At 36.4% G+C, this 72,089-nt stretch overlaps 3 protein-coding genes and 1 long non-coding RNA gene across 5 annotated transcripts in view; 1 reads left to right on the forward strand and 3 right to left on the reverse strand.

Annotated features, from left to right (window-relative positions):
- Window positions 1-15,490: 15,490 nt before the first annotated feature.
- Window positions 15,491-39,050, reverse strand: LOC137488527 (uncharacterized). Its single transcript, XR_011007597.2, has 7 exons — window positions 38,971-39,050; window positions 38,070-38,222; window positions 17,774-17,879; window positions 16,694-16,820; window positions 16,432-16,517; window positions 16,061-16,103; window positions 15,491-15,951 (listed from the first exon to the last, which is right to left on the reverse strand). It is a non-coding gene; the product is annotated as an uncharacterized lncRNA (long non-coding RNA).
- A 3,354-nt stretch (window positions 39,051-42,404) lies between these two features.
- On the reverse strand, window positions 42,405-62,480 carry e2f3 (E2F transcription factor 3). Of its 2 annotated transcripts, none has more exons than NM_001080628.2 (7): window positions 61,961-62,480; window positions 59,564-59,666; window positions 59,199-59,418; window positions 56,811-56,978; window positions 56,568-56,682; window positions 52,361-52,499; window positions 42,405-44,152 (listed from the first exon to the last, which is right to left on the reverse strand). In NM_001080628.2, the coding sequence occupies exons 1-7, from the start codon at window positions 62,216-62,218 to the stop codon at window positions 43,866-43,868; spliced, it is 1,290 nt and encodes a 429-aa protein (NP_001074097.2). In that variant the 5' UTR covers window positions 62,219-62,480; the 3' UTR covers window positions 42,405-43,865. The 2 variants fall into 2 exon arrangements, with proteins under 2 accessions (NP_001074097.2, XP_068071298.1); XM_068215197.2 differs by having other exon boundaries at window positions 56,568-56,678; window positions 56,807-56,978; window positions 61,961-62,439.
- Window positions 62,481-65,314: 2,834 nt separating this feature from the next.
- Window positions 65,315-71,811, reverse strand: srfbp1 (serum response factor binding protein 1). Its single transcript, NM_213048.3, is given in 3 exon segments — window positions 65,315-67,131; window positions 69,634-70,265; window positions 71,722-71,811. Coding segments are annotated over 2 exon segments (2,319 nt in total). The 5' UTR covers window positions 70,246-70,265; window positions 71,722-71,811; the 3' UTR covers window positions 65,315-65,424.
- A 58-nt stretch (window positions 71,812-71,869) lies between these two features.
- The window catches only part of maco1a (macoilin 1a), a 30,965-nt gene continuing 30,745 nt past the window's right edge, over window positions 71,870-72,089 (forward strand). Inside the window, 1 exon segment of the mRNA NM_200319.2 lies at window positions 71,870-72,088. Within this exon segment, the coding sequence (NP_956613.2) occupies window positions 72,009-72,088 (80 nt within the window). The 5' untranslated portion in view covers window positions 71,870-72,008.

Genomic DNA, 72,089 nt, shown 5'->3' on the forward strand with positions numbered 1-72,089 from the left:
CTATACAACATGCACTGTATTAAAATGATACAAGTTATTAAAGAAGCTTCACCTTATGCCACAGAGGGACTATTCACACAAAGGCATGCTAAATTGGAGAAAAAGGAAGACTTTGCTTTTGTGCGTGGCCTTGCAGATGGATAAGGTGCTGATTATGTTTGCAGGGGAAGATGTGATTTTTCCTGCATGCCGATCCTTTCACACTCGCACACTTTCTAAATATTGAATCATATAAAGCTGAAAAGACCACATTATCCAGAGGATTCAAGGCAATTTGCATATTCATTAGAATTAATTAAAATTCATTGCTGCCTCTGTTTTTTCCCCTTCTTTATTTTCAGCACTCGAGAGGAGCAAAAGACAAAGAGGAAACAATCGGAATTAACAATTGGAGGGAGAGAGAGATTTGACATCATCACCAGTAGATGAGTCTCAAACATGAAATGTGTTTCCATTCAAAATCAAGCCCGGATCCTTGTAATGAGTTCTATTCAAAATTAAGCAAACATGGTTGCTTTTTGAAAGCCTGGCCACTTTCTGTGATTTGAGGGAGTTTGCAGACCTTTTCACAAGAAAATTCGCATTTTCAATGCCACCCAAGCCCTGTGGAAGACACACAAAGACCCCCAGTGGCTTTTTGTGTGTGAGCCGTGATGTATGAAGCAGTCAATCAGTTTAGCTGAATGCAAACTAACCGGCGAGAAAAACCTTGATGCATTTACAAGCGATTAAGTATTGAAGACTGCAGGACAGGTAAAACCATGAAGTGATGGCAGCTTTGTGTCACACTGTCTAATACACAACGTCAACAAAATAGTTAAGAGGACATTGATGTAACACCAACAACACTATACTTCCTACATTCTCCGTTTAGGTATGCGAGAAAGGTCACCGTGTGATTTTTGTGATGGGGCTTCATGCTGCTTCTCAGGTTTTGTGAAAGTGTGTCATTTAAATTAAGTGCAAAGTGTTAAAGTGGCAATGCAGCCCAGATTCAAGCTGTCTCCAGTGAACTCTGGCACTTGGAAGACTGCCTGGATACTTCCCTGTGGTATTCTCATGTGGTGTCTTTTTTCACAATAATTGAATACAATAGTTTTCGTATTAAACTTGCTAGGAAACTTAAGGGTACGGTTCACCTAAAGATTTATACACCCACAAGGCACTTTGTAGGTGACTTTCTGTTTGAAACTGAAATTGCTGTTTCAAGATTAATACTTGTGGCTCCTGATATATTGAGGTATGATTATGACTGATTAACTGAAAAAAAAACAGCTAAAAATTACCTCTAGTGTTTTGTTAGGACTTAATCATGCTGAATGCTTCTTTTTTATAATTATTTTGGTAACACTTTATTTTGATGGTCCATTTGAGTTTTAGTAGACTGTCTGCTTAATATCTGTTGATACTGCTCATTTAACACATTGAACTGACTATAAGAAACTTTGCAAGTACATTTCAACTTACACTAACCATAACCTTAACCCTATCCCCAATCTAACAGTATACTTATAATCAAATGAGAAATAGTTGGCATGTAGATGCAATGTAACTTAAATTCAACAAACGGACCATCAAAATAAAGTGTGATCTTTATTTTTTCAGTTTTTTTTTTTTCACCTTTTATTGGGATAGAATAGTGGAGGACAGACATGAAAGCATTGAGAGGAGAGAGAGGGGAAGGATCAGCATAGGACCTAGAGCCAGGAATCGAACTCAAGTCGACGTGAACACACGTTATTGGCGCAGACCATGCTGAACGTCAGACGCATCACTGAGGAATAGTTTGAAGAAAAAAACATAGCCACTGAGTGCCTGTAAACATAAACCTGCAACAATTGGTCCGCCTCCAAGCTTTTCTGATGAAGCAGTTCAATAGATGCAAGACGTCCTTCAAGTTTGTGTTTACATTAAAAAAAACAATAGAAAAGTAGCTTATTAGAATAGAAAAACACATTCTATTGCCCCTTTTACACTTACAGACCTTTCGGGAAAATTACTGGAAATTTTACGGAAAGGTCTGTATATGTGAACAGGCCGCAAATACCGGTAAATTCATTCTGGCAATTTTTTGAAAAGAGAAGTTGTAACATTGCTGGTAATTTGCCGGTTCTGTGTGAACGCAGAAGGAAAATTGCCGGAAAGAGTGTGTTCATGATTAGAACGGGCTGACATGAGACATCTACTCCAGCCTATCAGAACACTCAGAAGCATTTACATCTGCGCTGATTATGAAAATAAAAGCTTTTGAATAATATTCCAGACACATCTAGCAGCTAGCTAATAAGCATACAATGTTTCTATCTTCCATCTAAATGTTATAAATAGTTATCGATAAAATGCTTATGATAAACCGCTGTTTGTTTACCTTCAAGCTCTGCTTTACTTGTGTGACATACGTGCATTCGATGAAGTGTCCGGTGAAGTCCAGCACACAAATTATGTACATCTTGACATGCGAAAGTGCTCCTTCATGTTTTCATCTAAGTTGTTCACAATACTTCCACAGAATTTGTAATGTTGTCAAATGTGTAAACATTTAGTCGCGGTTCACGCCTCTGCCTTTTGATATTTCTGGGGCAAAGCAGCTGCATAAATGCTAAAGTTTTAAATAAAAGTGAAACCATTAACAAAAGCCCGACCCCTCCTATGTTTACTGGTACAAGCGCAGCCATTTAGAGGCCATTAGTTAATTTTGTCAGAATTTACCTGTATTTTGGAATGGATGTGTGAATGGTCTTATCCGGAATAAATTCACAACGTCACAAATTCACTGTGTGAACGCTTTTTTGAATTTACAGGTGAAGCCGTTCCGGCATTTTCCGGAATTGTAACCAGTATCACAGTGTGAAAGGGGCTTATGTGAACACTCCCTTAGTGAATTGAACTATTAATGATGTTTATCTTTGAATTTATTTTTGAATCACTAGAAAGAACAGAGTCATTTGTTCTGAAATCAATTTAAACTAGTTAAGCTGTATGCTTTAATAAGTATTCATAAGATTTGAGTTGTACTAGTCACTAATGGCTTTGTATGTTTCTAAATCTCTAAACATAACCAGCTCATAAGAGTTAAACAATCTACTCTCATGAGCTGGTTATTTTTTAGTGATTTAGAAACATTATCCCACATGTAGATGGCTTTAAAATTGCTGAAAGCATCATTTGTTAGGGAACAGACTACACTTGCCAACCTATACATTATGCGATTTACTAAAAGGAACTGACCCATAAGTGCCTTTGTTCTGCAATCCAACTACACCTGCTATGCCATAAGTGTTCAATTCACTAAAAAATACTGACTCTCACAGGTCATTTGTTCTGTAATTGGACTACTTACCACAACATACTTTTTTTTTATTTCCTAAAATGATTCGACTCATAAGATTCATTTGTTCTGGGATCAGTCTACACTGTTTGTGCTGTATGCTTAACATTCCAAATCTGGGCTTTAAATGCGCAGTTTGTGCAGACATAATGAAATGTGATGTTGTATTAAATGCACCACTAAAACACACTTCTGGCTTTGAACCAATCTGTTTTTTTCGGGCACTAGGGACCAGCTATACCATCTCAGGCTGATGTGAGTTGGTGCTTTCAGTAGGGTATCTCCATGTTAAAGGAGTGAGCAGCTATTATAAATGCATAGGATAATACCATAGAGCCTTGTGACCCGGTCCTAACAGGCATTAGTGTTCCTGAGAGGTTGTTGTGGCTGAGCCGATCTTTAGCCCTTTAAGTGTTGTCTTCTTTTATTCATGCTTCAGATGCTTATTAGCTTTACAGCTTCTGACAAGAACCTCTAGGGAAGAACAAGAGAGAGTCGCAAATGAACCATCCAGAAAGAGGGAAAAAAACAAACAGCATATGTGCATTAGGTGAACCCAGATCTCACAACGGACAGTGATGTTCTGGGTATTACAGTCATGAATACTGCATGGCCTTGCTGTTAATGTGGCGTGCCAGAGACTGTTGTTTTCTCCATTCATTCAAGCTCTCTGTGGTCAGGGGTGAAGCTCGCCGCCTGTCCAACCGGTAACATGAAATAGTGACTCTTGGCTTTAGCAGCACTTGACCTGAGTGACAGTCTCTTGGTGAAACGCTCCAGTTGCCTCCCCTGGAACCTCCAGAACAAAGTCGAGCCGTAGAGTCGTGACATTTGCAGGGGATTGAAGTGGCAAGGGATCTTGGTCACGCAATATAAAACTCTGTGAAAAATCACACTAATTTAGCTTAGAATTACATACACCTTGTTTTACAAATGAACTCCATTAGCAACAATTCAGTGATGAAAAGCCATATCCTATAGGCGATAGCTGTAGGACACCGGAGACTGAAAGAAAATGAGTGTGCATACAAATATAATAAATCCCCTTGCCGCCTACGTTCACGTATAGCCACTATTTTTACATTTACTGAAAACAACATTAAAAGCGCTTGCCATGCCACCATGAAAAGACCCTACTCTGTCAAATATACTGTTTTACTTTTGTTTAATTAAAAATTTGTTAAAGGGGTGGTCCACTATGATATCATATTTTAACTTTAGTTGAGGTGTAATGTAGCTGTGTCAACAAACAACATCTCTGAATGAAGATGCTCAAAGTTAAATGCTAAGAGATTTTACAGAGGAAGCTTAGCAAAGCCTACAGCAGACAAAATTTGGGCACTTCAAAAAATTACATTTATGCAGCGAAGGGGCATGGCCAGAGGCGCTGTAATGGTAAAGCAGAGAAAGCTATTTCCACAGAGTTTTGATTCTGTATTTAGAAAGAACACGACAAAAAGAGAGAAGTGCTTACAGTTTAATTTAAATTATGTTCCAGAGAATTATTAAAAAAAAAAAAAAAAGATAGCGCTAGCATTTGAGAAAAGAGAACTTCCTGAATCTCTCCCAGTTCAGTGCTGGATTCAGCTAAAAACTCCTCCAATCTACGAAGCTGTGGATTGTGAGCCACAATCTGTAAGTGTTTTTATTTGCTAAAATAGATCAACTGCAGGCACAGTTTCTAGTGTGAACAGTTGTAGCGAGGACATAAACAAGGATGTAAACAATGGGAAATGCTGTTTGGCACCACTAACAATTTAGCTACAAATTATTATTTATCAGTCAAACTGCTGTAAACAACTGCAATTTTCAGCAGCCTGTGCAGTGTCTCTCTATGCGCGTCTCTCTATGCGGCTGCTTTCCATGCGTTCTACATCTTAAATAACAAATTCACAAAAGATATGTGAATGTTTCATATTACTTACACATGCTTATTCTGAATATATATGAAAGACACTTGTCAGCTGTGCGTTCTTCATTTCTGTCTGATTGAGGCAGCTAACTCTGCTAACAGCTCTTACTGGACTGTTTGCACAGCGCAAAAGCGCACGCTTGTAGGGGCGTGACGTGAGCCAATATGCCAATCGCAGCACATTATGTTAGCTGACCAATCAGAGCCTCTTGAGAGTGGGCCTTTCAGAGGAACTAGGAAATATGAGTAATTTTCATGCTAGCTGAGTAGCTGCATTCACCTTGTTTTCCGCATACGAGCTGGTGTAGCCATTTGAATCTTTTTTGCTCAAGACTTCCGGTATAATTCACTTCCATTCATTTTTTGACGTTAAAACAGCTCGTTATGCTGCCTGATGTTGAAAACTGATATTTTCTTTCAGAATATTGTTCTACTTTGTCTTTATAGTCATACAAACACTTGTTTGTATAGAGCAAGTAGTTTTCTGTGGGTTATTATTCCTAGTCATTTCCATAGGAAACTGAAGCGCGCTTCTGCATTAAAGAATAAAGTCAATTTAATCAAAATAAGATGCATGAAAAAATAATGTGACTTTCTACAAGTGAAGCATGAGCACACATTGCTTTGAGTCTTATAAACACAACCAAGTCTTAAGAAAGCACTGAGGACCACCCCTTTAATAAAATGTGTAAGAACGGTTGATGGAATAAACAATACATGCAGTAACAATGTTTCATTTATGTGTTTTTCTTTGTTTTGACAATATAAAACATCACTGGTTTGCCACAGCGTTTAATTCAGCAAATAAAAGCCTGTATGAGTAGTAATTTAGTCATTTTATTGCTCAAATCCCTTGATGGATTTATCTGTCAGCTGACTGTAAAGGAAAATATGACAACTCCAAAATAAATGATTCCCAAGCATCATCATAAAGGTATTTCAATGTTACTTGCAAACCACATCTGCTCTGACAGTGAAACTTCCAAACTTAGTTTATTCATTCCTCATTTCATTTTTAATTTAAAGGGATGTTCACAAAAAATGAAAATGATGTCCAAGTGACCAAGTAGGACATGTTTCTGGATCAGCATCTTTGTTGATCCTGGAACAACATTCCAATAAGTCAATCAGAATTAAGCAATACGTTTACCATATATGTTAAGTTTAGGCTTACAGTTAGGTTTATACACTTCTACATGATTGTTATCCAATTATTATTTTCCTCTGATTCATTCATTCATTCATTCATTCATTTTCTTTTCAGCTTGGCCACCTTTTTAATCAGGGGTCGCCACAGCGGAATGAACCGCCGATTTATCCAGCATATGTTTTATGCATCGCATGCCTTTCCAGCCACAACCCAACACTGGGAAACACCCATACACAGTCATACATTACGGCCAATTTATTTTATTCAATTCACCCATACTGCATGTCTTTAGACTATGGGGAAACAAGAGCACCCAGAGGAAACCCACACCAACATGGGGAGAACATGCAAACTCCACACAGAAATCGGGAGTTGACAATTCTAAGGAACAGAGACAATACTCCCCCTCGCTCTTCACTTTCATCCACGATCAACCCACCACCCCGCTCTTCACTTTCATCCGCAATCAACAACCCTTGGCAAAATCATGGCTTGCTAATTTGACTTGTTCTAATCCGTTTGATTTGTTCTGTTCTGTCAAACACAATAGAAGCTATATTGAAGAATGCACATTAACTTCCATAGTACTTGTTTTTTCTAATAAAGATGTTAATGGTTACTTTTTAAAAAACTTAGAATTCACACACACTTTTTTTTTCAGTTCCACCCAAATTTGTATTTTTTATTTTGCTAAAAATATCCTGGCTATTCATTATTCCAATGGGTTATAGAAAGAGTTGACATGATGGTTAACTCATGGACACGTGCAGCAATTGCCTTCTTTTTCTGAGTGCTTGTGTAAGGAAGGTTAACATCTGGCAAATCTGTGGAAAATTCAGTTAGCGGCCCACTAGCTTAATTCTGCCCAGTCCCAGTGCGGGCACATTAAGACATGCCTTGGATTCAGCACTTGTCCAATGTGCCACTCACAGAACAATTTCCAGATATAAGCCACAAAAAATTCAAAATGGAAATTTCCAAAGGAAAAGCTTTAAAAAGAAATACACTGAAGCAGTGAAACACCATGGCACAATTCATTTAGCTCAGCTCCCATTAGCTGAGTCTGACAATGAATCAAGAAGTAGAAAATGAATCATGTGCTTGAAAAAAAAGTGACACTTTCCAAAAGATCTCTGCAAATTCTGTGGTTTTCTCTGGTAAGAGAGCTGTCCTCATATGACATGAAATTAGGAGCTCTTCTTCTTTAATTTTCTCTCCGTCCATCATCCTCATATGTCGCCTCCCTCTTTGCCCTTTCTCTCATCTTGCTGCCTCCACCCAGGGTTTGCTGGAAAGGGCCGAGCCTAATTTGTGTGTTCTCCAGCAGCAAAAAAGCAATTGTGAGAGGTCACTGGGAGAGCAGAGCAATATACTGGACCGGGAACAAGACCAACATGGGTCTTCTTGTGTTATTGTCAAGCCATTCTTTATGTTGCAAAGTTAGTCTAGCTGAAGGCTAACGATAAAGCTCTAACATGACAAGGTTAAAGCAAAAGGCATATTTATTTTTTTCCAAGCTGACAGCGAAAATGTTACTTAACCCAACACAATTACAGTCATTCAGAGCAGTGAACGTAATTTCCTTTTGCTTGCAGGCTTATTATTGCTTGTAACATTAATTCAATTCATGAGGAGCAGGATTTTGGTTCAATGGAATTTTGGTGGTAGAAAGAAACACAGAAACCAGGACTACATCTGAAACTGAAAACAATCTTGAGGAATTGTTTTGAAGAAGCAATTACTTTACAGCCACAAACAAGTATGTTTTCTGCAGTACGGAATCCAGACACTACATTAACCATGCTGTCTTTATATTGTGACCTATAGTATAGTCACTTTGCTGCTATTCATAAACTGTCTGCCATGGCCTTATGAGATTTAACGGTAGGTGTATATGACAATTCAATGCAATCTCATGACAACTCATAACTTCTTAGTTAATTGGATAATTTGTATTCCTTTGTATGATTTTATTTGTGCATTGTAGTATGCAGTGTTGGGGTAATGCATTACAAGTAACGCTAGTTATGTAATAATAGGACTTTTCTAAGTAACAAGTAACACATTACTTTTAAATGATAAGTAATAATATTTGGGTTACTTTTTTTGAAAAATGTAACACAAGATACTTTTTAGTTAAATTAATTAGCTTTAAAAATGAGTTAGTGAATTAAAATAAAGTCACAATGAATCACACAGTCGGTGAGAGAATGTGATCATTATTTTAAACGCATGGAAGAAAAGGAAAAGGGGATTTTGTCAAAGCACGGTGATTATACTTAAGAGAAATAGAACACAAGTAGCAAACATATTGCTTTAAACTTTTTATAACCTGTTCATACGGCAGGTATAGCTCTGCACTGTAAACCCCACTATTGTCTTACTAAAGACATTAAGTCAATATAAGTTGACATTACCTAAAATGGCAACAAAACTCAAACAGGTGTTTGACTTACACATTAAGCAGCAAAAAACTTTTCATTATTATTATTATTTTTTACATTTTTTAATTCCTTTAAATTATTCACTATTTCTCTGTTTAAAATGATTGGTTGCGCTTGACATTCTCCCTTCACAACCGTGCTGATTGGTGGACATATGTTAAATGACACAAGGTGGTCATTTTAGTTGTGATGCTGAGTTTTGCTAAAGCGCAGCAGGACAGAGGCACTACCTGAACCCATCGGACGAAAGAGAAAAGTTTAATTATAAGCATAAAAGTTAAAATGTAAATGCTTGTATACATTTTTCTTAATTGATATACATGCAAGGGCAATGTCACCTTACAGCAAGAAGTTTGCTGGTTCGAGCCCCAGCTGGTTCAGAAGGCATTTCTGTGTTTGCAAGTCCTCCCCATGTTGGTGTGGGTTTCCTCCGGGTACTTTGGTTTCCCCCACAAGTCTAAAGACATGCGCTGTAGGTGAATTGGGTAAGCTAAATTGATCGTAGTGTATGTGTGTATGTCCTGGTCCTCCAGGTTGGGGGTTGAGCGTTAGGCTAACAACCAACCTCATAAAAAGGAGATGTTACGAAACACAAACATGGTGCGGCTAAATATCAACTTACAAGTGGCCCTGGGAGTAAGTAAAGAATATAAAAGCTGAAAAATGTGGACGTTTAGTGTATTAGCCATTTGGTAACACTTTACAATAAGGTTCATTAGTTAATGTATTTACTAACATGAACTAATCATGAACAACACTTGTACAGCATTTATTAATCATAATTGAACATTTACTAATGCATTATTAACATTTAAGTCCAAGCTTGTTAACATTAGTTAATGCACCATGAGTTAACACAAACTTACAATGAACTACTGTATTTTCATTAACTAACGTTAACTAACATGAACAAATACAGTAGTAAATGTATTGTTCATTGTTTGTTCATGTTAGTAAATGCATTACTTAACATTAACTAATGAACCTTATTGTAAAGAGTGACCAGCCATTTTATTTTATCTGTATTTAAACATTTAAATGATATATCCTTAAACATTTAAGCTATTTGTAATTAAACATTTAAGTTTATTTAATGAAGAGACCACATTTGGCCAACTAAATTAATTGAGTTATCGATTAACCATTACTCAAACAAACTGAGGGAGTCACTTTCCTCAATTCATTTGAGTAGTCTTAACTTAATAGGGTTTACAGTGTGGGGTCAGGAAGTTCTCAGATAAAATCATCCTAAAATATATTTTTATGGGATTTTTTTAAAGGTAAATGTTTGTGTAGTCCTGAAAGAGTTTAAGCCTCAGCCAGGGAATTAAAAGTAATGTAAAAGTAATTCATAAGTAATGTTACTTACCATAAAAAGTAACTAAGTAATGCAACAATACATCACTTTCAAAAGTAACATTCCCCAACACTGGTAGTATGATTTGCTCATCTGCCAAAGAGGGGTAGGTTTAGGGGTGGGGTTTGGTGCCCCACCTCCTTTTAAAACTGTTTCATATGATTGAAATTACATGAATTTGTATGAATTTGCCACTTTTTGTTGAAAGCATTGTCATGTCACCCACAACTTAAATGTTGTTTTTAAATGTGCATAAACATTTTTGTAGTTGTTGTTGAATTGCTGGACAAACATACAATGAGAATCAGGTTACATTTTCTTGCTACTGCTTTGAATGGGCTTGGCGTTAAAGATATTATGTTTTTATTGCTTATCAGTTTGTCTTGCTCCTGATTAGGACTCTAAAACACAGCAGATGAGCTAAAACAACTCCAATTGTGTTGCCCACATGCAAAGCTGAAAGACTCACCAAAGATTTTTTTTTAAATCAGGCAATAAGCCATTTCTGGATGAAAAGAAAATATATCAAGAAACGCAAAGAGATGGGAATAAAGTTGAGACAATTACCATGTGATTCTAAGAGACTACAGCACTCCCTCAAGTCACATTATTGGAAAGAGAACTAATTTAATTAAATGATCCTAATTAGATTTCCTTGACTCCCATTTCTACTTTAGCAAAGCTTTATTTCATACCCCCGTTTTTGCCTTTAAGAAACAAAGAAATATCCTTCATTTCCCACAGCGTGGTGACTCAAATGTGAGGACACTTCCAAGACAATTAGCCAATCAGGACGCAAATGTCTTCAGCAAAATGACCCATTTGTCAGTCACAGTCTTCGCGCTCCTCGGCACGCTTGCAGTTATTTTCCACTCGTCCTCGGCCTACTGCGGGGTCACGGTGCGGGTGCCAGTACTGCAGCGGTGGGAAGCGCTCGAGCGCTCAGTTCACAGGCTGCTTCTTGTTATTCCTTGCTGGTGTGACACAGCACATAAAGGTCACTTCAAAGTGTGTGCATGAGCAAGAAAGTATTCTGCTACGGTGTCAGTTGCCACATTTTCCTGCGAGCTCCGTTTGCTACAAAGGGTTTCCATGAACTGCTGACTGTTTACAGTCAATACATCGCACGGAGTTGCCAGCACGATTCCAAGAACTCCTGCACCTGTTTGCTGGAGAGAAGCCGAGATGTTACACCTTATTACACTGGCAGTTTCTGTGATATATTGCTTCTTTCCTGTTAGCTTTTTCCAGCTTCGTCTGGACAGAGCATTCTGGGATTTCACTGAGGCTTTAGCAGGAGTCAGCAGCCTGGTGCTGTTCAGATGGCAGCGGGTTAATGTTCTTTTGCCAAACAGGTCACGCATATGGTTGGCATTACTCTATTTTGACTGGCACAAACAGAGCTCCACAGAGCCCGTTCAGATAATGCACTGCAGTTGGAAGTAGTACTGTTACTTTTATTTATTTAGTAGTAATAAACCGGAAAATCAACAGATCCAAAGACAAAATTAAATGTGGCAACATGGTGGCTTAGTGGTTAGCAATGTTGCTGGTTCGAGTCCCAGTTTGAATGTTATAGATGAATGCTACACCTTATTACGTAGAGTATAAGTGTGTTTGTGAATGAGATGTATCAGTGTATCATTGTTTTCCAGCTCAGTGCTTGGTTGCAGCTGAAAAGGCATCTGCTGTGTAAAACATATGCCAGAGTAGGTGGTAGTTCATTGCGCGGGACTAAGATAAAGGAAAATAAATTTTGGTCAATATTTTAATGGCCCTCTTTAGACATCCTTTTGGCTTACTTTGTAACTATGTCAATTAGCAGTAGTGAAAGGTCATTCTTGAACAATTTGTTCATTTTAAACAATTCTTTTATGTGACTCGAGAACAATGAGTCCTCTCAGAGAGTGATTTGTTCATTCACGCATGCGCACATTTGTGCTGGTGGAGTAGAAGATTAGTTTATTTTGAGTCCTCCACCTGGTTTGAGTCATTCGTTCATCACATCAAAGACAGCAGCCAATCATATGAGGTCAGAACCAGAAAAAGATTTGATCCGTTCATCTCTCGAGTCATTTTGACTCATTTCTTTACATGCTGTCACGTGCTGAGCGAACGATTAAAAAGATGAACTAATCATGGGTGTTTCTGGCTCAGACTATGTGCATTGGTTAAGCTTATATGGAACTGTCAGTGTCAGGTGAACAAACAACTCAACTTTGAAGACATGTCAGATGAGGTGATCAGAGTTAATCATAGACAAAACATCAGGTAAACAATCATTCATTCATTTTCCTTCTGGCTTAGCCCCTTTTATTAATCTGGGGTCACCACAGTGGAATGAACCGCCAACTTATCCAGCATATGTTTTACGCAGAGGATGCCTTTCCAGCTGCAACCCATCTCTGGGAAACATCCATAAACACTCATTCACACTCATACACTATGGACAATTTAGCCTACAAATTCACCTGTACCGCATGTTTTTGGGCTGTGGGGGGAACAAGAACACCCAGAGGAAACACACAAACGCAGGGAGAACATGCAAACTCTCCACACAGAAATGCCAACTGACCCAGCTGAGGCTCGAACCAGCGACCTTCTTGCTGTAAGGTGACAGCACTACCTACTGCACCACTGCGTCGCCCACCAGGTAAACAATGAAGGATTTTTTTTCTCTTAGTATAGTGGAATTCTAGTTACATAAGTTATAGTGTTATAGTTATAGTGGCAGACTTGTTTGTAGTGTGATCAACGTTTGGGCTGGTTTGGAAGCATCTTGTAACATTTTATTGTTATTTTGGCAAATTGACAAAAAAAATTGTTTATTTCAATGAACGAGACTCAAAGTTCTGAGTCAGTAAAATGATCTGAATTTCCCATCATTAATTAGCTGTGGTCTCTCAACTGACACTGAACGGACTCTAAGTAACTTAGCAAATACGTGTCAAACATTTCCGCTGACCAAGCAGTCTATTTTAAAGGGAGTTCACATTTGTAGTCTTTTGGTTCTTTTTTATGTAGAGAGAAAACGCAAACCTGTTTCTTATGTTAGTTTCACACTGAATGCAGAATTCCATGTCACTCTAGTTCTAGTTTTATACTTATTTTTGCTATATATCTAGTTCACTCACCTTCTGTTTTGAATTTGTGCTTGAGTTCAATTATCTTAATTTGCTTAGAAGACAAGACTGAAGCAAATTTTACAAGTTTGCTGTAAACACATTACACATTCTATACCATTTATGCATAATTTGCCTCTATTCGCACATTTACATTGCATTTCTATACAATTTTACTTGCAAATACTTAATTCCATGTTTGATGTGAATCCTGAATTATTTCAGTACAAATTATAATTTTTAAGAAGGAGCCCAAAGCCTTGCTGAGCCTTTATTTGTCACAACACAGTTACATGTAGTGAAACTGGACCCCTTCGACTATACACAAACATCATACGTTTCAGGGGAAGACAGGTTAGTTGAGAGGTAGCATTTAAAGAGTTTGCTCATACATAGCTCCAATTTAAAGATTCTTTTTGCATTTTTATTGCATTCATATTTCAGCTGAACTTTCCAGGCCTGAAGCAAACTAGATTGATTGTAAGCAAGTAAAGTATTGAATTCATACACAAAATCCCACACAAGTACTTTTTAACAGTAATACCTTGACAATTTTGACCGTCTGACCTGGCCTTTTACGTTAATTTACAATAATGATGTTAACATTTAGTTATATCTAGTAGTTTTGGTCTTGAAAAGTCTTGGAATAAAAATCTAAAGTCCCCTTAGTCTGAGACCAAGACCTTAAAAAAGGGTCTTGAGATTTGTCTCAAGTACCACAGTACTAACCCAAAGTCCATCAGTCTGGGAAGGAGCCAAGATCAGTTGGAAGGCCAGTTTTACCCTGAAATACCCATGCCACTTTGCCATGACTGAAATTTGGCATCTATGCTTTGTATTCATGCACATGTATTTGTATACACCAGGCAAACATAAAGCAGTCAGGGTTGCAAAGCATGAAAATGAGTGTTCTAGTAAAACAAATGCCCTGAAATTACTGCAATGACCGAAGTGCACATGGACTGGCACACTGAAACCATGTGGAAAAACCCTTCGTGCCAGCCTTCATACCAACTCACTGAACTCATCTGCCACCACAGGGGAGGAAACCAGGGCCGCTGTTAAAACACTAACTGCATAAACCCAATAACCTCCATCTTGCACATTCTCTGAAAGCTTTCTGATGTCCTTGCAGGGGAATTTGGGGAGGAACTTTTTTCCACCTACCTCTTGGTTTTTCACTCACAAACACACACCCACATGCACACAAACAAATACAAGAGTGTTAACCTCGCAGACCTTTGGTTGATTATCCTGCTGTGACTCAGGAAGGCGTACAATGAATACAGCTTTTTAAAAATCCACTGTCACTGGCATGTTATTTGGGTTGCGCTATTAGTCACCAATGAACACTAACTCAGGTCACACCAGCTGAGGCAAACCAAACAGTTGATGGAAAAATTAGAAGCACATTTTACAAGCATGAGGGGACAAAATGTTAGGACAGAGAAAGTGTTACAGCGACCCCTTTAAATAGCTAAATGAGTACAGTTGTCTGTTGTGTTGAGGTATTTCCTGTATTTTCTGTTAAAACAGTCGGGTCTATGCCTATAATGTCCTTGAGAAATCAAAATTTACATTTTTTTTTCTAGGACACATTGGTATTCTTTAAATGAACAATTAATATGTGCAAGTTAATCCACTGAAAAAAAAAGATTGTTTTGGCCTGACCATTTGCTTCTTCATTTGGAGTGGTGGTTCTCTGTTGATGTCAGTTTGACAAATTCAGACACAATATTCTTAACCATGCCACTTTTATTGTTAGTTTGCAACAAGAGACATATATGTCTGATTCTCTCTTACAATATATCCAACATTATATAGGCTAGAGTACACAGCAAAATATGGGGACCCAAAACAACTCTATGGGTGTTAATTTCAACCCTTTGAAAGTGTCTCATGGGGTCCACTCAAAACAGAGTTAAATCAACACTTTCAAAAGGGTTGGCACATTGACACCGAAGTAAGGGTTAATTTCAACTCTGGGCAGAGTTAAAATATGTAACTATATTTAACACCGCCTGGTGTAATATATTGTTATTTTATTCAACTCTCTTGAGTGTAAATATGGTAAAAAGGTCAAATAGACTGTAAATTACAAAAGAAAATACATTTTATTTGAAAACATTCACCACTTCAACAATTCATTCAGTTTTTAAAATGCAACAATGTCAAATATGCTTTAAATGTTTTATTAGTACAGACAGTATCAACAAAATATGTATGACCAGTGCTCAAAAAGGCTGTTTCAGTCCTTTGGTCCAAACTTGATGTTTCATCAGTGCAATTTGAAAGTTCAATATAGCATCACTCATAGTTTACTTCTGAACGCATAGTTTTCTTCTGAAATTACATTTTAAACAACTTGGCGTGCAAATCTTTCACTTCTGGTGTTTCCTTGGTCCTCCATATCAAACACAGCAGTTTAAATGAAGGTACAAATGCTGTAAACTTGTGTGAAAACAAACTGGAGCTAGGAAATCTCATCAAGCATGTCCTGTGAATGAAGTGCTTCCCAGCCACAGGATGACCTTTTTATCCATGACGATGTAGCAGCTGCTGATCGCTCATCTGGTGGTTCCTGATGCACGGATATAGGGTGATGCTCATCTAAGAACTCTTCAAGACTCCAGCATGACTAAGAAAAATGATAAGAAAAATGTTTGAAAACAAATTGCAATCAAATTCTATGATATATTTAAAAGAACATTTAAAGTAAATAAAACATTCAAGAAATCTAAACTCACCTTTTAAAAATCTTCATGATGATCCACAACTTGACTCTCCCAGCTGGTTGAGGTGACAGGATATGGAAGAGTAGAAAAAACACATACATCACTGTTGGATCTCCAAAAACAATTAGGTTAACCACTATGACTAGAACTGGAAAAACAGGCAGCTGTCTGTCCACAATCCTGAATTTAACACAACACTTGGAGCAAAATTTAGAGGAGCTTAAAATCTTTTATATCATTTAGTGATGCTGACTTCCCCAAAATATTGGCCACAGTGTAAAAAATATTCATAAACTTACAGTTTTCTGTAAGCGTGTGTGTGCATGTGTGTGTGTGTGTGTGTGTGTGTGTGTGTGTGTGTGTGTGTGTGTGTGTTTCTTTACCAGATTCAACTTGTTAGGCCCTTTCAGGTCCAGTATTGACGCCACCTTTCCTGGAGTCCAGCAGATGTTTCAGGTCCAAATATAATCTAAAATATTAGGATAAGCGGAAGAGGAAAAGTGCAAAGCAAAGAGCAAAACATTATTTAAGTAACAGTTTACCCACAATACAAAACTTATCACCTTCATGTCATTTGTTATTCTCTAATGCTCTAATACCCTCTTAGCTTATTGTGAAACAAATACTGAACTTTATCAAACATACCTTCATTATTATCACCACATATGACCAAGAAGGTGTGCTTGGTCATTTCACCAACTCTGGAAATACACCATCCGTCTCTAATCAGCCACCGTCACAGGGTCTTGTGTTATTGTATAGAGAACTGTGGCTGTTAAAAAACAACAAAAAATTAGTATCCACACATATGCATAACCTTCAGATAAAAAAGAGAGATAAACATCACAAAGTATGCCTAACACTTTTTCAGATATCTTTTGATTTAGATGTTGATTATTGATAATAAATCTACAAATCAAACCTGTATCATCATTAGGCTGCTCAAATATGAATCAGTTGATTAATTTTACAGACAGGTGGCTGTTTACAACACACTAAATTGTCTTTAATAAAACGTAAATGTTGTGTACAGTACATGCTAAGTTTAGACAATAGTTTTAAGCACAATATCATGCGGGAGAAAAAGCTTGACTAAGATGTTCCTGACTACAGAAATAGCCTAACTTACTAACGTCAGACATCCCGAGTTGGCAAAAGTCATTTTTGTGGGATACAGAGTTGATTTGCGGGAGGTAGCGGGAGAGATGAGTACCTGAAGAGCAATGAGATGAGTTGCGCGCGACGTACCTAAAGAGAGGTGGGGGTGACTTGCGCGCGACGTACCTGAAGAGCTGGGAGGGATGCGGTGGAGAGGGGTGTGCAAAGTGTTTAATGACCGGGCGGGAGACGTGCGATTTCCAGGAGATTATCATTCATTTGCGGGCATCTACTTGGGCATGTGGGAATCTCTGTGCATTTGCGGGATAACGTTAACGTTAGTCCCGCAACTTCCGGGAGACTTCTGTAACGTCAAATGTCTGATAAAGTGCAAACGCGGTCATTTAAAGACATTAATGTTAACATTCCGACTTTAATGGTTGTCAACACTTAATATAATTACGTTATCACACGAGTCTATGGACTAACGGTATATGGACGGCCACGAATCAACCAGTTTAAAAGGGCCGCGGTGTTTAAAATAACCAAATTAACGTACACGAATAACAAACAATCATATGTTTTAGTCAGGAAGCCTTTTACAAGTAAGCATGTTCATTTACTCACCAGATATGTTTTAGAAACTCTCCAGAGCTCATGGAAACCGTCCTGTGTTGCCATTAGCATCCAGGCAGAGTAGGCTAGGCGCTCCGGGGATTCCCTCGCTAGTTTGCTTCGAATTAAAGGAGAAGTGTCGATTTTATTTTACAGATGGGTAACAACGCACAAAATGGCATTAAGCGTGACAGAAATGTGTTGAACATGTACATTTGATGTTTTTATGCACTATGTATGCGTGAGCATATATAAAAACATTCTTGAACAACACTTTACTCTGAAATGCTTCAACACCGAGAATTTAACTCTGAAGAATTTGCTGTGTAGTTATACTGAGACTGTTAAACATTTATTTTCATGCACAACTCTATTTTCTCTGTGTGAAAAAGCATATCAAATGCTCTAAACCCCAAAAAAATCAAAGTATGGTCTGCATTTATTGAGAAAATTTCTTATATAATAACCAGATAAACTAAAGTGTACTGAAAGATAATATTATAGTAGAGGTGTATAACGGTCACTTCTCAACCCAAAGTTTTTCTTTCTTTTCCTGTCTATTGTTATTTATTTAATTTCTTATGTATTTTCCTTTATTGCAAACTCTGGCTTGTTGCTAGCAATGTATGCTGGCTTTGTTTTATAATAAATAAACAATCACAAAAAAAAAAGCCTATCAAATGCTTGTCGAAATCCAACTCTAAAATGCGGTATGATTATCGATGGTTCTATGCAACAAACTGAACATTATTTACAACTTTATTACCTGCTATTCAAAGCCTATCCAGGTTCTGTCCATTAAAATAGACATAATTCGTGAGCGTGCGCTTGTGTCCTCTTCGTAGTAAACAGTTTGTCAGCACACATGTGATTTCGTGGTCATTACATTAAGACTGAAATTACATTTTTGGGTAAATCATACCTCATAGATACAATATGCTGACTCTTTCAACACCATTTGGAGGTGTCCATGTTGCTGAGCAATGTATATAAAGCATACCTGCCAACATTTTTCCCGGTAATCTCCCGTATTTTAGATGAATCTCCCGCAATCCCCTCGTTCTTTTATTTCTCCCAGAAAACTCCTGTAATTTCAATATTGTGTCTTTGGTACAGTATCTGCAGGTGCATAATATAGTTACTAACACCACAGTACAGTTTCTTTCTTATCCTGGTTCTCAACCAGGTTTTCTGCAGATATCATGATGCTAAATTTAAGACTTTTTAAGACCCTTTTAAGACTGTTAAGTATTAAATTTAAGACCTATATCACAATATTAAAAACACGTGAGAGAAAATGCAAGATCACAAAATTTGTGGTTAAATAAATTTATTTAAATTGAGCAAGTACTCAAGACAGGTTTGATGCATCATTGAACTACAGGAAAAAAAAACATCTTAAGGCTGATTTATACTTTCGCTGGCGCTGCATCGCTCACCTCCACTGACTGTGCACACACCTCACGAAATGGACTAGGCTTTTATACTTGACACGTTCACCGTTGGGATATTCTTTAAAACAACAGGGGCGGTCAAAAGAAACTCACGGTAAAGTCAGACGGATAAACAGTGAAGTAGGAAGTTTCCATAACTACAACATAACATTAATATCGTTCAATATTTTGACACTTATTTTTTTATTTATTTTTTTTCATAATTTATTATGATGATTCTAAAGTTTTATAATCATTCAAGATGTTTCTTTAATCAAACTTTGATGCATTTGCTTTCGTTCATATTTCGGACAGTTTATTAAAGTTAAATACCAATGACAAGAGAAAATGGGTTGCTCTTCAATTATATTTTTTAGCAGGGTAAAATTAAAAGCAAAAGCAAAAAAAAAAAAAAATTACAAAAAATACTGACTTTTTTTTTCTTTTTTTTTTTTGGCCCACTTAACAATTCAAACATTACTGTCTGGCTAGTTTCTGTCCTCTACTTATAAGCTAAAAAGGCAATATTGGTTCAACAATCCTGACCATTATCACCAATAAAGCCTAGAATTTGGGCATCAATATATTGTAAACTGATGGGTTTAATGATCCTTTTCCAGTTATCAAAAAAAAATATTTGTCACTTAATTTTAGTTTGTAGCTTTAACATTGTTTTAACTTCAAAATTGTAATATTTACATCAGTGTAAAATCTATAAATGGTGGAAAAACATATTCTGTAATATTAAAACCACATGGGTCTCCACTTTTGGCATGCATTTTTTTTTTTTTTTTCGTTTTAACAAACATCCTTTAGCTTTTTGCGAAATTGTATAAACATTCCTCCTTTCCCACTACTGTTGCAATTTCTAGCCAAGAATTATTGGTCATCTGGTTATCTCTATGATGATCACGCATGGACAAATCATTAAGATGTCTGTACAGGCGTACCTGTTTCAGAAAAAAATCTCTTCAAAGTGATTCATATTCAACTCAAATCAATGCAAACTGTTCACCCAAAATCTGTTCACTTCGTCAACTGAAATCATATCCAAAAGCGAACCTCCGCAAACACAGCGTAACATTCACCGAGTGCACTAAGGCTCAATAACAGAAAGCTGATTGGCTATTGCATATTGGTCTCATTTGTAGTTGTAATAACGGAAATTACATTAGGACTAGTGAAATAAAGGACTACAACAGCACGAAAACCAAGCAACAACAACAACAAAAATAATTTAAATGAGCATTAGATGTTTAGTATTACATGGACATGGGGAAAATAAGACCTGTGCAAAAATATTCAAGACCTAGAACAGAGAATTTAAGACTTTTTAAGGCCTAAAATTTCTATTTTTAATTTTTAGACTTTTTAAGACCCTGCGGACCCAGGGATCTCGCTCCCGAATACCCCCTCCCCTGCGTGGTTTCATTCTTAATCTATTTGGTTTTGGTTGGTGCTGTGATGAAACACGGACATTGCATGTGTGAGTGCACGGTGAGTTTTTATTTATCGTGTACTCATGTCTTGCGATCTCTTTGTGTTAGTGTTGTTAAAGCACGTGACCTGGTGTTTACATTTTGGCCACGTGCTTTAGTGTCATGTTTATGTAAACACACGGTTAATGAGTTCTCTCATTGGTTGCGTGTTCTAATCTCATTTTATGTGATTACATAGCTTGTGTTGTTTATTTTTTTTCATGTGCTCACCCGTCTATTGTCTAGTCCCACCATCATTGTTATCCCATTATTACTTTATTATGTTCACTTGTTTGTTTGGTAATTATTTCTGGTTATATTCTCCCCATGTCTGCTGTCCTGTGCAGGTTCGTCATCGTTAATCATCTTGCCTTGTCATGTTCAGCCTTGTCCAGCCCTGCTCCCCTTTGCCAGCCCAGTCAAGTTTGTTGTTTTGCCCCTCGGGGTAGTTTGTTTGGCAGTTTATTTTATTTTATTAATAATAAAAACCCATCATTTAGTTCTGAACTTAAGTCCTCGTCCTTTCCCCACACCACTGACCGTGAAGTGACCACAGTGAGCTTAACTTTGCAAGGGTTTCTATGAAATCATCATGGCATGTGATTTTTTTTGTTGTTTTTGTTTGTTTGTTTGGACAAACATCTGTTTATTACAGAATATTGACAAGTATTTGCAACAATCTAAAATAAAATTGATAAAATTGTATTTTATACTACAGTAGGTCTCTTCTGTAAACCATTGTGAAAATGGAAGATGAACATATATGTTTTTGCTAATAAAACCCCAATAAAAATGTATTCTAAAATTCATTTATTGCTTTAATAAAACCAACCCTGCTATTGTATACACCTTTCAAACAACAGCAGATTCCTCTGTGTTGATGTCTGAAAGATATACTTTGAAGGGAAAAAATGTTGTGTAACACCACCCACCACAGTAAAGCATCCTGACATTCAAGCTTGACTGAACACAAGCCACACTCTGCAAGGGGCCACCGTCGTGTTTCACAACAAATATGCTGGCCTCAAACTTATATAAGACTCCACGCCAACTGCAGACACTTACTTAACATTTAGAGCGCTGCGAGAGAGACAAATGGATGCATACAGTAAAAAAGTCAGCAGGAAACGCATGCATAGGTCAGCTGCCATATCTGGAATCGTCTAGTTTGAGCAAGCTTTCTGCATGCATGCGTTGACAGGCCATGGTATTGGTTAAAAAGTGTTAACACACAATCTTCCCTGTGGATTTCAAGGTTCAACGAGTGCTCTAGATATCTGTATGCATTCTGACTTCCATCGCCGAAAGCTTCTTGTCCTATGTAGAAATATAGACATGCACCATGATAGCCTGGAGTGCTGATACAAAAAGCATCATTGCATGGAAGCGAATGTATAAACCTCACAGGCAGTGGATATGCCCTGCTGAGATCGTTCGCCGGCGCAGCATGCAGATCAAAGACTAACAGTGCATTAGAGAAACTGTACAAGAGCCCTATAGGGTGAAATGTGCATTCTGGGATTGACACCGACTGCACACCTTCCACTCTTCTTGGCTTTCGCACTTCTTTAACCTGCAGGCTGCTGAACGCTGGCGGACTGGAGCACTGCCAAGGCCTTGGCTGAATTTCCTCAGAGACTCTGTGTATTATCCGTGAACGATGCTCATCGTGAAGTATGACTCCCACTTTCTCCCATCGGTTTGAACTTGGGGGGTGAGGAGGGGGTCGGGGGAGAATTATTTTTACCTGCCAATGATTCATGCACTGCTCGGTGAAACAGTATGTTTCCTGTTTACTTATTAATTATTTGACAGTTGTCTGAGTTCAGCCAGAAAGAACTACAGGGGGAAAAAGGATATTACTTATATCAGTAAGCAGAATCATAGGGCCCAGCACTACATACAGTTCTTGGCATATATGAGTACAACCCCCACAACTCTCTCATTTAAATTCATATTTTCTATAGGAAGTTTTACAGTATTATATTTGTGAATATATACTAGTGCTTTCAATCGATTAAAAAAAATTAACTAATTAATCACACTTTTTTTTTTTAAATTAATCGCAATTAATCACATTTAAAAGACTGAAACTTGTAATTTGGGCTATTTAAATGTTCAATTATTGTAAATGCAAGACAAAAAACTATTTAAATTCAAAATATAATTGTTTATTAGAATTTTTGTTTAACTTGAAACACAGAATTCTTCATGTAAACAACATACCCACAATAAACCATCAAGATCCTGGCTTGACAGCCATATTTATTACAGAAATAAAAAAACAGGCATGTTAATGCCATTTGAATTTCAAAACAATCAATACTGTCAAACAATCAATAAAGAAAACATTGATTTCCAAGTTGGATTCTAAGTGGACTGCAAAAAATGCTAAAATACAGGCACTGCAAACATGGAAAATGTAAAATTATAATAATAATAATAATAATAATGTATTGAATACAAACAATTGTACTCATTGTAAAGTTTGTATTGCTGTGAGTTGAGAACATTAATTATAAAGTAGAAACAATTTTGCTTAGTCATCCTTTACATTCAGTCAGTTGCTAAGACAGTCCAGTCTGTTGACATTATCGGGGGACAATGTCGACCTTTTCTTTTGAATGATGTGAGCTGAGAGTGCAACGCAATCTCATAACAATTTGTAACTTTTTGATTTAGTGGCTATGGACAACGACGTTTAGGCAGATTTAGGGGGCGGGCGCGGGCACACACACAGACACAGAGACAAACAAAAACACACACACACACACACAAAACGTGCACAGGACAGGGCAGCCGCAGCGACTCCCTTCAGATTCAACACGCATGATCGCCTTCATCAAATTTGCTTCAACTAAGCGCTCTAAAGTGACGTTGTATTTCACAAGGATTCTGACACAACAACACAAAGCATACACTTTGCAAAAGTTGTGTTTAAGGGGGAAACACGTCAAACTTACAGAAACATTGCAGGGCGCATGCTGAAAGGCAGAGGAATGCGCTGTCTTTAAAAGCTCGCAACTTCATCAGGCACTTTCTGAGTACATTTACATGGACACCAATAATCCGCTTTTAATATGATGAAGATAATACTCTTATAAAGAGTCTACCATGTAAACAGCAATTTTTGATTACCTTAAAGGACCACCGAGTCACAAAATGCGGAGGTTTTTCTTTCCATTCGACATGCGGTATCAAATTCCATTAAAACTGAATTCGACAGTTAAAAATGAAACATACAAAATTGCATGAGACTCTGGAGGAAACGCTGGATAGCCTGGTAATGCGACATTAATTGTTTTATACTAAAACATGCCTTAAAAAAAAAAACTGCAACTGTGTTAATTTCATTATTTTTTTATGCGTTAAATATTTCAAATTAATCACATGCGTTAACGCACTAATTGTGACAGAACTAGCATATACATTTGTTTAGTCAGTACTGAAGACAAATTGGGAGCTAATCTAATAAAATAACTTACAATAATAGTTCAAAAGTAGCAAAAATCAAGAGAAACAGGAAATGTATACAATTTTGTTAAAATTGTGTAGTTTTTTAGCATTATTATCTTTCCATTGATGTTCTGCTACTAAAATTTTATTTTAATTAATGTATCCGTTTAATGAAGCTGTTTTTGTTCAACATATATATATATTACCCATATTCACTGGGTAATATAATATTAATTTTCAAAATAGGGTGTACTCGTACAGTTGAAACCAGAAGTTTACATACACTTTAAAAATAGTTATGTGCCTTTTTATACAAAGTCAGATGTTAATGTGACTAAACTTTCTCTCTTTTAGGTGAGTTAGGATTATCATTTTTTATCATGGGATGATCAAATGTTTGTCATGTGTTTCTGTTATGCTTAATAGCTGAATAATAGACTTGAAAGTCAAGTCAAGTCAAGTCAAGTCATCAGAAAAAGCTCAGATGATGGTGTCAAGGTTTTGGAAGTTTCTGATTTGGAAGTGGATCTAATTGGATTTGCATTGTAAACATTAACTACAAGTTAAAAAGGCATTCATTTTTATTTCATATATTAAGGTTTTAGTTTTGATACTTCCAAAATCATTCCACATAAATCTGCAGATTTTCACCAAAATTATGCGCAGAAAAAATATCCGCAGATTCCGTCTGGCCCTACTATTAAGTTTGCACAAGTGTTAATGTAATCTGTACAAACACTAAACTTTGATTTGGTTGACACTGGGTGTGTTCTGTTAATTCTCCTAATTACTAAAACTAAATAAATAAAAACTGAAATAAATAAATAAACCACAAAATTTTAACTAAACTAAAACAAAACCATTAATGAAAAGACAACATTTTTAAGAATAAAAACTAAACTGGCATCTACAGCAAATCCCCCCAAAAAATATTAAATTAAAAACTAATTTAAAAAACAAAACTAGAATAACCTTGGTGGAATTATGCAAAAGCTTCTCAGAGATAAAGCCTCAGATAAAGTTTGGCAGTAAATAAAGTATATAATACGACAGTGCTCAAAACAAACGCAGCTCCAAGCAAGTCTTGACCGCATTGCATTTATGTATCACTTTAGCAATAGATTTTAGGAATTTCAAAGGTCCTGACAGATAAATAACTGCCTTAGAAAGGCAGGAAATAGGATGAACTATTTTGATGTTTTTCCTCACAAAATTATGTTTCATTATCTACTAAAAGTACATCTTCTCATTTTGACACTCTTACTCCCAAGACACATAAAATAAGTGTTTATACACTTTAAAAATGCAGGGTTAGTGGTTTGATCAAATCTCTAACCCCAAGTATGAATCATCTAAACAGCGATGCTTGCCTTAGCAATTACCGCTAATCATAATGACTAGCACTGGAAGCATACAACATTCAAATGTTGCTCCATGACACCAAACACAAGGCGGTTTGATGTTGTGCGAGTCAAGGATTGATATTGATTTTTGGTCACACAAATCTTCAAGGATGTTCCATCTCGTAAACATTTTGCCATTTCGAAACAGAGGCCACAATCGCAACACGCGGAGCAAATGGGCTGGAAAAACAGCTATATTTTGAGCAGACCGATAAAGACAACAAAGAATGTGCTCTGTAAAGCTCATGCTGCTGCTGTCACACTGAAGTTACGATGCTCTCAAAGGTGCTGTTCCAAATGCTGTTATTGTGAGGCGCCACTTCTCATCACCAAAAGCCCCTCAGGTATGACCCACACATCTCCTTCATTCCAGATCCCCCTTGTGGATTTGACACGTTCCGCTTCCACAAGCTTCCACCCTAAAGGAAAGAAACCGTCTCTCTGGAACGACGCAAAAGAGATTCTCATTCCGGACCATGGCACTCAGAAGCCAATCTGAGCATTTATTAGAGGCGTCAGAGCAATCAGAGGACTCGCGATTGTGGCGAACGAATGAATAACTGATTTCCAGAGGTTGGGGTTAAAAGGCTCAGGAGGCCCCTGTTGTGGGCGCCAGGGCCCTTGCTGAGAGATGCTATTGGCATATGGATTGGGAGGTGAATTTCACACTCCACTAGGAGCAGTGTCATTATGATTCTGCTCGCTCGCCCTCTCTCGCTCTCCTTCCTTCTCTGTTTCTCTCTCTCTCTCTCCAAAGCTTTTGGAGCTCCAGCCGAGCAGAAAAGCCTCAACCCAAAAGCTTAATTACAAATCTACCCTGAGGAGGAAAGGAAAATATACTCTGTCGCCCTCAAACACACACACACACACACACACACACACACACACACACACACTAACAGTCTTGTGCTCATTCAACTTGGTGGCGTGTGTTTGTGGTTTCTAAAGCAATCCTCAGCAAAAAAGGGAAAGTGTTTATGAAGAGTGAGACCAAAAAAATAAGACGTTAGTGAACATTTATTTATCATATGAAAAAATATTTCTGGTATATCGTCACCTTGGAATTATAAGGTTCTACGTGCGTTCTAAATGATTTTGAGATGTTGAGCTTCAAAGTTTTTGCATTCCACTTAACAAACAATATGTGTGTAACAGTTCTTTTTCATACATCAACATGACAGAGACCCTAAATGTACTGTAAATTATCAAAATTCTTATAATTTGCAAATTGGGGTAAAAAAAAAAAAAAAAACTGGCAAATGCAGATTAGACTGGCAAATGCAGAAGTAATTTTCCGCTTAGAATTATAAGGTTCTATCTGGCAGATAATTAATTGAAGCCTTAATTTTCAAAAAATACATTGAGTCTGCTTATCAATTAAAAAAAAAAATTACAATTGGTGTTGTAACAATATGTTGATGTTTGAGTAAGTTACATTTTTGCTTTCCATAACATTTTTTAAAATGTTTTAGGGTGAATATATTTTCTTGTTCAAATTAAGCATACAAGGCTGTGCTAAATATTGTCCAGTGCAGGTTTTAATTTTAATGTAATTAATATGGTCATATTTATTGAATTATATGCTTTATATGAACCCTGCAGGCACAGGACGTCAACATGTCATGGGGACATTGGATTTTGTTTGGATTTAAAAATTGGGTTGATGTCAGAACCCAAAATCAGGCCGACATCAATGTCCAATGTCCAACATAAAACCAAAATCAACCAAATATCAATGTCTAATTCTGTTATATCTTGACGTTGTGTGGACGTTACCACTATGACATCTATCAGAGGTTGGATTTTCACTTTTCAACAGTACCTAAAATCAACCAAATATCAATGCAATTTGACGTCTTTATAGGACATCAAAATAAAGTTGTCCCTAAATGCTGATTAGACATTGAATTTTGGTCACCTGAAATAAATATCTACATCTAACCTAATATTATCGTCTTATGATTTTGTATGCCTGCTGGGAATTGTTGAGATATTTAATTATATGCCCCATGAATTAAATTATTTATTAGGAATTATTTATCAGAAATTAAAGTATTTGCCCTTTCAAGGCTTAATATCAAATTTAAAGATGTTAAAAGAAAACAAACAATGAGCAAATTTGTTTAGTAAACACTGAAAAATGTTTCACTGGTTATATACACACACAAATAAAACTTCCACATTTAATATATTACTTTTTTTAATAACTGTTTCTTTTTTAACAATGTAAAATTTAACATTTCATCTCAATGACAAAAAAAATGCTTTTAAATCATCGCATTCACAAACATTTTTTTTCAGTTTCAGGTTTCTGCTCAATTGTGTGTGGTGCCGCATTATTAAGTCGACTCTGATTTTGTGTTTCTTTCTGGTCTTACCCAAGTGTGCCGCAAGCCTACGTTTGAGTGAAGGTTTCGGCCGTTAGATCGCCCCCTGGGGGCTGGCTGCAGTACAAGTCATAAAGCCCGCCTCCTCCGTGTTAATGAAGGAGACTTGAGCCCAAATAAAAAAAAATATTACACTTGCAATAAAATGTCCCGAAAGATAGTTCTGGTCGATTAAGGCACTGGTTATTGTGCTGAAATAGGTGCAGATCTTCATTTTTGTAAACAGTTTGTTTTTAGCAGTAATTTAATGCTGGGCGTGTCATCGTGATTGACAGCTGTGATTGACAGTTTCTCAAAGCGCGGCGTCTGAGCTTCGGCAGGAGACTGAAGTAGACTGAAATGTTATTATTCGATTTCTGTGTTATTTTACCATGACAATATGAGTTCAGCAGTAAACTATAGTTTCTGACATACATGATCCTGGTGGAACACTGTTTATTCGCTAAGTTCAGGGCTTTTTTCGGGCTTTATTAGTTTGCTGATACACGCCTAGCCACCCAGATAGCAAAACACAGTTCCGGCTAGATTCTCGCCTGCCGGAGACTTATCTCTTAGAGCTCAGACTGACTAATGTTACCTCTGCTGGACCTACTCCGGATGCCTGGACTCACTGCCCGATTCCAGTCCGAGTCAATCGAGCCAGATGCGGCGGCCGAGCGAGCAGGCGCTGCCGCATGCGAGACGGAATCAGCCCGCGACGCCGCGAGTAAGTTATGCGCTGCGGCCTGGAGCTGGCGCGATTGAATATATAAAACCCTCATATTTGTTAACGTTATTACATCCATTTGTGTTGATATGACAGCAAATGCATGATGAGAAGTTCGGGGGGCGTAGTTGATTTTACATAAAGCGTTTGATTGGAAGCTCGACTCTGCTTATTTTCGCGGCTCCTCCTCTGGCTCCATCAGACAATCCTTCTGCGCATGTCTGGCTCCAATTTCAGCAGTCTTTTGCGACAGTTTGTGCCCGTCAAGCAGGCGTTTTGCCCTCAAGGCGTTCAATGGGAAAAAGGGCTGTCGCGTCGTCCATATTTTTTACAGTCATTGGTCTTACCCTCTGTCGACCGGTGAAAAAACAAAGAAAAATGATCCTGATTGGTCCTTATGTGTTCATTCAAAATGCTGATTGGCTCACAGAAAGAACCTTATAGAGCCAAGCTTGGCTTTGTAGATAAAACCTATTTTGTTTTTTTTAATAAAAAGTCTTAAAATGTAAACAACTTGTACAAAAACATCACATAATGTAAATAAGTTGTCATTTAATAAGAATATGTGAATAACTCAATTAAAAAAAATGTTAAATTAATTTTAAGGTGAAAATACGAGAAAAATCCATTGGGAAATTATTGGTTTTACTGCATTTGTGATTTGGAATTATGCATTTGAGTAAAACCTAATTGCTGCTTAACTTTTTATGCCATTTCTTTCAAATTTAAAAAAAAAAAGTCATGTACAACATTATTAGCATAAAACACTAACAAACCTTTACTTAAACCTAAAACCTATGAATCCAGACAAACTAAAAATGCTTGAGAGGTCTTCTAATTTTACTTTATATCTATATATGTATCATATTTGTGTCAAATAGTCATTACAATAAAGCATCTCTAGAAAAAATAGCCACCACAACAAAAGATTCAAAATGCTCTCATTAAAAGACTTTAAACAAGTTCATTCCCTTTTGCCCAGCCCTGTGTTCTTTCTTTAGACAGTAACAGCGCAGCTAGACCTTAACATTAACCTGTGGCAAAACCAGACCACTTAATGTGGCAAAAACTATGAACCTCCCCCGCTAAGGTAATGAACGCATCTGCTTCTTTTCTGAGTGAGATTGATCGCGCTGATGAAGGCAACACTCATCATAGCCTGGACTAATTTTTCATCCTTACGAAAAGTATGACAGAACATCTACACATGCAAAGCGCAAGTTGATTGGGAACAGCTTGCACATCCCCATCCTGACAGCATGCAAATGTATTCTCTGGGTCATAATGATACTATCCTTAATGAAATTAATTGCAATCAGAGGCTGCTTTCTCCCTTCACAAGGACGTAGGCAATTAAGGTCACCTAGCAGAGCAACCTCGGTTAAGCAGCTCTCATGCAAATGAGATGCAATCTGAAAACTAGTTAATTTGGCCTCTTGACATTACCAACAGGCATTTTGGAGGGGTGGGGGGGGGATTAAAAACATGCAAATGCAATGCAAATGACCACATGATGAACAATTTCTGAAGTCTACTACTACCTACTACAGTCTTTGCATAGTACATTGGTCCAACTTCATTGGTTGGTGCAACTGTAGCATTACGTAGACAACAATTGCTCAGTCACATTATACAAGGTCTTACTTCATACATCAAGGCCTTACTAGGTATATTTAAAACTTCAAGGCAGGTGTGTTGAGGCAAGTTGGACCCCAGACCTAAATGTTCATGGAATAGATTCAACAAGGTTTTGGAAATGTTGCTCCGAGATTTTGTCCATGACAGATTGATATGACAGCATCACATTGTTGCTGCAGATTTATCAGCTTAACATCCATGATGCAAATCAGATTAATTGAAATGACATAATTTTTTGAGTTTGATTTACCAGTTTGAAAAGTTTACCAAAGTGACGTTGGTTTTGGAACTCTGACTTTAGAATTCTTCTCATTTCACAGGGGTCAGACAGGAGAACAACAAAGAGTCGAAGAGCAGAGGTGGTACAGATGTATCAGCACCTCTTCAATTACTTGGAAGAGAGATTTAAAAGACTCTGAGGGGTTCACACACACCGAACGAGAAGCCCCCCTTGTCATACCACAACATTCAGCAACTTTCCATGGCAAATAGAAAACAAAGATGTGATGTAGAGAAGGCTACTTGCAGATGTACACTTTTGTATTTAGGGGTACATGTGAGCATGTGACACTTTTACAACCCATCCTACTGTAGCACGGGGGTGTTGGAGTGTCTGTAAATACTATACTGTCACTCAGCCTTTTCCTACTTCTTTTACCCCTCAAATGAAGAACAACTTAATTTAAAGCATACCAGAGACTTAAAGGGGCCCAAACTGTGCCAAGTATATGTCCTCCACAGCTTTGCACCAACAACAGCAACCTGAACGTTTGATGCAAGGATGATCCATATTGTCATTTGGTTTATGCAAAACTCCTGACCATTTAAATGTCACAGTAGAAATCAAGACTCGTCAGCAAGGCAATCCTTTCTCCAGGCTTTTATTGTCCAACTTGTAGCCTTAGTTTGCTGTGCTTTGTTGATAAGAGTGTAACCATTGTGCTCTTCTTCTGCTACAGTTGCTCACCTACTTCAAGGTTAGGAATGTTGTGTGTTCAGATATGCTCTTCTCCAGACCTTAAGTCCAAGAGGTTATTTCACTAACAGTTGTCCATCTCTCAGCCGAATCCTGTTTACATGTCTTCTCTGGCCTCTGGTATCATCAATGGATTTTTTTGACCACAAAACTGCTGCTGGATATTTTCTTTTTTAACCTTTCTTTGTAAACCCTGGAGCATAAAGAGAGAGTCCACAGAGCACAGAGAGAAATGGTATAGAAGGCTTCTGTGCAGGCTTATATATTCTTGTTCCCTAGCTTTAAACCAAAATTCCTGAGAAATATCTAAGATCTCATAAGATGTTGTGAAGTATAGTTTACTCACAATATTACTGGTATGATTATGTAAGGTTAGAACCTTAAGACAGAGTTAAAGAGTTCACACTTCACTAATGATTGATACTGATGGCAAGTTTGGCATACTGTCCCAAGAGAGAACCCTGGATTTGAGCTCAGGTCTCCTGCCTGGTCATTTAGCATAGAAGGGGGTCTGAGATCAGGTAGGTCTTGAGAGCTCCTATTGGTATAGTAAGGAAAAGAGACATGGGGGATTCTTCAAAAACAAAGATAAGGGAGGTTAAAAAATTAGCTATTTATATAGGCTTGAATTCATCTGATTGGTTTATTTATGACAGTTGATGTGGGGTAATCCTCTTTAAATTAGTTTGTTAAACTTCACTGAGTTTTTTTGGGATATTATACTATAAAAATATTCATAATAATATATACAATTATAGGGAATATTATATGAATAAAGCATTTATAGTGACCTCATATTACAAAATAACATATGTTTTAATTTAATGCTTACTTAGTTGTCCCAGTTGATCTATCTTTCCTCCCCACTCAATTTAAACGTCTGTTTTGTGCACATTTACATGCCTAAATGCATCGAGTTGTTGATTTGATTGGCTGATAAGATAATTACATTCATGGTCAGTTGAACAGGAGTCCCTAATAAAGCAGTGAGGGTATGTTACATTAATTTTGCTTTAACACTATAAAATGGATTGAGTTAGTCACTTGTGTGTACTTAATTGCAATGTGCTGTTTCTGTAACAAACTGGCCACTCACCAGGACAGTGCTGCATATCTGTGGCATGCCAATTTAAACTGGCGGTCACTCGCTGCTGCTTATGCAGGGGGCACAAATTACCTCATCCCCGACGGCCAAGGTCAGTGAATGAAAGAGACAGGCCAACGTGCCAAACTTCAGGGATTCTACCTCACTAAATCCTTTCATTAAGCCTATGTTGCTACAACATGGACGCTACAATAGGAATATACTAATAACTGCTTTCATATCTCACCTTTAGTTCAAAACAAAGCAGGAATCCTCATCAAATAAACTCCCACAGACTCAATAATGCAATTCATTTAGAACTATAGACAATCATACTTCAGAATCAAACATAATGTAATTTCTCTTGCAAGAAGGAGTGTGACAATAAAAGCATGGAGTACAAAATTATCATTCCAATGTGTGTTAATGTGTTTATTTTAATTTTTAATATAAGAAAAAATAGATTTAACAATTGTTCTGTTGGTTGACTGGTTGGTTGCCATACAATGAAAATGCAGCCACAATGAAAATCTAATTACATTGCATTATCACTGCATTTTGGGGCCAAAAGATAGAGGTGATCTTATCCAATTATTTGGCTTTTTAACACCTATTTTATTTGTCTTTCAATCATCTATAAGCTAAAATCGAGATCTATTTCCATTCAATTAACAACTAATGCACAGAATAAAGTTGCTTTTTTATAATATTCTTATTGTAAAAGCTTTATTTTTTGAGTAATTCATTACATCTCAATACAAAGAAAGCATCTGTACCTTCACATTGCATCTAGTTGTGAATTTAAATGTAATACTGAAATGTAAGCAACAATTACCTTCTGGTTGAATGATGGTTTTGTCACGCATCATAATATATACTGTAAAGACTTGCTAATAAATGTATGTATAAAAACTGTGACTACCCAAACAATAAATTGACTCCTCAAGAATTCCTTCTGTTATTCCCATCTGGAAACGAAACCATCTGGATCAATCATACACATTCTTCCTGACACCAGACAACTCTGTCTGATTAATTATCCATCACTGAACTGCCTGCATTGTGACTGTATAGTTCTTATATAGACACTGAACACATATATAATTAAGCAATCTTATGTAAGCTCAGTAGGCAAACAGAGAATATAACAAAAATGTGTGATTATTAATTGTATTTAATGTGACCTAAATTGTGTACTTATTATTTGTTTAGTATTTATTTAATTCTATACTTAAATGTATATTGTTATTTGTTTAAATTAATTCAAGCAAATTCAAATAATATTTATTCATTTTCTTGTCGGCTTAGTCCCTTTATTAATCCTGGATCGCCACAGTGGAATGAACAGACAACTAATCCAGCAAGTTTTTACGCAGCAGATGCCCTTCCAGCCCCAACCCATCTCTGGGAAACAAATAACATTCAGTTCAATTAAATTAAATGCAAGAGCAATTATGATATCTATCCAGTACATGTCATGTCATGCATGTTTAAGCATAATTTGATATGCTTGTGTGTGTCTTGATCAACAATGTAAAAAAGTAATTCCAGCTTAAAAATGTATTCACCCTTCATTCCTTTAACTAATGTTTATTTTGCTGGTGCACATTTTTATTAGGCGAACAATTAATCTGCTGAAAAAAGATGTATATTTTGGTAATCGTCAATAAATTATCATCTGATGTTTTGCTTCTGCACATGCAGTTCTTCCAGGTCAGTTTGATGGTTACAGCCACAATATTCTTTACCATGCCTTTCTTACTATTAGTTTGCTGTGAAAGAATAGTGCACAAAGAGAAAGTCCCGCCCCTACTTAATATTCCGTTTCTGCTGGAAGTATATCATAATCAACATATTGAAATTAAAGTCTCAGCAAGTTCCAGTTCACATAGACTTTAAATCAGGGGTGTCAAACGTACAGCCCACAAACGGGTTTAATCAGATGATTCTGTAAAGTATAAAAATTTTATTTTTCAATAAAAGAAACAGCTGTTCCAATTGTGTCCACCCGATGGCACAATAGCAATTGCCAACTGTTAATTTCTTCTGATCCAAAAGCCTGAACCAGCGTTAGTTTGAAAGCCTTCTCAGAAAGAAAGACCACATCTATGCCCTGCCACACCACACTGAGGTGTTCTCAAAAGAAAACGTAACTATTTTTATGTTTCGTCAGTTGTCATACAAAAAGGGACGATATAAAAAAAATGTGTGGCATCCAACAACCACACACCAAATCCCAACTGTCATTGGTGGATGGGCAAATCATACTAAATTGTTCGAATGAGATCTTTTGAATTCATATGAATTAGTCACCAAAACATTGTGAATTGCTGTAATATTGTGTTGTCCTCAGGCTCCAGCTTTATGTTTTGTGTTGATCGTATTAAAACAAAGAAAACAATCTGAAGCTGTTGTTTTTAAGTTATATATACCATGATTTTACCGGTCCGGCCCACTCAGGAATAGATTTTCCACCATGTGGCCCCTAAGCTAAAATGAGATGACATCTCTGCTTTAAATCATAATGAGGGAGTGATGAATGCTTGATAATATGTAATGTGTTCATTTTGAGCAGCGTTCACAAATAAAACAAAAAGCAAAACTATTGCTAAAACCTCTGGCTTTTCTGATGACAATTTTTTTGGGGGGTGGAAACAGTATATCATATAAGGAATCAATAGTTTGTTTTTTGACTTTACATATTAGTTTATTAATGGTCACACTTTATTTTAATAGTCTGTTTGTTGAATTTAAGTTACATTGCATCTACATGCCAACTAATTCCCATTAGATTTTAGGTAGACTTTTAAGTTGGGGTTAGGGTTAGAATTAGTGCAAGTTGACATGTACTTGTAAAGTCTCTTACAGTCAGTTAAATGTCTGTTGAAGGAGCAGTATCAACAGAAAATAAGCAGGCAGTCTACCAATACTCAAATGGACTATCAAAATAAAGTGTTACGTTATTATTATATATTTTCATTGGCATATGAAATATTTAAAATAAATTTGTGAGAAGTCAAGTTTGCAACAGGTTGTATATAGTGTATAAATTTCATTCATTTCTATGGTCTACAAATTGATGGACTGCCAAACAGAAAGTCAGTGGACGTCTGTGCTGAATGATTGTGAAAGGCACTCATGGTTCTAGTTAAGTTTTGTCCAATGGTAGAGCCGTGAACCCTTCAATCTACCAAATTTCGACCCATGTCTGTTTGAGTCATCTTGCACCTCTGTCACATTTGCTGTTTGTGCATGGGTTACGTTTCTTTTTGATGTCCGAACAGGAAAAAGGTAAAGAAAACGAATAAAGGAATCATATGCTTAATTTGTTTGGTCCTCCACAATTTTGTCAAATCTGTGACACTGAACATTAGATCATTTTCACATTTTTGGGTTTCTCAGCAGTGGAAGTCATCATAGTTGGGTAAACTTAGAGAGCGGTAAATAAGAGATAATAAAAATACATCCTTGTGATATACAATTTTCTTAAATAAAAAAAAGAAAAACTCCATGACAGTGTTATCATGACTTTCAGAAAAAGGAAAAAAAATACTGTGAGACTGATAAAAAGCCAGAAGAGAACAATCTTAAAGTTACTGTCCCGCCCAAAGATGCAGATTTAAAACAGATTACTGTCAGATTGTCATCCTTTTATGACAAGACAGTTAAACAGTAAAAAACACAAGACTTTGGCTGCCATTGTTTCTTCATACACTTTTTTTTGGAAGTCAGTCACTAGTACTGTGCTTCAATCAATGCACATCACGTATGCTATTAAAAGTGACAACAAGTGATGATTAGTCTGCTAGCAATGTCTTGTTTAACATGTTTCTTGTCGACAAAATATTTTTTCCATATTCTGAAATATCAGAATTGTAAACAAACATATTGTGTATATTTAGCTAATAAATATATCATTCATTCATTTTCCTTTAGCTTAGTCCCTTTATTTATTAAAGGTCGCCACAGTGGAATGAACCACCAACCTATCCAGCATATAATTAACACAGCGGATGCCCTTCCAGCTGCAACCCAGTACTAAGAAACATCCATACACACTCATTCACAAACATACACCAATTTAGTTAATTCAATTCACCTATAGCGGATGTCTTTGGACTGTGAGGGAAACCGGAGCATCTTGAGGAAACCCAAGCGAACATGAGGAGAACATACAAACTCCACACAGAAATGCCAACTGACCTAACCGAGACTCGAACCAGCAACCTTCTTGCTGTGAGGCAACAGTACTAACCACTAAGCCACTGTGTCACCCAGCTAATGATATATTTTTTTCATATATTCCATTTTATTTAATTCATAATCAAATTAAATGTCAAAAAGCAAGATATTTACTTTGCAATCAAGTATATCCATTTAGTGAATATCATGTATAATATAACATATCAAAAACATGCTGAAGAGATAAGCAGTATGATGCAAGGCCTGCATGTCCATGCAAAAAAATGACTGTAGACAATTATATCCAACAAACGAAACAAAACACAGGCAGCCCATTTAGTATAAATGATGCCAAACACGTGCAGTATGGGGTAATGTTTTGGGCAGCCATTTGGTCGGTAGACAGAAAAGACAGCTGTCCGGCTGCTTGTGGTAAGTCAGTCCACAAATCAGGCATCTGGGTTTAAATCACAAACATCTGCATGAAGCAAAAGAAAAAGACACATTTCCAACTGGCTAACCCTCATCATTGCACTAAGAGGCAAAAGCAATGCAGAAAAGCATGATTGTGATGTGATATCAAACAAACCTGCAAGCAACCAGCAAGAATCCTTCCATGAGCATCCTATTACAACACTCAATTCAACTGCCTCGGTTTTTGCTACAGCGTCAACACACAGATCTCACATCTCCCTTTCTTACTGTGCAAACTGAAACTCTGGGTAAGAACACCTATCCAGACTGATTTCAAAACAGATTTTGTGTTTTATGTGCTCACGGTGATGCATATAGCCCTGTTGATTGTATTACAATAACATTCTATCCGGGTTTACACCATCCACAGACCTCTGGCCAGCACTGCCGACACACCGTGGCAAAAAAGGATTCAGTTGAGCAGTCAGACTCACTACTGAAACTCTGAAACACAGAGCAGAGGGAATGGAGAACAGCCTGCTTCTGATTGGCCACGTAGGATGCGGCGAATAGCAGCGTAGCGTAGCTCTCAACCAATCAGCACCCATCAAAACAAGCGATGTGCTTTTATGAATGAGGAGAAGCGTATGCTGTACACGTGTAGCGACTCTACGCTGTGGAGATGTTTAAACGTTCATATGCATTAAGTAGACTCAACCACATGCTCTATAACCCAATACTATCCAATTATAACTTATAAAACACACTCATTTAGGAAAAAAATCTGATCAACAGGGTGTAAGCACGTGGGCTGAAATGAAGTGTGGATTTTTGCAATTGTCTGGTTTGACATTTCCCAATGGAGCCAGTATGGACAACAGCAGCAGCTGAATGAATGAAGCATTAATCAGGGGCGCACAAATATCAGTTTTCACATAACCAATGAGAACAGCTGCAGCCATTTGTTTTAACTGCTGGATGCTTACTATAATTTGAATAACTGATAAAATCTGTGACTTTCCATGAACCTAGTGTCTGGCAAGCAAAACTGGGGAATTAGGTTAAGTGCGTCTCGGGCCTTTTTGGTGTCCCAACAGCGCCTCCTACAGGCGGAGAAGAGCAGCGGCCACTCAAAACAAATTACATCATACCTCGCCTGGCCCATTCACTGCTGTTTTCTTGCAGACAAAGAGCAGACAGACTCAGAGCTGATACATTAGTGCACGCGTGCTGAGATAAGGGACATCTGTAGAAGAACCAGTCCGTCTGTTCATTCTGACGACACTGTCTCTGCTCTGATGGACCTGACAGAAATATTGTGAAATTAAACAGTTAATCACCAGGAATTTAAAAAAGGCATATAAATGTTTTACAGCGAGCAATGTTTTTCATCTTGAAAGGTGCTGCTAAAAGAAACCATATGACGTGACGTTAAATATGCACGCCTTTATAAAATATGAATATAATAATAGTGAAATGGTCTTTGGTTATTAAAGAAGCAATGTACATTAAATGGCAACGCATTGATTTTATGAGTAAAAAAAAGCCTGTCAAGATTGTGGCTGAGAGGCATTTCTGTCTTTCAAATGAAGAACATGCCATCTAATGGCAAGTGAGGGAAGGACAGTCTTCACAGGAGCTGTGTGGCAAAAATTTGTGATAGATGTGATCATTCGAGTTGGCCTTAATCCAAATTAGGGGTAAGTAATTTAAAAAAAATACCAACCTAACAGCGCACTGAGTATGTTTTTAACATTATTGGGTACGCAAATTACCTAAATGTAAGCAAACCATGTGTAATTCTATTGGGAATGGACACAGTTTGAACTATTTGCAAGTAATATTTTAAAATATGTACACGTTCACTTTTAATTGTATGTCGTGAAAAGGTTCGTTAGATTCTATAAGGGTTTTTAATGAATCATATTTGACTTTAAAATGATCACTATTTGAGGGAAATAAATAGCCTTTATTACTGGATATTATAGTATATAATATTTCAATCGTAACACAAATATTTTTAATGTTTCACCAACAGTTAGGCCTACTTACCTCACTCTCTTGCATATTTACAGTCCGTGTGAAGCAAAGTTCATACAAATCACGCTAACTTGAGTGCAACATTAAACAGTATCCGGACCGGAAGTAAACAAAAAAAAAGTTAATTCCTTTCAAAATAACCTATTTACTTATTTTATTTTACAATAAGTTATAGCACTTTTAAGACAAGTGTAGTGAGCTCTAGTTTAATTTCTTTTTTTAAAACATTAAAATTTGTGCAAAAAATAAAAAGTGCTTTACACAAAAACGCTGTGCAGTTTTTTGTTATTTATTTAAAAATGTCCACTAATCAGCCGAATGTGCTGTCTCGGTACTAGATTTGAATTTTAGCGCCTTGGCTATTTTTTAAAGTATGTTCTATAAATTGTAAGAATATATATGAATAAAATGCAGACATTGCAGGTTGCAGTTCTATTTGTAAATCATCTTCTTTAGTTTCATAGAAATATGGTTCATCAGTAGTAACTGTAGGTTATCCAGTTCTTGCATTCTGTTTTTATTTTATATTTTTACATACTATAAGAAAGTCCCAGTATACATAAATATTTCAATATATCTACAAGTTTGCAGTAAACTTGAAATATATAAATATATATATATATATATATATATATATATATATATATATATATATATATATGTATGTATGTATGTATGTATGTATGTATGTATGTATATATTCAAGTATATATATTTCAAGTATGTGTGTGTGTATAAAGCAACTTTACAAGAACAGTTTAAATCTCATTTTTTTGTGATTGTGTCATTCAATGCGTTTAAAATAATGGACACATTAACTCATTGACTGCGTGATTCATTGTGACTAATTTTAATTCAGCAATTTATTTTTTAAAAGTGATTAATTAAACTAAAAAGTAACTCCGATATTATTACTTATTTTTAAAAAGTAATTTGTTACTTTACTCGTTGCTTAGAAAAGTCATATTATTAATTAACTCGCGTTACTTGAAATGCGTCAGTGCCTGTGAAGCTCTCCCTCAGTAAAGCCATTCAGTACACTAAAAGATTTGTGCTATTCTTTTAAAATATTTATTTAACATGAGATTAATCACCAAGTTCTTAAGTTTTTGAAGACAACTTAATTGTTTTATGTTCTATTCACTTAAATGAGTAAAAACTTGTGTTGGAACAACATGAACTAGTTGTGTGGAACAGAGCATTTTTAATAGTACACAGGATGTACTGCTTATGCCCTTTGGTAAAACAAACTTATTTCCCAAAATAGAATAATAAATAGGGGCTGAGCTTTGTTTACACACTCCTCTTTACCATGTCACAGTAAACTAATGATTGGAGAGAACTGCTTGAAACAGTTATTCTCAAGCCATCAAACGGACATAAGACAAGGAATGCTATTCCTGAGAAGAAACTATTTTTTTATTATTATTAATTCAGTTAAAGATGACGAATACCACCTCCTTTTTCTGTGGGTTAATTTGCATGACAGCAATGTAAACTAACATTTTTGATTCAATGACAGGGCTTCTCTGTACAGTAAACCCCCACCTACTTTCATTTGATTGGCTAAATTTGATCTCAGTCATACTGACATTGACAAGCTAGGGAGGGAGGCTTTAAAAAAAAATTGAATGTAAAAACGGAGCATTAATATCAAATTTAAATTCAACAGTGCGCTCAAGATCTGCACATTCAATATTTATTCTAACATTTAATATTTTATCTGAAGAGAAAATTCTTTACAAACTCCCTAGTGATTCAACTTACCCCCTAATATCAGTCACTAGATTTTTTTTTTCCTCAAGGCTCTATGATTGACACTTCACATCTTTAAATGCACTTCATTTGGAATTTAGATTAAACCGATTTCATTTCTCATTAACATTTGGGAAATTATAAAGTAGCACATCCGATCCCACTGGGAAGTTACTTTACCCTAATTCTATGAATGCAACAACGTTTTTGAATCTTTGCAGCATGCAAGATCACAGAGCAACTTCTAAGAACTTTTTATTTTTTATTTTTGGCAGTGTTTAGTAAACATCTCAACAGAATCAACAAATCGTGATCAAGAAATGACCACAAAATGTAAATACAACCAGCTATAGAAACTGGTAGTAAAGAAAAAAAAAACAACAACAACAACATTTATACCATAACCATCATACCCAGTGTTGGGGAAAGAAATGCATTACAATATTGAGGTACTCTCCTAAAATGTAGCTAGCTGTGTTAGTTACTTTTTATGGTAAGTTACACGTTGTGTTACTTTTGAGTTATTTTTTAGGAACTCTGCAATTAACAACACTGTATAATCTTCATTTAGTTTAGAACATACACACACACACACACACACACACACACACACACCAAAAACTAATAACGTAGGATGTTATAGCCTCCAGAATTTGCCTTTTTTGTGTCCAAGTATACTGCGGCTGTATTTGTAGACTGTGGCTTTAAATGCAAATGAGCTGCTTCTCCCCAGTGTGTCTGCTTTTCACCATGCGTTACATCAGATAAATAGTACAGTGACTGACATGGATGAAACTTTAATTCAGTACATTAGTCAAAAATACCAATTAAGTTTATTTTGTGTATTTGTGGTGGAGTTTATTCAAGCCTTTCTGAAATGAGTGTCACACAAATGCCGTCTGCAGCACACACACACGCACACACACACACACTAGCCTTTACTGACACCGTGGTGATTGTAGCGGTTAAGAATTATATGATTTTATTGTCTATTACAAACAGGCGGTTTTAACGTTTTAGGCTTGGACAACTTATAAAAAGAGTTGTAACAAATATTTTAATCCCAGTTTATTTGCAAAAGAATGTTCTGTGGACATGTGTTTACATGTTATTATAGAAACATGGCACCTGTCAATCAATTCGGTGGGTGGGGAAACCCGCACTCCTACATGACGTTGCGGTGAGCCTCAAAATCACTAGGATTTTGGTTCTATTTTAATGTCAGAAAAATTTAAAAAGAGACTTGTTTATATCACTCTAATTTAACAGTGGACGCAGTATACATATAAACAGTTCTGCACAAACAGCTTACAAAAGTTGATTTTCAAAGCTGGCCTTTAACTCAATGTTTGCTACTTTGTGCTTTTTGTCGTATTAACGAAGTGCAAACCATTTTCAAGTACAATTCTTTTTTTCCCCCCATGTGTTTAAAATAATGAACACATTCTCTTATCTCAATTTAAAATTCAGCAATTTACTTTTAAAAGCCAATTATTTAAAAAAAAAAGTAACTTGTGCTACATATTTTAAAAAAGTAACTCCAATATCAATACCTAAATTTTTTAAGTAATGTGTAACTTTACTCTTTATTTAGAAAAGTTATATTATTACCTAACTTGCGTCACTTGTAATACGTTACACCCAACACTGATCATACAAATGATACATAGCAATATCAACTTGGCAAAATGTGCAGAAATTCATAACTTTATTAAAAACAATTTTGCAAAAAACAGATGAGCAGTTTACAATCCACATATATAAAACTTTACATTTTCACACACGTTGGCACACAAAACTGCCTAATTATATATATATAAAAAAAGAAAATCAAATCTACATTTAGGATAGAATATCCGAAATTTGCACTGTATAGAATAGAACACATACTGGCAAATAGATTACTCATAACATTGTTCTATATGACCAATACCCTCATTCCTATGCAGAACCAAAAGAACTAGTGAGCATTAGCACTAATTCATAATTAAGTACCATAATTTACTTTAACCACAGCAAAAACTGCATTAACAAGTTACTTCAAATTTGAAGTATTAAACAACTGAACTTACCTAAAAGTTACAGAAATAAAACTAAAGTAACAAATTGGCTTAATCTATTTTGCAGGACTTAAGGTATATAAAGAAAAAAAAGAGGAATAAATCATTTTACATTATTTAGGCAGCCTTTGTATAATGATTAATTTATTGGAATGGACAAAACTGAGGGGGGAAATATCTGATTTTACAAACAAAACAATCCTGCTACTGAAAAACCTTAAAATTCTCTGTGGGACACTAAATGTTACATCATTGGGGCAAGTTTTGCCACAGACGTCCATCATGGCTTTAAGACTTCAGTGCAATTCAGATACTGAAATACATTCAACATTGAGGGGACTACATTAGGGTCATTTCCAATCTAAAAGTTGTACAAACTTTAATAAATGAGAACTCACAGAAGCATTTCATTGTTAACACAGGCATGTTCAAATTTGCCCAGACCATTTGGTAACAAAGTGATAAGACACTGTCAAACAGATTTGATTCTACATATATCCACACATCACTAGACAGATCACAACATAGCTCTCACACCTTGATCTGTGCAAATGCTAGAGTGAAATACAAAATGATGCAACAAATGCACTTTGGATCGATCAATCAATAAGGGTACAGTATTCTTTGATTTTTAGCTAGCCTATAATGCTAAGACACTTCCTTTTTCCATTTGAAAAGCAAGCAAGAATAACTCAACAAACAAAAATGATCACATTGACATTAGAGAGATACTCTATATTGTGACCTTTCTGCGATATATTTGTTGAGAGCACAAAGACCAGTATGACAAAGTTGATAGACACTCACACAACTCATGCAATTCACCACACTAAAAAATTACTTTTAAAACATTATCCATGTACAGAAACTCATCTTTACAGTATCAGACAAGAGAAACTTTGAATCCCTTAGTGGTAAAACTTGAGTTTCAAGCGTAAACTCTGAATTTCAAATGTGACAACGAGGGAAAAACGAAATTCAGTCTGTAGTTTGTCCTCAAAATTCACACGTGTCATTTTTGTCAATTCAGATTTCATTCAGGATGCAAAAATAACTGGTCGACTAACTTGAAAAGCAGGACTCCGGGGTCACTCATATCCTAAGGAGGTCATCCAGTGCTAGCGTGTCCAGGTCACAGGAGTCAAACAGATCACTAATACCCTGCTCATCTCCCAAGCCCAGCATGTATTCGTCGCTGAGGAGAGCAGGAGACAGAGGCACGAAGGGGATCGCCTCCTCTGGCTGTTGGAGAATGGAGGACAAGGAGGAACTGAGGGGTGACATGGGGGCATTTCCAGACACTGGCCCAAAACCATTGACGCTGGCATTAGAGTTGCCGTTCATCTTCACATTATCAGCCGGTCCATCTGAAGCAGCTTCTGAAGAACAGAACGGAACATACAGTGAAGATCAAATTTAGGTAATACCTTGCAAATGTTTTAATTGAGGTCATGGCTTAGTCCAATCTGAAATTATCCTAACAGTCTCAGATACCTCCTATTTATCAGAGCTAATTTGGCACATGGTGTAAATGTCCTTGAAGTGTTATTCAGGCTTCCTACTCTTTCATGGACACCAAATTCAAGGACTTTTTAACTCATTAATAATAATAAAAAAATAAAAAAAAGACATCTTTGTAATTCACACCTTCAGCATACAGAGCTCAATGAAAATCCTTCCTGTACTAAACATTTCACTTACACTTAATATGTACATTAAAATGTCCATAATGATGTTTTGAATGTCACTTTCAAAATCTGCTGACTGTTGTCATGTTCAAAGAACTTTAATACAATTAGATACATTTAATACCGGTAATATTCAAATGCAGATTCTAAAATATTGATAAAAGGCATTATTTGTCATAGTTTTCGTAAAAGATTTAAATTGTATTAAAAATGTTTTTTTTTTTTAAACAATTTTTGTACCTTTTTTTGTTCAGTTTTTGAAAGCAGCAAACTACAGTTGTTAAAATAACACCATAAACACAATAAAACCACAATTTCAAGCACTTTCAAGTACCTATGTTTATTTTTAAGTACTTTCCAGGCCTTGAATTCATGTCTAAAATTCAAGTACTCTTAAGCGTTGAATAACCCAGGTTATTCACCCAAAAAATAAAGTTATGCTATTAATTGCTCACCCTTACATCATTCCAAGCTAGAGTTTAGGCTTGGGTGGCATCCAAATTTTGATACCGTCAAACCTCCTCCCTATTTTACCTTGGTAAACGGTATCAGCGTGCATAATAAAAAAATATATGATGTAAGGCTTAGACTTGGTCCAATCACTTATTACTCTCCATGTGGTACAACAAAATCAGTCACCAAAAAGAGAACATCACTGAAAACAGTCCCATTGCGAAAAACCGTTCCTCTTTTCTGTCTCTACCTCTCTGCTTCACACACACGCACGCACAACCAACCAAGCAAGCAAGCAAGCAAGCAAGGGACACAAAGCATCACGCTCTTTCCTATTCATACACACAAACAGCATCCACGTGGAAGCGCGCGCGTGCGTACTCGCTTGCTTGCTGTATTTGGAAATTTAATCCAGCACTGCAAGAAATTGGTCAGGTCCTGTGGCTCCCGCGGTAGAGCAGTGGGAAAGCAGACCTCTAGTTCATATTTACCACCTCTCCCTTCTCGTTCAGACGAAGCCCGAAATACTACTAAACTGCAGAGGTTGTGTTCTTTTTCGAGACCAGGTCACTTGGTGCGCAACTCGCCATCTTACCTCACCTCTCTCTCCTCCACAATGTACCGTAATGACAATCATGCAAACGCATTTTTAGGCATTAAATAAATATTTAATACTTGTCTTTTATATAAGTGCATTGTTTTTTTATGAAGGTACCCGCTTCAATACCGTTATACAATTGCTATTTTTAGATCTTGGGGTATACCATATTAGCGCCCAAGCCTACTAGAGTTCTTAGCTTGCCTTCAGAAGACAAGTTATATTTTAAGTGAAATCTGAGAGCTTATCCTCCAAGGTTTCGGACTCATTTAAAGTCTAAAAACATCCTCAAAACAGACGACATCCCTCATTGCGAGAACAAAGCAAAAGCAATGATTTTGTTTATTGTTTTTTTTCTCCTCATGAACAGGCAGTATACTGACACTGAGAACTAATGTATACAGTTGGTATTTTTGTTTTATGTGTGGACAGAAGTATATACATAGCTTAATATTATTATAACTGAACCACTGAAGACATGTTTTTGTGTGTGTGTGTGTGTGTACGTGTGTTATATTTGCACGTTCAACGAGTCAGGAACCTTACGGCCTATGGAGAATAAGGTAGCTTTCAGATTAGGGCTGTGCAATTAATTGAAATCGAATCACAATTTGGACATGCACAATTTCTAAATCACCCAACAGCAGGATTTTCCCACAGTATGCTATTTGAACCAATCATAACAAAGCACGGCTAAACAGAGAGTGAGAACAGAAGACTGAATAGGCTGCATAAACAGGGATAAGCAAAAAAAAGACTTGGTGCCAAAAAAGGGCAGCATCTTGGATGTTTGATTACTTTGAATACAGGAAGGCTGATGTATCCCAGAACCAGGTAAAATCGCAAGTCAGTCATATATTGCATCTAAGCAAGTGGAAAGCACAAACGCGTCACTTCCTTCAGCATTAACACGCTTTGCACTCATGCTCCTTTTTCGCTTATGGTTGCTCGACGACCATCAACCGTTTTCTCAGAAGATGACAAACTAACAAAAGATTGCTGAAGTTCCAAAAGTTTGTATTATTTGAGGTAATTAGTCTACCTAAATGTGTATATTCTATACAAAGTATGAAGCTGATTGGCAAGTTCTAGTTACCCGACTTGTGGCATTCTGAAAAGTTACATTTAAAGTTTGTCTGAAAAGAGATGTTTTCAACTGAGTGCGCCTGGAATATACAATTGCATCGTGATTAAAATCGAAATAGCAATAATGTACAGAAAATCGTAATAGGTTTATTTTGCCCATACCGCACAGCCCCATTTCAGATTTCACCTAGAAAATCTGCCGAAGAAGATCAGAGGGGTTTTGAACAACATGAAGGCGAGTAACTAATAGAATCATTTTTTATTGGGTGAATGAAATCTTTAATTGCAAATTCTGTAACTAACAGCCTAATTTTTCCACTGAATTCGTTCTAAAGTGACAGATTGTCCAGGTGAAGGTTATAGTGATTATGCTTTCAGCCCATTGAGAGAGAAGCTTGTTGTTTCAATCTGTGATTTCTGGAATGTGGAATCTTTACAATGTCACCAACTCATTCAAGTCCCCAAAAAGGCTGTTTGTCCATGAAAGACAAATGCACGAGTGAGCAGGATAAAGCAGAGAATCTCATCAGACAATAGGTTCAACAATGCGGCTGAAATGGCTCACCACCAAAAAGAATTTAAAGTACAAGCAAGCCTAAGTTGAGAAAAAGGTTTTATGAACAGAGAACTTCACTGTAGTGACGAAAACTAGTTTACATCTATTCAGGTTTGATGGGAACCCTTCATGTTTGCTGGCAAACCATAGAAGACAAACTAAAGTGCCTCTAACAAGCTTTTTTTTTTTTTTTTAGCGTAAATCAGTTCTAAAGCTGTTTTGTCATACATTTGAGTTTTTAAATTTTTTTTAAATTTTCCTAATAATAGTTTGTATGAAAAAATTACATCTGCTCCCTGTGCTCGCGTATAAATGATGCAAAACATTTTATATACTAATATACAAGTTAAGCTGAGTTGATAGCTGCATCCAAAATCGCCTACTACTCAATAAGTACAGCATTTGAAGTTAAATTTACTACTCGACCATTACAAAATTCTGTTCTATACAGTATGAATGTGAGCAGTATGAATTGAACTCGAACGTACTACATCCGCCAATTTCTCATGAACCATCCACATCAGTAGCGTTGCTTTACTCCCATTTATAATTTCTCTCTTGTTGCATCATGGGATAGCATCCATTGAGGGTACAGCACACTTCAGAATCTCGCCGGAAGTAGTAGGTCATCCGGGTACTACTCGCATACTGTTTTAGCATACTATATAGTATTGAAGTATGTAATTTTTAAACGCAGCTGATTACTTTTAAAAGTGCAACAGGAGATCTTGGAAAACACTAGCAATTTCCTGATAGCACTAAAAGCAAACACAATGCAAAGGCAAGCCTCCTAAAGGGGAACTTGACTGCACACTACAATTCATCACGTAACATTCACTAAAGAGAACATTCACTACTACTTCATAGTACAATTACTAATAAATTACAATAGCAAACTTTTTAAAAAATAAAATAAAAAGATTGGTTGTTGACGTTTCCAGTCATTTTGACTTCTGTGCAAACCGGGTGTGCAGAGGTATGCAATTACATATTCTGACAGGGTGATGGGTCAGCCTCTAGAAATTTTCAGACCTTCCACAGTATATTTGACAACAAATAAATACATGTGGACCACTTAATTTAATGATTGCCATCAAGATGTGAACCAGCCTAATAAAAAGTTTTTTTTCTGAAAATAATCACCTATTGCACCTGTAACTTTGGGTAAAGTGCTTGTCACTGTCAAACAGTCATCCATTCAGTGAAGGAGGTGCAAGACGGATACACTGATCAACCATCCTACTGTTCTTCTACAATGACTGAACAACAAGAGAGATGGTTATATTACATGTAACTGCATTTTTAGATCCATAATTAATGCCAAATCAAAAGCAACCAAATTGTCTCAGCTGGAAAATGCTGTGCCACCATGTTCTCAAGTGGCACCAGCTGCCCATTTTTAGGAGGAGAGCGTTGCATTTTGAAACTGGCTAAAAATGCTTTGCTGGACAAACATTAAGTCAATGTTTATTGTTATGCATACGGCCTATTAGTCTTTTTTGTATTCATAAAAAATGCTGCAGCTAAACCTTTTAAAGAAATGCAGAATAATCAAAATAATTTTGTTTATGGTGCGTTTGAGACTCTTTATTGAGACTTTATATGAGACTTAATTTATACACCGCTTCCAAAGACTTTACTCCTATACTTACAAATATTTTATGAATGAGGCCCATTGTGTATAAAAACAGTGAAAGGTGGATGTGAAGTGTCAAGTTTTGCAGTTAATTTGGTCATGGACTCCTACAAATCTACATGGCAGAGTAGGGATGCTCAGAATAACTGATTAACTGTTAACCGAAAGGGTGCGTTTGTAACCGATTATTAGTATCAGTTAAACGATTAAAAATATTATTTTATTTATTTTTAAAGTTTGACTGGATAAGGGACTGATCACGGCAAACACGCTTTATGCATTGAGAGGCGCATCTTTTGAATGGTTTTACTTGCTTTTGGAACAGAAAAGCGTGTTCACTGTGATTAGCCACTCAATGTGCAACACATATTTGTTAACTCACAGGACCTTAACACGTGCAACCACACGTGCCTACATATGTATTTTGCCAAAGAAGCAAAATGAAAGAAGGATATTTCTGGTCAGTTTGTCACAGATGAGTTGACAAACCAGCGCTGATGCTGATTGCCTCTGTGCTGTCTGGAGCCGCGTCATAAACTCAACAAAAAGGCTATTGATGATGTAGTGTAGGCTACAACCAACAAACCAACCTTTTCCATTTGGAAAATTAAAGTTATTAATAGTTCTTATAGACCAATTACCATGTTTGTAAACATTTAGGATGCGTGCGCAGGGAGGTGGCAGATAAAAACCGGGAGCGCTAGCATTTACAACAAGGGCATGACATCTGATCCAGCACAGAGTTTGTTGGTGTCTTAGAAATAAGATATATTAATTACATATTATATATTATTTACATAATGCTTTCAGCGTATTATAACAGCTCGTCACTCAGTGATAAGCACAGAGATCCGGCAAAATTAATGTTAAAGTGAGCAGCGTTTATCTGACAGGTCCATTTGCGATAGCACCCTCGCAATGAATATTGGATAAGACGAAATGACCAAGCCTCCAGCCCCAAATATACAATCTCATTGAAGCTCCAAGTAATTTTACAAGACAGAAGTTAAAGGCCCACAAGTCTTTGGATGCCAACAATGTTGTTCTGTGTGGTCATGTGCAAGAAATATTGTCCCATGATTACCAGATTCAACACCATGTAGAGCTAAAAACCGAGATTCTGCCTAGCCAAAGACAAGAAAAGAAGACAATAGCTATACAAGGCCTGGGTAAATAATCATCAACAAGCAAAAGGACTGCATTCTGACAGCGAACTACAACTGTACGGCAGGGTATGTGAACTTACACATAGGAGGTAAAGTTGTTGTTTTTTTTGTTTTTTTTTTGCTTTTTCACACATTCTGACTTTCTCTATAATAATATGATTTCATAAAAGTATTATTTCCAAACTCATTCATTCATTTTCTTGTCGGCCTAGTCACTTTATTAATCCGGGGTCGCCACAGCGGAATGAACCGCTAACTTATCCAGCAAGTTTTTACGCAGCGGATGCCCTTCCAGCCGCAATCCATCTCTAGGAAACATCCACACACACATTCACACACACACTTATACACTACGGACAATTCAGCCTACCCAATTCACCTGTACCACATGTCTTTGGACTGTGGGGAAACCGGAGCACCCGGAGGAAACCCACACGAAGGCAGGGAGAACATGCAAACTCCACACAGAAACGCCAACTGAGCCGAGGTTCGAACCAGTGACCTTCTTGCTGTGAGGCAACAGCACTACCTACTGTGCCACTGCCTCGCCTATTTACAAACTCTTAATAGCGAAATCGTATTAGCAGCCAATGACTATCAAAGTACAACATTGTTTACAGTCAAATAAACAGTGTTAATGTTGTTTTCATGTCACATTAGCAGGTTATTTCCGACCGAATATTCAAAGTGCGTGATAAACACTTTAGGGAGTGTCACAAGTTGTCACTGAATGAATGTGTGAATATAAAATCAACTTTACCATAATAACTTACACTTTCACGTTTCATTTTTAGCATTCAGTGTCCGCAGTTTAATTAACTATATCTAACTGTTTTTGCTGAAATCATTTCTGCAATCAAAAACAAGTGATGTGTATGATTCAGCATAGCGTGAACTTACCTGATATGACATGAGAACTGCAGAGTCAAGCATTTCTAATTAGGTCATCACTTCATTTAGCTCCCTTTAAGCCAAAGATGTCTGCAGTTGGCAGTGATGCAGTGTGGTGTTTAGTAAAAGTTTTCTATTTTTGGACTTTAGACTCGAATTTGGCATCCTACCGCACAACAGCACATATTTACTATTGCAGTCTTTTTTTGCAACCGTTGAACGGTGGGACGTCATGTGTGATGTAGGTTGATAATTGATCTACATAATATACATTTTTTAAATAGTCTAAGTAACCTAATCCACCAATTAAACAAATTCAAAGTTTTTCCTGATTTTTGCATAATAATAACTTCGCACCAAACTGAGGCTTTCATTTTACAGCTTATAAAACATATGCAAATTAATGCAACATCATATGTAAACAACAAAATTGTTATACCATGTAGTAGCCTATACTTTACAAAGTCAACATAGAGCCTTAAGGTTTATTGTCTATCATTACAAGTTGCGCGCACACATGAACCGTGGGTCAGACTGAGGAAATAAGTCATAATCATAAATAAGACAATCTTTAAACTAATGACTTCTAATAAAAATGTTGACAGAGGTTTTGTAATATAATATTAACAAAGGAGCAATAATTATATGTACATTTACTATGGATAGTTTTATTTGAGGTAGCCTCTTTTTTATTTGACGGTAGAAAAAAAACATGATTGGAAGAACAGCCTATGCCGGTTCTTAAAAAGGATTCAGTCAGTGTTTTCGGTTTGTAATCTAAATTTGTCATTGAAGTAAAAAAGATCTAGAGCAGTATTTATTTTAATATTTTTGTTTAGTTTATTCTGTTTTTTTTGCAGCTAAAAACCCTGCATGTGCGTGAAGATGCTCCGTTACATTTTGTATGCTGTTCGCATGTTAAAATAAATCAGTATTTTAAAATTCAATATTTATTTGTCACACAAAATAGGCACATACATTTTTTTTATTAAATAATATTTTAATATTAATCTGTTAACGATTAATATTCAGTTAACGAGCAGCGATTGTCAGTTGGCAAAATTAACCAAAATGAGCAGCCCTATGGCAGAGTGAATGTAAGCGTTTATCAGAAGCTCTTTCTGCAACATCACTCAATCAGCCAGCAATAGTCATGCAGGACAATCAGCTCCATCAAACAGCAAAAGAAAGTCAGCTCCTCAAAGTTAAAAACACTAAAGTTATGAAAAGACCAGCCCAGAGCCCTGATCTAAACTTAATCTCTAAAAATAATCCTTGGCAATAAAGTTCAGGCTAAGAAACACATTTACACATCTGAAAAATAGTTAATATGTCACAGTTCTTTACAAAATAAAAGGGTGCTTGAAGTGCCTTAGTCCTTAAAAAAACTGTTTTACTAGAATGGTATACAAACCACTAAAAACCCTTTCAAATTTTAATGATTTATTTTTTTCAGCAATTATTTTTTTCCTGAAAGGCCAAATATTACTGTTGTAAAAGCTGGAGTTCTTGCCTTGGGAGACTTTGAGAAACGCAGGGTGATTTCCATTTACATCCAGCCCATTCTGTAGTGGACTTCCAGAGTCACCACCGTCCGTACAGAGGAAGACATCAATAGGACCCTTCGAGCTACTCAGGTGTACCTGTAAACTCTGAAAAGAAAGACATTGCAAACACATTTAAAACGATGAAAAAGCCTACTAAAACCAAAGTAACAACTAGGGCTGGGTGGAATGACCAAAAGTTTATTTCACGTTATGAGGAAGATTATGTCATGGTAACAATATCTTTCACATTATAGTTTTTTGTTAGGTTAGTTATTCCAGAAAATGTACAAAAGAGTTTATATAATAAAAGGACTTGATCTTTAAAATTTTTTTTCTTTTAAACGTGTGTGTGTGTGTGTGTGTGTGTGTGTGTGTGTATATATATATATATATATATATATATATATATATATATATATATATATATATATATATATATATATATATATATATATATATATATATATATATATATTAGGGATGTGCGGAGCAGCCGGTATTTGTATTTGTTGAGGGGGGAAAAGTATTTGTATTTGTATTCGAGTAAAATTCAAAATGGCGCAAAAATATATTTTTTTTCTATTACACTTCTAATTTACGTTATAGTGAAAGTATTGTTTAATTAAACCCATTATATAAATTATAGACATGCAATATTGGCTGTTGTTTTTGAACATGTGACAAGAAATGTCATTGAAAAGAAAATAACATAGAAGCCATTATCTCATCCATGGTTAAACCAACAACTAATAAAATACCATTGTGAATATTATGAACCCCACCACCACCGTTCTTGTTGAAGGACACTGAATAGACAGAATAAAAACAAATAATACTTCAAAAAACTGTTCTTCTTCTGAAAGAACTTCTTTCCAATGGACAGAATTCCAAAAACTAAAATTAACTAAATAAATCTAAATAAAACCCTGCCTGGGAGATCTGGCAGAACAAAAAGTATTCTATATAATACTAAAAGATACAGCCCTGCTATTGTCATCTGCCTGCCACAAAACAGACACAAAGTTTGTTTGTTTGTTTTTTGTTTTTTTTTTTAAACTGACTTTCTGGGGCAGAATGTGGCTGTGTTGATGGTTTGGTGCTTGTGGAGGATTTAGCAGAACATAGCTGTGCTGATTGAGGGGATTGATGCTTGTGGGGGGTTCACAGACAGTATCAGGAGAGGATGCTTTTAGTGCATGTGATAATACATTACACAGAAGGTTGCGCGGTGGCACAGTGAGTAGCACTGTCGCCTGACAGCAAGAAGGTTGCTGGTTCGAGCCCCGACTTGGTTCTCCCCATGTTGGCGTGGGTTTCCTCCGGGTGCTCCGGTTTCCCCCACAGTCCAAACACATGCAATACAGGTGAATTGGGTAAGCTAAATTGTCCCTATTGTATGTGTGTGAAAGAGAGTGTATGGATGTTTCCCAGTGCTGGGTAGCAGCTGGAAGGGCAGCCACTGCGTAAAACATATGCTGGATAAATTGGTGGTTCATTCCACTGTCCCAGATTGATAAAGGGATTTAGCCAAAAGGAAATGATTATGGACAGAAGATGTTGACAGATGTTTAATATCTCTGCTGATTTCACTTTTGCACACATTATACAGTATCAGTTTGTTTTATCTGCAGCTCCACTAACTGTAAAATGAATCCACACAGAACATGAAGGGTTTTTTTTTCTTTTGACTGGTGAAGGAATAAGAAATGGCTCAGCAGTAGTCTTTTTCACTCTTTTTCATGGTGCCCAAATGTATTTGAGGAGTTTCAAGTTAATAAAAAGTGACGGGAAGCTATGCTAAGGTTAACTAGCCTATAGCATATATCTTGCTGTCTGCAAAAGACAGTAATTTAGACGTACCATATAACTCCCATAAGTGCATACTATTCGACACAACTGCAAAAGCATCGTTTTAACCTTTATAAACGAACGTTAACGTTACTCTGTCAACAGTCTATTGTCTAAATTACCGCGCTAACAGAGCTAACGTTGCGTAAACAGAGCACCCGGTTGCAGACGTCAATAATGTCATAGAATATCCCTTCAAACTCAAAACTCCGCTTCAACTCCGCTACAAGTTTATAAACTGCCTTTGGAACCCAATTAAGGTACAAAAATCTATTTAACAAAAATAGTGATGCAGTGAAGTATTTTTTTTCGCTCAGCCGAGCCTTCTGTCTGTTGCTGTGGAGAAGCTTGTGCCTGACACCATTTATCTTCGCCCCGCCCTCCGACTACTGAGCATCTCTCTCTCTCTCTCTCTCTCTCTCACTCTCACGCGGGCATGCACTGTGGTCTCATGAGGAAACGCTGCTTTTTGATAGTGTTTTTCTTGCTCCCGAATACAAATAATTTTTCAAGTATTTGTTCGAATCAAGCATTCGTAAAAACACGCTATTCGTGCCTTTCCGAATACCGTATTCGGGTTCGGCTCCACCCTTACGCCCTATTCACACGGGGCTTCAGCGTCAACGCTTGACAGAGGGCGTGTCTGAAGTTGGAGCTGAAACGATCGTCATAGAAGCGTCAGCCAATGAAATTCAGTCAGCAATAGGCCACTGTCTGAGCTGGTGTATTTGCATACAGCGATCTGATTGGCTGACGCTTCCGTCGGCGCTTGAAAAGTTGAGCTGGTCCCAACTTCTGCAGCGAGGAACGCTTCTGAAGCGGCGCCGACGGATCCACAATGCAGTTCGGCAACGCCTGACGTCACCCATTCAAAGTGAATGGGAAGCGTTGACGCTGAAGCCCCGTGTGAATAGGGCGTGAATATATATATATATATATATATATATAAATAAAAAGTAAACAAAATATGACTCACATTTTATAGTTTTATGTGGAGAGACATATTAGACAGTCTTTTTATTATAAACATGTCTAAAGTAACATGTTCTTACAGATCTTGAATGCCTATGATTGGTCATTGTGTTCACACGTTAAACAAAAAGGGTTGCGATTGAATCTAGGGCTGGGCGGTATATTGAGTTCTGGATTATATCGACATGATTCCCCAACGCGATGCGGGATTATCCAATATTTTTCATATCAATATAGTTTGAAGCCATACGTGCGCATTCTGCATGAAACATACCACTCCAAGGTAGCACAGAAGTTCCGCTTGTACAACCGAGCACATGCACAAATGATTCACTCCCTAAGTCATACAAAAGATTTGTTCAAAATAAACAAATAGTTCAAAAACGATCCATCACTACACGCGACATGGAGGAACATGCAGTGCCGGTGTTGTATCAAAATCTTGCGCACTCAATCAAGCAAGTTCCATGTTTTGATTTTACTTAAGGTGATGCTCTATATCACTTCCACAAGAAAGTGCAGTAGTCTATTTCTTCACAATTTTTCGGTGATGTTTACCGAAAGTTAATAAAAGCTATTGTGAAATGATAAGGTTGCCTTTAACCAATGTTGTGCAATTAAAATTTATTTCTCCTCCCACATTAAGTAATTCCAAAATGAATGTATATGGGTTTACATGGGTTGCAGCCACTGTGCTAATCGTTATGCAAACAGATATGAATTTACTACCATTAATTGCAAATAAACGTATGCCATGTGACCTGTTTTGAGGAGGCTTTTTTTTTGAGAAAACACTATTTGGCTTACAAGCTAATTTTGTAGATTTCTTGCATTTTATCACAGGATCATGACCATGAGCCACTCCCTTAACATTTGATAAATGGGGTATGTATCTGCAACACTTCTGTACGTAATTATTGACACAAAAAACTACCATTTAACACAATTTACCATGACTTTTTTAATGTGGAGTATAACAAAACGATATAATAAAACTATCAATCAAACCCTAAAGAGTCTTGAATGGTCCGGTTGGCAAAAGAAAGATTTTACTATCATTTTACAAAGAGTTTATTACTGCTGCATTTACACTTTCCATCTGCCAAGTATTTAGAGATATCATTTGTAATCTAAAGGGCAAAGGTGGGAATTCAATAAGTTTTGAATGATAATGTGGTTCATTTCAGATATTTTTCTTTAATCTTCTAATGTCTTGACCATTTTCGCTGAAGAAAAACAGTTTAGCAATTATAATGCAAATATTTGTTTTACCAAACGTAGAAAATGGTCCACATGTAACTCCTGACTTAACATGTTTTTACACATAACATGTATAAGGTCAACTAAACTTACCTCCTTTGGATCAGGCACTTCCAGCTTCGTTTCAGAGGGTGCTTTAATCGCTATGACGGTTTGATCTTTTAGGCTTTTTATCCTTCGAATGTCTTGATAGGTCACATAGGCATATGTGAGAAAGGTTAAGGACAAAGCATGTAACATATACGGGTTTGCTTTCCTTCTCGCACTCTGATTTTCTGTCCTCAAATAACCATTATACACTTAGAAAACGTACGGCTAACTGCTAGCAAAGGATATTTCTGACTGTGGATCTCCTCTGTCATCTGCTGGACGTTCCTCGTACAGGTCTGTATGAGCTCATCCAGACGTCTCTCCTCCTGAGTGAGCGCCAGCATCTCTCTGGCCAGGCTGTGACTCTGCATTGCTGGAGATGGAAGCCCACCGTCTGATGGCAGGCTGGAGCCCCTGTAAATGCCAGAACAAACGTCAACACTACTTTTCAGACCTACAATCAAAAATATAATAAAACTTAAAAATGTGAACTAGAGCTGCACGACATAAAACTAAATTTGACAATGCAAAATTACTTTTAATTTGTGCATTCTGCTAATTAGGGACTGTATATGTTAACTCATTTCCAGGCTGGTATTAACATGTCCTCAAATATTAAATAACAACCTTTTTGTTTGGATTTAATCAAGAAATGTCAATGATTTTATTTTTACTTAAACTTTTTTTTTTTTTTTAGTAATTCTCTCTATCACATCCACAGGAGTGGATACATTTCTCCTCCCGCATTAAATAATTCCAAAATCATGTCAATGGATGTTGACAAGTTCACATCCGTTGCAACCACTGCACTAGTCATTTTCCAAACAGATATTAGGTTATTGCCTTTAAATGCAAATAAATGCATGTCATGTGACGTGTAAACATGCAGAATATACTGACACTGAGAAACATTGATTAGTAATAATTCATTAAATTTTGTTTTATGCGCACACAATTAGAATTCACATGATATTCTGATTGAACCACTGAAGTCATGTAGTCTGTTTTGAGGAGGCTTTTTAAGGTCTTTTAGACTGAGTTGAGATCTCTGCAGTACATAGAGGATGAGTGAGCTCTCTGATTTCATCCTAAAATACCTTGATTGGTGTTAAAAAGAACAAGGCTTTCATTGGTTGACATAAGTAATTAATAATTTTCATTTTTGGGTGACTTTAAACATTATATGTAAACTTTAGATTTGATTGCAATCTGCATTGCCAGAAGTGTGTCCAAAAACATTCAAACCTATGAGTGTTTAACACTTAAGGAAAGATTTTCACTTCTAAAAGTAAAACAAACTCAAATTGTTAAAAGATTCCATTCCCACGAGTATTTAATATTGTCTATTTACAATGAGAACTGCACTTGGATCGAAACTCACTTTGCGACCATTGATAAAGTATGTTGTATAAAGTAGAAGGCAGTCATATTACAGCCAATATTTGCAATGTTGGCAATATGCAACCGAATGTTGTTGTATTGAACCACTGCCATTCATAAATCCTTTTGTTGCTTTATGGAATATAAAACTTTTCTACAATCTTGCTTGAAGTTGTAGGACATTTGGGCACCTTTCACCTACCATTACTAAAGAATTCACAATGTTTACCCTAAACCTACCATTACTATGGAATTCACAATGTTACCCCCAAACTGCCTGGCAATGTTTTTATGTATTCTCAAGCACATTGTTAAAATAAAGTCTTGACTGCATACATTGTTTAAAATTGAGAATAACTTAATAGTATTGCAACAATAGTGTTAAAACTCAGAGGTTACAGCAATTTGGTATATTTGCAATGCACATCTTATCCACGTTTTACAACCATACAAAAACAATCTTTTTTCCCCAAAAATGACAAAACACTTTATAATTCGATAGGGATGTAAAAAGTAATTGTTACTTTGATGCACCGCGATGCAGACACAAACAATTTGGTATTGGTTTAGCAATAATCATAACCAGTTAATTTGTACAGACATCATTTACTACATTTGTGTTATATGGCGGTGGCTTACTATAGCAAGGGAGGAAACCATGAGTAATTAAAACGCTCCAACTATTTAAGCAGATAGCTGTGCACAATTAGTTATTACAATTAGTTTATTTGCTATAAATGCTCACTTTGTTTTTGGACTTTAGTTTTAAAACATTCAAAAAGAGTGTTTTTTTTTTGTTTTTGTTTTTTTAGCTTACAGTTCATATATCTGACCGCTTGTATTAATAGACAAAATTGTATCACAAATAATATATAAAATGTAAATTTACAAAAAAATACATACAATTATTGTGTTGCCAAGTAATATATAAAATTGTTTATGGAAAGCATCCCCAATGCACCGAGATATCGAATTGAACCAAGTCGATGGCATGATAATCATAACCAAACCTTGAGATCAGTGTAGGTTCACACCCCTAATCAGACCTCTATCTTGTGAAATTTTCTTAATTTAAAGATATTTATCCTTTCCATTTAGAACTCTTCAAGTAACATGTCAATACTACCTGCATATTTTCATACCATAACATAAAAATAACCCGTAATTTGAAAAAAAAACTAAATATCGGACTAATCAATCATTCCCCAATATCATGCAGCCCTAATGTGAACCGCAAGTCTGTTAGTAACCCACAGCCATTGTATGTTGTTCTTTGACTTTTTCTTGATGAGGCGCACTCCCTCCAGCACGTTGGTGATGTCATACAGACGTCGCTTCTGGACGTTGAGTACAATGGCAGCTTTATTGAGATCCAATACTCCATCAGAGGACTGCGCCAGAAGCTGACAAAACTTTTTAGTTAAGAAGCCCAAGGATGTGTCGTATCGAGTCTTCTCCGGTGGGGTTTTGGGGGCTGAAAATGCAAAAGACGTCAATGTTCATTTTTTAACATTGAAGCCTGAGAAAGGCAGGCTGGTTAGATGGTATAATTTAATGCCAGTAGTTCTGCATACTTATTACATCATAAAAATTGTGGAGCAAAAGAATTAACTTAATACCTTTGGGAATCTTCAGTTTAAGAGCTCCTTTGCGACTTCGAAGAGTTTTAGCTGGCTCACTGTATTGGTGGTCTGTGATGTCGAGCTCCAGCCTCCTTTTAGCCTAAATTCCACCCCAGAAATAAATAAATAAATAAAAACTATACACACATGCACACATTACCAGCCTAAACCTGCTTTACATACATGTTAAAACCCCAAGTTTACACCATTAATGTGCATTAGGAACTAAATATATAGTAAAGTCAAAGTACTTTGAACCAAACAGAAAAACTTCATGTGGAAAGGATGGAAAAAAGACTAGATAAAAACAAATAGAATAGTATACAGGGTGTCACAGTGGCGCAGTTGGTAAAATTCGCTGGTTCGCACCTCAGCTGGGTCAGTTGGGTTTTCTGTTTGGAGTTTGCATGTTATCCCATGTTTGCATGGGTTTCCTCCAGTTACTCCAGTTCCCCCACAGTCCAAAGACATTGGGTATAGGTGAACTGAAGAAGCTAAATTGTCCAGTGTACGAGTGTGAATGCAAGTGTATGGGTGTTTTCCAGTGTTGAGTTGCAGCTGGAAGGGCATTCGCTGCATAAAACATGCTAATAAGTTGTTGGTAAAAATTACTAGATAAAAAAAATTATATATATATATATATATATATATATATATATATATATATATATATATATATATATATATATATATATATATATAAATAAAGCTAGCACCTTATACATCTCTAAAGCATTTTAAAAAGACTCATTTCACTAACAATACACAAACTAAAATGCACATGACAACACAGACACAGTAGAGGGGAGCAGTAAAATGGCTGTCCTCCTTTTCCAAAGGCTTAAACTCAGTGACCACTGAGAAACTAAGAAAGTAGCACCGACTACATGATAATTATAGATGCAGTCAGGATCTATTTTTTGCATTTTGCAAAAACACTGATGTCATCATTAAACAAGCAGAAAATACATCTCTCGCATGACATGCACAAATACACTGCATACATGAATTAAGCAACTACGAAGGAAATCTCGGTTTATCTAGATTAAGAATTTCTAGCTTTGCTGTTGAGTGTCTTTTTTTTGTTCTGTTTTTCAAACCATGATAGTTCTAATATTAAAAGGTCAGCTTTAGAGCATGAAATGACAACTGTTTTAAAATAACGCTATGTTTTTAGACATTTATTTTTTTAAACAATACAATATCAATGCTTTAAGTCCTAAAGATTATATTGTAAAAGTAATTTTGTGGAACAAACCCAGTTGTTAAATAAAGTCAATTTTATTGAATTAAAACATTTTCTTTTTAATCCAAACGTAATTTGAATTGCATTTATGCATTTGGTAAGATTAACATTAGGACGACCACAATTAAATATTTATTGTCACAATTATATGACTCTTACGTGATAATTTTTATTGTAGAATTTAAATTAGCCTTGCATGACTGCAATACAGCTCTTTTCTTTCCTTCATTAGCTTTCTACTAACGTTACACATCGTACTTTTAGTTAAAAGGTTGGCCATTTGTCAACTTTAACTTAAAGCAATGAAGTGAAGTTTAGTTTGAAGTCGTAATTAAATCATGAATTAAATGATCTTAAACCTATAAAACATATTAAACCACACATTAGTTTAGGTTTTGGAGAATATGGAAACCATCGAACCTACGTAGAAAATTACTTAAAGAGCTAACAGCAGTCATGAATTTCAGCACTTTATAACGATAAAAACAAGTTAGCAAAGCATTCAGCTTAGCACAGAGTACGCGAGCTCAGAAAGGACTCCATCCCCCATCCTAAGACAACAAACCAGGGCCTAGACTCACTAATTGAAGCTTTTGCACGGAAAAGCCAACTTTTACACAGATATCAGAGAACATCCACTCGATAATACATCACATAGGGTATGTATTATACACACAAAAAACGATTTACATCGGCGACTCTCGAGCTTTGACAAAAACTTTAAGAGGCGTGCAACTGCACAACCAAGCGACTTACAAACACTAAAATAATACAATATTGAAGTTGAACAACGACATACTGCACTGAAACATTGTTTAATACGAATACAGTCGTGTTGTCTTAAGTTATACTGCACAAACTCAAACGTTACATTGCGGAAATATGCGGCGTCTTCATTGTAGTAAACAATCATTATGCGTCATGCATATTTGGGGGGACATTTGGTTAATGTGCTAAATTGTTTAATAGCATGAACGTGCAGTTTAGTTCAGAATCTGCATAAACCTGCAGACTGAATGGACTTAAAGAAGCTCCAGCAGTAGCCATGATGACAGCAGAAGTAGGCTAAGTGGACTTAGCCTCACGACTTAACATTTACAGGATTGAACGTGCAACACTTTAACACAGAATTAAACCAAGTCATTTACCGGTGGTCGTCCTAACGTGGGTCGCAGTCCTGTCCCATGTGTGGATCCTTGTAGAGGAGTTGTGTACAAACTGTCAGCAGAAGCCTCGGGCACACAGCCGTTATTAGTGGACGGCGGTGTGTTTATTTGTATACGGGTAGCATTGGAATAAACTGCACACCGTCGATCGGAAACCGCAGTAAAAACACCGTGCTGTTCAGCTCTAACAACCCCTGTCAACATGACTTGTCCTGGGACCGAGGAACCCCCCTTTCTCATGATCCTCAGAGGCGCAGGTTCCCTTTGTCCCACTTGTGATTTGAAGCTAGTTTTCTACCAAATCCGGGCGAGTGGGTGTAAAATGATCATAAATGATGGTAGCGGACAGTGCTAGGAATGCATAGCTGTAATATGAGTGCAATTGCTAAAGGATAAAACACCCGATGTAAGCGATTAAAAAGCGATGCGATCTCGCTCTTGCTTCAGCGAAAAATGGCTCCAGGAAGCGGACAATGAAGTAGGGGATGAGGTTTACGCGCGAAAGGTCCTCCCGCGAAACTCAGATTTCCCGGGAAATTTTTGAAACGGATTTGCATATGTGAACTCATTCGCTAGAGGCAATCTATTTTCCGGCCTCGTGTGCTGACGTGTCGGTATAGTGGAGCCAATGAAATTCCACGATGGTATTTTTTTTTGTTTTTTAAATAGAGGTTTCTCCTCTGGAGGGTGCTAGATGTGAGACACATGCTGAGAGATTTAAGCCTAATAATCACAAAATTAGATCTTTAATCTTAAAAGAAAATATGTCTATACCATATATTATTTTTTTCACTGGAACAATATATTTAATAATATAAACTGGACTCTAGTATGGTCATTACCTCAATTTTTTTTTATTACAAGTAAGGCTAAAGACATATCATTTAAATTACTTCATAGAGTTTATCCCACAAAATTATTTCTACAAAAATTTAAAAGTGCATTAATAACTATTGTTAATAACTAAAATTGGAAAATGTGCGTAATATATTTGTATATAATTTGATAATTATGTACTTTCTCCACTGTTTTTTTTTTTCTTCTTCTACTCTTCTCCTTTAATTTCAATTTTTCCTCACTTATTTTATTCTTGTTAAGATATGTAAAGTGATTGTATTGTACATGCTGGTTCTTGTTAATAAAAAAAAATTCAAAATAAAAAAACATGCTGAGAGCACTGCATGAGTGGTTGGGCCACCTAGAAATTTCGCTAGACAGGGACCTTTGTGTAAACTGAGAGAAAAAGAGCATCAATATCATATAAAATCAGGATTTTTCATCATTACATATAATAATATATTAAAATTGTTATTTATAGACTGTGAAAACTTATTCTAATTAGCAAAATCTTATAACTTTATGGGCATTTTTAATCAAATATTGTTATAAAAACCTTGTTTTTAATTGTTATATAGTGAATCAAAAATAATGGGTCAATAGATAATTTCAATGTAGTCATGTCATTGGCCCATAAACATTTCTTGCTTTTAATCAAACTGTTTCATAACTGTAACAAGAGGCAATTCAATCATATGCTAAAACAGCTATCATGACATTATTTATCAATCTGCGTCTTCTTTAGCTTTAGACAAAACAATGGATAATAGGAAATATGTTGAAACCATTGTTTTTTGTTTACATCCTTCAAAGTGATCTATAGGTAGACAACAGGGAAGCCTTTAAAAACACTACTACATACAGATCTTAATTAAATCTAGATGGATACGAAGTTGACACTAATCTAAATAAGCTGCTAAAAAATTGCCATCAAATCATTTTAAAGGAAAAGTGCTGTGACTAGAAGCAAAGGTCTTAAAAACATTTATATCAACTGCAATGAAATGGACGTTAACTGTAATGGAATAAATATTTTAGTGATTTGCAGAGACATTTGAGGAGCATTTCTAGTTTCTAGTACTCAAATGACAAATTCAAATCGAAATAAGATTTTGTAAAAGCAATGTGCTATATAATTATAAAACGCAACAATAACAACATGAGTAAAAATTAACAAATAACTGTATAAATACAAGTTACTTACACTGCAATAACACTGAAATATATTTCACATTACCTTTCCACTACAGTAAATTCAGGATTACCAAGGACTTTATATGGGCAAAAAATGTGTGTATATGTTTTCAAAAAACCCTAAAGCTTGACTTTAGAAAACGTTTTACAACTTCAATAAGACAACAGTCAAAAAGTAAAGTTATTACCTTAAAAACTATTGAGTACTTGGAACTCTTTAATTATACAACATAAAAACTGAAATGAGCGAGATATGACAGAAAATTGACAGTAGCTTTGAACAATCTTTAACTGTAAGAAAGCTGTTTTATCTTCTTGTTTTGATCACAGAAAATAGTTTAAGGAACACATTGGAATCAATACAAAGCCTTATTTACTCGCAGTATAAAATGAAGAATAGCAAACAAAAACTAAATTGACCAAAGAAAGAAAAAAAATGCAATAATACAAATCACAAAAAAATTACAAAGAGAAAATTATGTTTTGTGAAATAAAAAGGATTTCAAACAAAAATAAAGAACTGCAAATAAAAATCAAGCAGTGCAAAAAAAAAAAACTATTTGCAACTGTAATACATATATATTACATATATATTATATTCATTTTGCTTCATTGGAGGCAGGTTCAATGAAGCAAATTTTTGCAAAAAAAAAAATGCAAATCTTCAAAAATCGCAAAGCGAAAATTTATTTTTGAGAAAGTTGTTTTATGCTAACAAAAACAAAGAATTGCAAAAGGGAAAATTTGTTTTGAAAAATAAAAATTACATTTACAAACATAAAACAAACTGTATCAAAAATCAAGTAGTGCACAAAAAAAATAAAAATAAAAAACACACGCACAAAAATACTTGTGTATGTTCAACCATGAGTTTGCGATGCTGTTTTCACTGCACTTTACTCTTCTGCACATTTCACTTTGTGAATCTGATTTCACAAGGGGACAGAGTCAGGGGAACTTGGAAGTTTACGGCAGTGAAAACAGCATCATAAACTCACGGTTGGCTAAAAGGCAAATCAAAATGAGCATTCCAATTGACTGGACAGGTTTTGTAAAGGCAGTACATATACAGTATCAGTTGTTGTTTTTTTTTATAGCAAATATGTTTTTTTTTTTTGCACTGCTTAATTTTTATTTACAGTTCTTTTTTGTGTGCAAGTTTCATTTTTATTTCTCTAAGCATAACTTTCCCTTTTGCAGGTGTTTATTTTGTTAGCAAAAATAAATTTTATTTCTCAAAATTTAATTTTTGCGTTGCGATTTTTGGAGATTTGCTTTTTTTTTTTTTTTTTTGCTTAATACTTCTTTTTTTGTTTGCAAATTTATACTTTTTAAAATTTATTTTGCAAGTATATATGACCCTAGATTGACTCCATACACATTATTATATTTCAAATGGATATTAACAGACACTTTTAATCATCATCAAATCTGATCTTTTTTCCTTGGAACGCTGTGATTTGCGCCTGCTGCTCTTTCCTCTTCCTGCTGGCCTCCCATGAGGGATGAAGGGATTGCTGGGGTTGATTTGACATCTTTCCAGGTGGACCTTTGGAATTTTGGTTCTGACGATTTTCAAACTTTGGCTTACCCCTTCCTGCCCCTGAAGGCCCTGCTTGCATTTGTCCAGCAGCTTTAAAAGTCTGTCTTTCAGAAGTGAAAGAACTAGTCCTCTTGTCAGAACCAAGGTCTTGGCCTTTATACTGGGAAGCTTTCATCCGACCCTCAGGACCTTTCCTCTGGTTTTGGAATCGAGGGGGTCTCTGGCCATCATTCCGAGACCCATACTTTGCTTTCTGAGAAGAGACGTTGGATTTGGACAACGTTGAGCAGAATACAGACTCTAACTTGCCCAGGCTGTCATGTCGAGGTTTGCTGGTGACCTCCTTGTCAGCATTTGGAAGTTCCCTCTTTTTCTCCACAACTTTAGATTGGTTACTTTTCCGCTTCTTGAATTTGCTCACTTTGCCCATGAAGAAGTCATCATCATCACTGTCTTCAGACTGAGATGACTGTTTGTGAAAACGTTCTTCTGTGCTGTCATCAAAGTATTCCTTCTCTTCCTCCTCCTCATCATCTGATAAATCGCTCTCTTCATCATCCTTTTCTGCATCTAGTCTCTCAGTTTGAGGAACATCTTGTTTCTTTTGAGGTTTTAAAGTGGTCTTCTTTTCTTTGTCTGCTTTACCAAAGTTCTTAAATTCTGTATTGCTCACAGTCAATGATTTTTTAGAAGAACTTTGGATATTGCTAGTAGTTGAGAACTTTTTAGGAGATATTTGAACATTTGGAGCAAATGAGGACTTTTTAGGAGAATTTTGGACAATGCTAGTTGAGGTCTTTTCAGGAGATTTTTTAACATTTGAACCAGTTGAAGACTTTTTAGGAGACCTTTGGACATGTGAAGCTGTTAAGGATTTTTCAGATCTTTGAACATTTGAAGCAGTTGAAGAGAAGTTTTGGTCATTTGGAGCCATGACATCAGTTTTGGATTGTGGCATTTCAAAAGTATCAGGTTCTGCACTTGTATCTGGTTCCACAACACCTGATTTATCAATCTGATTGAAAACACGATTTGACTTTTCACCTACTTTATCACAATTCTCTTCACTTTCATCACTGCTGTCGTCATCGTCATCATCATCATCATTATCATCATCATCTACCTCCTCCTCATCTTCCTCTTCCAGTTCCTCATCTTCATTCTTGGACTGCACCGTGTCCGGTTTGTCAGTCTTTTTCTTCTCAGCTTCAGCAGCCTTAATCTTTTCTTCTTTGATCTTCTGAAGCTTGTTGATGAAGCGGGAATGTGTTGCAATATGTGCGATGGCTCTGTCAATTGGGCTTGCCTCGTTGTCCAGCAAAATCTTCTCCAGCTCCATGTTCTCCTGAAGTGCTGTCATGGTCACCTGATCTGGTTTAAGGCTCCTTAAAGCCTGGATTTCTTTCAGAAGAACTGCTGCTCTCTCTTGGCTTTCCTTCACCTCATATTCCTCACCTTTCTTCTTCTTTAGAAAAGCAACTTCTTCAGCCAGTTTACTAATGATCGCCACCCTCGTCCTCTTTACCTCCTTCCTCATCCTGATCACCTCTTCTGAGATGCTCACTGCTTCAGATGATCCCTGTAAGATGTGTAAAAGAAAAAGATTCAGTAAAAGCAGAATGACCATGATGTATGTACGTCCTTCCATTTTGGCGCACTGGCTTTCATGGCCGTTACCTAGCAATGGCTGTACACACAACAGCAGCTTGATGATGCAAGCGTACTGTGGTTCAGAAAGAAAAAAGACAGTGTGAACACAAACCAGCCGAGAAGGTGGCATGGGTGTACGAATCAAGTAATTGAAACAGGTGTGAAAGCACCCTTACAGTGCCTTTGAATGAATAAAAAAACAGTATTTACACATCATCTTTCAAAGACTAATCTATCATTCAGTGAAACAAAAGTAAAAATTATTGTGGATGGAAAAAAAATGAAGGGATATTTCTATATTACTGCTAGTTTACTCATCCTCAGGCCATCTATAACGTGTATTTTTTTCTGTATAACATTAAAGAAGATTTGAAACAATGTTCCTAGGTGATTTATAAAATGCAAGTCATTGGCTACTGAAACTTTGAGCCATCGGCAGTCTGGAGTATGACCTTTTCATGACAATGACATAAGGATTAATTGTAAGAATGCTTTTAAATAAGGTTCAGTTTAAATGTTCAATTTTAGGACTGCATTTTATTTTTTATCATATATTTTATCATTTAAGGACTGCATTTTTGAATCACCAAGGACAATAGTTAAAAAAAAAAACATATCTTTGATTGTCTGAGAGCAGGTAAATTTTTGAGCAATTTTTTTGTGTGAGTTATCAAAATGTTTTTAAATGATGATGGTGTTTAAATAAGGGGTGTCCAAACAGTCCTGGAGGGCCAGTGTCCTGCATATTTTAGTTCCAAATCCAATTAAACAGACCTGGGGCCTCATCTATCAACGCTGCGTACGCACAAAAACTTTGCGTACGCCAGGTTTCACACTCAGAATCGATCACGTTTGGATTTACTAACGATGAACTGAATGTGGGAATGTGCGCAGCTCCACGCCAGCTTTATGGCAGGCGTACGCACATTTTCTTGTGCGTGTCTGTTTTATTTCCATTAGCGACTCCTAGAGGCAGTTGTGTTAAATTCCCCTCTACAAAGTGTCTGAGCCTTGCAATGGCAGCTGTATGAGACGGGTTCATATAGTAGGTATGTAAGATTTCCATACCATACAGTTGACCAGCCAAACATTAAAGCGCAAATTGCAGCGGTCGCCTGTTTTCCGCCTGTTTAAAGACACTATCTGAAGATGAATTTGCATGTGTGAATCAGAAACATTTCCATTCAATAAATGTGCAAATAAAATATGATGCACAGACTTATTAATGATTCCTACTTGTCTTTCTCGTGATAAATAGTTGGCAAAATCTGATATGTAGCGGGGGGAAAAAAAGAATGACTTCATCAGACACTGTATTCGAACCGAGTTCATGCTCGAACGCGTCGAAACATGATGACAAGCGCTTTTCGAGCTGCGCCACTGAGACAGTTATGGGCACCTCAACATTTTACACCTATAAATCACGCTATTTCTTTTTAATTCACTCAGTGCGATGTTCAGACCCAACTGTGTTAACCGCATCAGCTAAACCCTCCCACTCTATTTTTTTTCTTTTGTTGTTAATCCCGGAGGAAAAACTTGCAAATAACACCGCTTATCTCCGGTCTACCTCCGAAAGCAGCACCTCTAATTCACATTCAGTTCAAAGTTTCTCTTCTTGCTTGCTTTTGCCTTTGCTTTTTCGTTGGGTTTTGCCAAAGTAGAGTCATTAGCATATTCATACGGTGGAGGAGGCAGGGAGGGGTTTTGTGCTTGTGCATGTTGCGCTCAGTTTCACGTTCATTCAGATGTACAAAAGAATATGCGTGAGATTCGGCATATGCAGTGTTTCATACATCTGAATTTTTTTCTGCGTACGCATATTTACAGCTTTGTGCGTACGCAATGTTTTAGTATGATTTCCACGCAAGTCTTAGTACATGAGGCCCCTGGACCAGCTAATCAAGCTTTTTCTAGATATACTACAAACTTCAAGGGAGGTGTGTTGAAGGAAGATGAAGCTAAACTATGCCAGACACCAGCCCTCCAGGACCGAGTTTGGACACCCCTGGTTTAGAGCAATTGTGTCAAACTCAATTCCTGGAGAGCCGCAGCCCTGCAGAGTTTAGTTCCAGCCCTGCTTTAACATGCCTATCTGTAGGCATCAAACAAGCCTAATGCTGTGACTACACTAGAGTTTGTGTGTGGGAAATTCTGTTGTACGGCGCTGGGAAAAGGGCCGGGATTAAACAAGATAAGACATTTTAAAAAAGGCAAGCAATCGGTCCATGGTTTAAATTTCTGTCCAGAAAGGTCAAAAGATTGATCTAAAATTGGTCATATATATATATATATATATATATATATATATATATATATATATATATATATATATATATATATATATATATATATATTTATATATATAATTATCTATTTTATTTTATATATTATATTTTATTAATATAAACTCCATTTGAAGTACACTTACCTCTTCATCCAACCTTTCTTCCTCCTGACACTGGTTAGTCTGTTTATTCAATGTCTCCTGTGAGGAGCTATCAATCAATTCATCTGTCTTTTTGTCATACTCATCCTCTTTCAGTCCATCTTCATCATCTCTGTTGTTTGATCTCTCTGAACCATCATCATCCTCTTCATCGGTGTCCTGTGAACTGTCACTTTCTGCACTGCCTTTTGCTTGTTTTTCCGCTTTTCTCGCATTCATTCTTTCTTCTTTGAAAGCTTTGATGGCTGCTTTTAAGCTCTGGATCTTCTTGCTGAACTCAGGATGTGTGGCGATGCGGGCAGTGGCACGGTCAGTTAGGCTTGCCTCTTTGTCACGGCACACTTTCTCAAAGCTAATGTCTTTCTGTAGGGCAGCCTTGGTTACACTGTCTGGCACCACAGCTTTCAGTTCTCGGATCTCCTCTCGAAGTCTCGCTGCTCGCCTGCCATTTTTCTCCAAGCTCGCCTCATTTCCTTTCTTCTTCTGCAGGGCTGAGATTTGACGGCTGAGTTTCCTGATGAGGAACACCTTTATTCTTTTAACCTCCGCCCTCATCTTGACCACCTCATTGCTGAGGTTAAGTGCCGCAGGCATCTTTATGTTCTTCCTGAAAGCTGATATGAATACAATTTCATCAGATAACTTAATATCTCTATTTGGAAATAAATTTATAATGTAAGATGGATTGGGATGATGCTTCATCTCCATAAAATCTATTAAACAAACTATAAACTTTTTGGGGTACCCCGAAATATGTTCGATGTGATCTGTGCTATTTGCAGTGCATTTCTGTATTAGCATGAGTTAAGTATATTCATGCATAACAATCTATAAATACAATTAAGAAAAAAATACAATTGAAATTAAGTGGGGGTTTTTTTCAAATCGAGTCTAAATGTATTCAAGTACAGTAACTGAATAACAAAAATAATTAAATAAATTGTTTAAGTCACAAATGGTACAATGTCTTATGCCTGAATGCTTTTAAGGTCATTATATAATTACAGGCATCAAAAAGTCATGCAAATGCTGAATTATCAAACAAACTCATCATTACAAATCCTCTGATGTGCCTATTGCGAATGATCACATAGCGATATTAATGATGAAACCATATTTTGTGCAGCCCTAGATGTCATTTAATTTTTAATCATAAATGATTTACTAAAAATCAACTAAAATGTCATACATTATAGCAATATGTCATATTGAACAATATGGGATATCTAGAAAAGTAATTATGAATGACAAATTATAAATGAACTGTAACATTAATTTTTTAATGTTACATAATTCAATCTCTGTGTATTAATCTTTTGTCTGCAATATGTTTTTAATAAAATCAAATGTAATAAAATTTTGAAAGATTATGACCAGTAAAGTTAAGAATAAGCATGCTGGGTCATTTTTATGTAAATATGTCAATGAATATCACATAACATCCATATATTTACATTTATTTTCCCTAAAGTTTTTTTTTTCATATAGTAAAGCCTAAATAAAAAGGTGAAATTTAACATTAACACATATTAACCCAGGGTAATGTATATATATATATATATATATATATATATATATATATATATATATATATATATATATATATCTGCAAATTGTGACAGTATGTAACTACTGGCAGCTTCAATAGAACTGCGTTTACATATTTCTTTATGCGTTAAAAACGTAATAAAGACTTCAGATGAAATGTCAAAACGAATGCTGAGCAAATAATACACATTCAAAAATGTAACAAGATAGGCTATGTTACGACAAAAGCAGCGCAAAATAATCTGACTTTCAAGTAAAAGAAACAAGTAATCCTAAACGAAACTTTATCTAAACTTAAACTGCAAAACCTTTATTGAAATATTACTTCAATCCCATCACGACGTGGCAAAAATAAATCGTGTTTTCCAAACTAGCACAAGCATGGCTGGAGGAAGGCATGTGTTTGAGTTATCAAGCGCTCTCTATATTAAAACACACCATTTGCTCAATGTTGCACCTGACTTTTTCATCCCCATTATGCAAACCTTCCCACCCACAATTTATTTCAACGTCAACGCTTACCTCTACTAAATAAACATAAAAATCAGCGAGAAGTGTTGACTGCTCAGGAGGCCGCCATCTTGCTTAGCTAACGTCGCTCTACGCGCACGCACCGCGTCGCTACGTCACGTGGCGTCCAGAATAAAAATGGGAGGGCCTCACGCAGAGTGTTTTTATTTATTTCTTTGTGTCTACTAGAAGAAAAACACTGACATCCTTGCATTCGCGTAGCGATGCGCATCAGTATTAGGACGTCCACGTAGTTTCCCCTCGAGTGTTCGAAGTTGCTGGAATTTAAAGGGTGGAGAATGAAGCGGCGCAATGCGGACTGCAGCAAACTCCGTCGCCCGTTGAAACGGAACCGAATCACCGAGGGTATTCACAGCAGG

Source organism: Danio rerio, chromosome 19 (genome assembly GCF_049306965.1).
Source record: "Danio rerio strain Tuebingen ecotype United States chromosome 19, GRCz12tu, whole genome shotgun sequence".
Lineage (NCBI taxonomy): Eukaryota > Metazoa > Chordata > Actinopteri > Cypriniformes > Danionidae > Danio > Danio rerio.

Bases quoted from the DNA above. Each gene is read 5' to 3' on its own strand.
- e2f3 (NM_001080628.2), bottom strand. From the start codon at position 62,218: ATGAGAAAGGGGGGTTCCTCGGTCCCAGGACAAGTCATGTTGACAGGG. The intron at 59,667-61,960 runs GTAAATGACTTG...GGTGGAATTTAG, and splicing joins CCACGTTAGGACGACCACCG to GCTAAAAGGAGGCTGGAGCT. The intron at 59,419-59,563 runs GTATTAAGTTAA...TTGCATTTTCAG, and splicing joins TAAACTGAAGATTCCCAAAG to CCCCCAAAACCCCACCGGAG.